This window comes from Nothobranchius furzeri, chromosome 5 (genome assembly GCF_043380555.1).
Source record: "Nothobranchius furzeri strain GRZ-AD chromosome 5, NfurGRZ-RIMD1, whole genome shotgun sequence".
Taxonomy (NCBI): Eukaryota; Metazoa; Chordata; class Actinopteri; order Cyprinodontiformes; family Nothobranchiidae; genus Nothobranchius; species Nothobranchius furzeri.
In genome coordinates, this window is record NC_091745.1 from 52,268,696 (window position 1) to 52,329,643 (window position 60,948).

General features: G+C 43.0%; 2 protein-coding genes across 3 annotated transcripts; one reads left to right on the top strand and one right to left on the bottom strand.

The window, feature by feature from the left end:
* Nucleotides 1-20,530: 20,530 nt before the first annotated feature.
* Nucleotides 20,531-23,392, top strand: pou3f2b (POU class 3 homeobox 2b). The gene has a single exon (XM_015949248.3). The coding sequence runs from the start codon at nt 20,531-20,533 to the stop codon at nt 21,815-21,817; it is 1,287 nt and encodes a 428-aa protein (XP_015804734.1). The 3' UTR covers nt 21,818-23,392.
* A 7,179-nt stretch (nt 23,393-30,571) lies between these two features.
* On the bottom strand, nt 30,572-46,254 carry fbxl4 (F-box and leucine-rich repeat protein 4). Of its 2 annotated transcripts, none has more exons than XM_015949247.3 (9): nt 46,205-46,254; nt 43,672-44,263; nt 39,818-40,154; nt 38,875-39,119; nt 38,416-38,629; nt 36,216-36,287; nt 35,186-35,310; nt 34,775-34,962; nt 30,572-33,331 (listed from the first exon to the last, which is right to left on the bottom strand). In XM_015949247.3, the coding sequence occupies exons 2-9, from the start codon at nt 44,166-44,168 to the stop codon at nt 33,168-33,170; spliced, it is 1,842 nt and encodes a 613-aa protein (XP_015804733.1). In that variant the 5' UTR covers nt 44,169-44,263; nt 46,205-46,254; the 3' UTR covers nt 30,572-33,167. The 2 variants fall into 2 exon arrangements, with proteins under 2 accessions (XP_015804733.1, XP_015804732.1); XM_015949246.3 differs by lacking the exon at nt 46,205-46,254 and adding an exon at nt 45,738-46,156.
* Between the last annotated feature and the right edge of the window lie 14,694 nt (nt 46,255-60,948).

Consider the following 60,948-nt stretch of genomic DNA (forward strand, 5'->3'; position numbering starts at 1 on the left):
TCCAAAGGTTCCAGCTGTGCTGAAAAAATTAAATCAGCTTATGAAAGTTAGTTGTGGCAGAAATAAGCTGTTTTGACTCAAACTGTTGGCCCTGTTGCACCTGTTCTTTCCCATCTACATATTAAAAACTGAGCAGCGATTCAAAGATTAAGTGGCAAAAGAGTTTTGCAGAAGCGTGTTGTTACAGATTTGATGCTTTTCAGAGAAACGAGGAGGATTTTACTCTTCCTTTGTTGTTAACCAGAGATAGAACAGCAAGTGATTGATGATTTTTAGGTCACTTATCTGTCTGCTAATTAAAGAGATCAGAAATCCTCAAATCCATTAAAATCCCCTTAATTTAATCTACGGCCTTAGAAAATGCATCTTCCCTGAGGAAACGTGACAGTTCAGGTTGTACTTGGTGAGCCATCACACGAGTCACCTACAAACTGGATCTCCAGGTCTGTGGTCTTTGTCATCCAGAAGTGTCCTTCTGTGTGTGTGTCTCCTGCGGGCTGAGTGTGCTGTCCCCCGTGTGTGTTTGTGTGGTGACTGGGAGGCGAGTGAAGGTAAATTGCAGTGATTATGTGGCAGTAATTGAACAGGGATGGTGTTTAATTGAGTTGTTGTTTCCTGATGTTTCTCTGTAGTAGCAGGAGGCGTCACGCTGTCAGGAGCCACGTCTCGCCGTACCAACATCACAAGTTGATCAGTGGTTTTCTTCACTGCACCAGAGGCTTTCTTCATCTTTTTAGACACATTTGAATCAGTTTTGACCTGAATACGGTTTGTTTGGCTCTGAGATGAAGGTGTGTGTGTTTGAAGAATCTCTGACCACTTAAACACACACTACTGTAAATAAGAACTTCCACTGTTTGTGTGTGTGGGTGTGGGTGTGTGTGTGTGTGTGTGTGCGTGCGTGCGTGCACGTGCATGTGCATGTGTGTGTGTGTGTGTGTGTGTGTGTGTGTGCGGGTGTGTGTGTGTGTGTGTGTGTGTGTGTGTGTGGGTGTGTGTGTGTGGGGGGGGGGGGGGGGTCTGTGTGTGTGTTTGTGCACGTGCATGTGCGTGTGTGTGTGTGTGTGTGTGCGTGTGTGCGTGTGTGTGTGTGTGTGTGTGTGTGTGTGTGTGTGTGTGTGTGTGTGTGTGTGTGTGTGTGTGCGGGTGTGTGTGTGTGTGTGTGTGTGTGTGTGTGTGTGTGTGTGTACTTGCACGGATGAGTTCATACCTACATCCATCTGTTAGTTTTATGTATATGTTTACATGTTGGTGTGCATCTGTTTTGACTTGAATGTGCTGCCTGTCACAGTTTGCTTGTGTGTGCATGCGTGCATCCGTCCATCTGTGTGTGTGTGTGTGTGTGTGTGTGTGTGTGTGTGTGTGTGTGTGCGGGTGTGTGTGTGTGTGCGGGTGTGTGTGTGTGTGTGTGTGTGTGTGTGTGTGTGTGTGTGTGTGTGTGTGTGTGTGTGTGTGTGTGTGTGTGTGTGTAGCTGTATCAGATCTGCCTGCGGGGCTCTTTGGCCCAAATCAAATGGTATGAAACATCAATTTTACCATTTGCTTTCCTCCTTCTCCTGCCTGTCTTTTGTACATTTTATCCCCTCCAGCTCCTTCCCACCTCCTCCCCTTCTCCTGTCCTCCTCCTAAAAGTCTTTCAGTTTTTGGAGGTGTGATTATGTTCCTCCTCTGAGCACCAGTGATCTGAGGACTGTGTGTGTGTGTGTGTGTGTGTGTGTGTGTGTGTGTGTGTGTGTGTGTGTGTGTGTGTGTGTGTGTGTGTGGCGTTGGGTTGGTGATCTGGGCAGACTGGTGCTGGGTATTGTGAGGTGCAATTCATGGACGATGTCTCCAGATGAATGCCTCCATTCACAATTACAGCCTCTCCATTAGCTGCAGCCCTTCCTGCCTTGTTGTCTTTTCTTCATCTTTGCAAGAAAAAAAAAGCAATTAAAGTTGGACAAAAACAAGATAGAGGAACACAAGCAGTGTACCTGGAGAGAGAATAAAAAACAGAAGATGAAGGAGACTGGGGAAGATTGTCTCGATGCACAATCTCTGATTAATTCAGGTGAAAATCCTCTTAGATTTACTGTCAGCAGCCATGTGTGTGTGTGTGTGTAAATATATATAAATATATATATATATATATATATATATACACACACACACACACACACACATATATATATATATATATATATATATGTTGATTGATAAAATAATCATAAAACAAATGATTAATACATTCACACACACATTCTCACACTGGCGGTGATGAGCTACAATGTGACCACAGCTGCCCTGGGGCGCACTGACAGTGGCGCAGATGCCAAACACGGCACGACCAGTGCCTTCGACCACCTCCAGCAGGCAGGGAGGGTGAAGTGTCTTGTCCAAGAACATGACTGACTGGGGAGCCTGGGTTCAAACCAGCAACCCACCAATTACGGGATACACTCCTTACCCCTGAGTCATCGTCACCCTTTGCATTTGACAGGATTGATAGGCTGAAGGTGTCTAAGCACAGAGCAGCAGTTTTAAAACAACCCTCGATGATCACAGGGGTTCATATGATTGTTTTTGTAAAAACGTATAAATGACCCGCGGCACTCGCGACCGCTACTCGGTAAACTGTGTGCTACACAGAGACTCAACATGGCACAACAACAGCAGTGATTGATTAAACATTTTGATGAGTTTCTGGCTTTTTGTCAGACTCTGAACCAGGAAATGGCTGCAGGCAGAAAACTCTGGAGCAACCAGTGACCCCACCCCCTAGCCAATCAGTGACTGACAGGCGCTGATGGGTTAGGGTTAGGGTTAGGACGCATTTCCAGACACGGTCAGCACAGTAAGAACCACATTGAAGGAGGTACAGAAAAGGTGGTGGAAACCGTTTTGTTGGAAAAGACTGTCAATCTGAAGCGCACCCACCTGAGTCATGCTAATTCATGCTGTTGGCAAAGGGCTAAAAGGACATGTGTGTAAAAGGACCAGATGGCTCCATTTAAAAAAACTGTTGAAAGACATGATGGCTTGTTTCCAACGTGAAAACAATCGAATGTTCAATGCAGAGGTTTTAATCAATGATGGAGGAACCTGAAACATTTTCAAAAGATGGGCTTGAACCTTTTTTGAATCAGTTCTTCCTTTTCCATTTCAGAGTGATCCCTGCAGAGCGTCATGTCCATGGGGTCTCGTCACCTCATCAGCAGGCTGCACAGGAGGAACCGCATCGCTCCTCTGGATCTGCCTCAGCTGGTCTACAAAATGGAAAGAGACAGAAGAGTTCAGGCTGCTGACATCACCTCCCCAGCCAACACAAAGTATTGTACACCGACACACTCCACATGTCCAACACACACTCTGATTTACTATTCCAATAAATCAATGAGACCGCCTAATTTCCTATGGATTTCAATTTCCCCCTGGGCATATCTGCATTGATCAACTTCAGGTGTGAGGATGTGCCAGGCGTCGCTCACCATGACACTGAAGAATGGCTTTCAGATCTCTGCTATACGGCTGTGTGTGTGTGTGTGTGTGTGTGTGTGTGTGTGTGTGTGTGTGTGTGTGTGTGTGTGTGTGTGTGTGTGTGTGTGTGTGTGTGTGTGTGTGTGTGTGTGTGTGTGTGTGTGTGTGTGTGTGTGTGTGTGTGTGTGTGTGTGTGTGTGTGTGTGTGTGTGTGAAGGGATATAACAGGGGGATTTGTGCACATGCAGCATTTCTGTTCAGCGCTGTCGTCACTGTGGAGGCATTAGGATACAAATCCTTGAGTCTGAGTAATAACATCTGAAAATGTCTGAATCATACAGGCAGAGATAGGGATCAGACAGACGGATCGAGACTCCAGATATTGTTATTCCCATCAGATCTGCTCGTGCGTCGAGAGTAGTCATCATTATCAAGAACAATCCAACAGCATTCAGCAACAATCTGTTATTGCAAAGAAAAGACCAGGATGTAACTCCAGAAATTACAGACATTTATTTCTGTTGTTAATCATCATTTGGGCTTTGGGTTGTCCCGCTACAGTGATATGCTCTGCCTGCTGTGCTGCGTCGGCCGCCTGATTCCAGCTCTGACAAAAGTTTGCGCCTATGAAAAGTAGCAGCCAATGGCTGACATGTCCTTGCAGGTTGTACCTGGTTCCCGGGCCTGTAGATGAGTGTTGAGTCGGTGTTGGGACTCGACCACAAGGTCTGACCAACATCTTTACCCCTGAGTTACTCCCCTAGAGGCAGATTTGAATAGATTGTGTAGGCAAGGAGGAGAAATAAATTGGAGAAAAGGATAAATCAATGCTCGGCACAGAGGAAAACAGACCTTCCAACCCCCAGTCTACTCACACACACACACGCACACACACACACACACACACACACACACACACACACACACACACACACACACACGTTCCTCAGCATGGCTTTTCTTTTCCTTGGGCTGTATTGGATTGGTATTCAGAGCCGAGGAGAGAGACACTGAGAAAAAACTTGGCCTACAAATGATGTCCTTTGTGTGATCCATTAGGTTGGGAATTGTTGGTGGGGACTGGTGTGTGTGTGTATGTGTGTGTGTATGTGTGTGTTTGTCTGGGGGGGGGTTGTCCCAAAGAGATGGTGGGAGGCTGGAAAACAAATAGCTTCACCAACGCCGTCTCATCTCAGAAGGAAAGAAGAGATCAGCTCCAGCTTGTCACCTCTTTCTGTTTATGATTTACAAGGTACCAAGGTCAGTGGTGTGTGTGTGTGTGTGTGTGTGTGTGTGTGTGTGTGTGTGTGTGTGTGTGTGTGTGTGTGTGTGTGTGTGTGTGTGTGTGTGTGTGTGTGTGTGTGTGTGTGTGTGTGTGTGTGTGTGTGTGTTCTTACTTTGCCTAGTGGGTTTTTAATCTAGGTCATATTATATTTTTTGTTTTGTGTCTTTTCTCTTTCGTGGCTGTGATTGTAACCATGTGCTCACCAAATTAATTGGTGAGGATCAGGAACTCTGTGACACTGCTGCAGACAGGATTTAGATTAGTTTGTTCCTTTGTGTCATCATTAATTAGATATTAGCAATCAGCTGTTGGAAGAAGTCACCCCAAAATGTTTTCTGAAGTGTAAAAACTAAGAAGATAGTCAGGATTTAGTTTGATTTTGGACAGCACGCTGTATAAAGACAACAGACTGTGTATAATGTAAGAATAACAAAACCAAAAGGTGTGCTCGGTTGTGTTTTATGTGTCACCAGCTTAGCTGAGAAGCTCTTTGAATGGAAATGTCAGTTGGTGGTGGACGTTTCACCACTGTAGCCCAGACTGAAAATGTCAACAGCTACTGCACAGAAATACAGACAACTAACGGTTGTGAACATTTGCATTACATTCAAATAGAAAACCTAATGATGCTGTTAAAGTTCAAAATAAATCCAGCGAATCAGAGGGTACCTTCCCTCCGTCTACGTGTGGGGGGACGGGTTCTGACTGTGGTCTGTGCTTATGCACCAAACTACAGTTCAGACTACCCACCCTTTTTGGAGACCTCGGAGGGGGTGCTAGAGAGCGCTCCTTCCGGTAACTCCCTCGTTCTGCTGGGGGACTTTAACGCTCACGTGGGCAAAGACAGTGAGACTTGGAGAGGTGTAGTTGGGAGGAACGGCCCCTCTGATCTGAATTTGTTTGGAGTGTGTTATTGGACATCTGTGCTAGTCATGGATTGTCCATAATGAACACCATATTCAGCCATATGTGCTCTTGGCACCAGGAAACCTTAGCGCGCAGCTCGATGATCGACTTTGTTTTTGTTTCATCTGACCTGCGGCTGCATTTCTTGGACACGCGGGTGAAGAGAGGGGCGGAGCTGTCAACTGGCACTACCTGGTGGTGAGTTGGCTCAGATGGTGGGGGAGGATGCCGGTCAGACCAGGCAGGCCCAGACGCATTGCGAGGGTCTGCTGGGAACGTCTGGCAGAGTCTCCTGTCAGACCAGGGGAGGCGGGGGACATTGAGTCTGAATGGACCCTGTTCCGTGCCTCCATTGTTGAGGCGGCCGACCGGAGCTGTGGTCGCAGGATCGTCGGTGCTTGTCGTGGCGGCAACCCCCGAACCCGCTGGTGGACACCGGCGGTAAGGGATGCTGTCAAGCTGAAGAAAGAGTCCTATCAGGACTTTTTGGCCTGTGGGACTCCAGAGGCAGCTGACGGGTACCGGCAGTCCAAGCGGAATGTGGTTCGGGTAGTCACGGAGGCAAAAACCATGAAGCAAGACTTCCGTATGACTTTGAGGAGATTCTGGTCCACCATCCGGCGCCTCAGGGGGGAAAGCAGTGCGCTACCAACACTATTAATAGTGGGGACGGTGTGCTGCTGACATCTACTCAGGACATTGTGGATCGGTGGGCAGAATACTTTGAAGACCTCCTCAATCCCACCGACATGTCTTCCAGTGAGGAAGCAGAGTCTGGGGACTTTGGGTTGGCCTCTCAAATCTCTGGTGCTGAGGTCACTGAGGTGGTTAAAAAGCTCCTCTGTGGTAAGGCTCCAGGGGTGGATGAGATCCGCCCGAAGTTCCTTAAGGCTCTGGATGTTGTGGGGCTGTGTTGGCTGATGCGGCTCTGCAATATCGCGTGGACATCGGGGGCAGTCACACTGGACTGGCAGACCGGGGTGGTGGTCCCCTTATTTAAAAAGGGGGGCCGCAGGGTGTGTTCCAGCTACAGGGGAATCACACTCCTGAGCCTTCCTGGTAAGGTCTATTCAGGGGTTCGGGAGAGGAGGGTCCATCGGATTGTTGAACCTCAGATTCAGGAGGAGCAATGTGGTTTTCGTCCTGGCTGTGGAACACTGGACCAGCTCTATACCCTTAGGGGGATCCTGGAGGGTGCGTGGGAATTTGCCCAACCAGTCTACACGTGTTTTGTGGATTTGGAGAAGGCATTTGACCTCGTTCCTTGGGAGCCCTGTGGGGGGTACTCCGGGAGTATGGGGTACCAGGCCCTCTGATACGGGCTGTTAGGTCCCTGTATGACCGGTGTCAGAGCTTGGTCCGCATTGCCGGCAGTAAGTCGGGCTCGTTCCCAGTGAGAGTTGGACAACGCCAAGGCTGCCCTTTGTCACCGATTCTGTTCATAAACTTTATGGACAGGATTTCTAGGCGCAGCCAAGGTGTTAAGGGCAGCGGTTTTGGTGGCCTGAGGATCAGGTCTCTGCTTTTTGCAGATGATGTGGTCCTGTTGGCTTCATCAGAACATGATCTTCAGCTTTCGCTGGAGCGGTTTGCAGCCGAGTGTGAAGCAGCTGGGATGAGAATCAGCTCCTCTAAATCTGAGACCATGGTCTTGATTCTGAAAAGGGTAGAATGCTTTCTCCAGGTCAGGGATGAGGTCTTGCCCCAAGTGGGGGAGTTTAAGTAGTTCAGGGTCTTGTTCATGAGTGAGGGAAAACTGGAGCGTGAGATCGATAGGCGGATTGGTGCTGCATCTGCAGTGATGCGGGCGTTGTACCGGTCTGTCGTGGTGAAGAGAGAGCTGAGTCAGAAGGCGAAGCTCTCGATTTACCGGTCGATCTACGTTCCTACCCTCACTTATGAGCTTTGGGTAATGACCGAAAGAGTGGCCAAAATGAGTTTTCTCCGCAGAGTGGGTGAGAAGCTTGGTTATCCGGGAGGGGCTCGCAGTAGATTTGCTGCTCCTCCACATCGAGAAGAGCCAGTTGAGATGGCTCAGGCATCTGGTCAGGATGCCTCCTGGACACCTCCCTGGTGAGGTTTTCCGTGCACATCCAACCAGGAGGAGCCTAAAGGTAGACCCAGGACACGTTGGAGGGACTATTTCTCTCACCTGGCCAGGGAACGCCTTGGGATGTCCCCGGAGGAGCTGGCCCAAGTGGCTGGGGAGAGGGAAGTCTGGGTCTCTCGACATAGGCCACTGCCTCCGCGATCCGACTCCGGATAAGCGGATGAAAATGGATGGATGGATGGATGGATGGATGGATGGATGGATGGATGGATGGATGGATGGATGGATGGATGGGACCAAAAACCATCCCTGACTTTACTAAGAAGCAGACTTGTGTAAAACCTGACTAGAGGCAACAGGCCTTGATTTAAAAGAAGTGTTCCTAATTCTATTTTTGTTGCCGGGAAAAAAAAACAAAAATTATATTTTAAAGACGAGAATTGACACGAGTAGGTTCCATTTGGAGTTGGCTCTGGAAAGTTGGACCACAGCGTGTCTGCCTATGTGCATCTGTGTCAGGAGTAGGTGTTGTACCATATTCTGCAATTATCAGATTCTGTGACTCTATGGGGAACCTGAAGAAAGGGGTGGCACCTTAGGATTGTATTTTGTATTTAACTTTATTTTTGCTTGAATGATTTCTTCCTTAAATCTATATTCAGTTGTTTGATAAAGAAAAGCACCAGGAGTGTGCAGGCAAGAGGTCCGGACTTCCAGCCCAACCAGAGTCCACCAGCATGACCGCCTCTGTAACAGGATATCACAGCTTCACTTTCACTAGAAAAAGGCAGACTTGGTTACAATCTGTTGCCTATTTTCTATGTATGTCAATGTTTGCAGCTGATTAGGAAACATGCTAGCATGCTAAATAGTGAACATTTTTAGATATCACCTAAAAATCCTCCTAAGCTGCCAAAACTTCCTGTAAATCTCGTCTCACTTGCTTCTTAAGTATGGATCTAATTGTACGAGGCGCCCTGTTGTGGTTATCAGACCACTTGGCTCTCAAAACACATTCTTAAGATGCAATCAAATCCAAACTTCAACTTCCCGCCAATTATTTATGCACCCATTTTTCTCCCTCACTGCTCACCCCGTCTCCACTCTGCCACACTATCTCTATTATTTCCCTGAGACATGCACCACTCTGAGCTCTTCACCAGCAGCAGCGGCGGCACACATCATTTATATTAGCTTGGGAGTTCTCTTCGATGCCTTTCTTTTTATAGTTTGGTCGTTCACACTGTACTCCCTGCTGTGCTTCTATTTTCATGAATGCTGTGAGAAATAATTGAAAGTGCCGTGTTCGGTGCCGTCTGTTGCAGCTCTCCCACTTCCTCATGCCTTGTAAATACTGTATCACTAAAACCCCCGCTGTAAGCTGCCAGTTTGGGAATCCTCACAACTCAGAGACATCAACGCTCACTGAAAACTCCGAACATGAGCCAAGATGGCATTTTTACCACAGTCTGAAGTTACGTTGCACCAGTGGACAGAGCTTGGTCGTTTAGTTTTTTTTATTGTGCAAACAGTTCAAACTGATTTCTTCAATAAATCCCAATCCCTCTGTGTGTTTTCCTCACTTTTTAAGCCATGACTTTTTTAGAAGGAAGTAAAAACATGTCAGAGGAGTCTCGACTCCTCCTGTAAGTGGTGGTGTAACAGATGAACTCTGTATATAAGAAGGAGCTTTTGAGAAAATAACCCCCCATCGGGTCTTCAGGTTTGTGGGTGGAGGCTCTGAGATGTGTAAAGCCTCTCACCTTAGATCAGTCAGAGAGGCTCAGTGGTTCCACCTGGTGTTTCTGCAGCTTGTCCCACACACGCCTCTAAAACTTTGAGTATGTTGACTTCTGCTGCTTCATTTATCAACATGGAAGTGAAGAGCAAACTTGTTCAGGGTGCCCGCTCATGTCCGCTCTTTTCTGTCACAGGTTTATTATTTGTTTCTCCTCCCGTCGCGTTAGAGAAAATAATTACACAAATATGAACCATTGAAACGTGAGGTCCATCAGCGAGAGTTCACTATGATCTTTGGGAGCAGTACACTGACTGGCTTTAAAAGGCTTTAAAAGCCATTTCCATGTATGAATCAATGGACTGTTGGTAAGAAAACCCAGCTCTTTTTGGAGCTCTGGAGCCCAACTCTTTTAACTTCAGTGTAGAAACATGTTTCAATTTGAATAATAAATATGAAATATTTTAGTTATAAATTAGTTGTAAAAGCTTCATAAACCATTGATTAATCAATACAAGGAAGAAAATGTCCCCTTCATTTAAGTGGTACTTAAAGCCTGTACTGAAACCAGCCACCCTTTACCCTAAGTCTAAATGCTGACAGTGTTTGTCCTGAGGATGTTTATATTTCAGATCACCATTGCATTTTCTTTAACTTGTCAGTTTCTGCGTCCCCACCTCCTGCTCGCCGTATGGTTAGTTCTCGTTTTCTTAATGAGAGCACAGCTAGCAATTTTTCTGCTGCTTTTGATTCACCCTGTTCTTCTGATAACGACCCAGATTCCTTAACTTCTCAGTTTAACGAGCACTGCCTCTCCATTCTGGACAATGTCTGTCCGGTCAGAACCAGATCAGTTCCTGCAGTGAACCCTACTCCCTGGTTTAATGACAGCCTTCGCAGCCTGAAGCGCCAATGCAGGAATATTGAGCGCTTGTGGAAGAAAACCCATCTCCACGTCCATCTGCTGCACTTAAAGGATCTTCTGACATCCTTTAACTCTGCAGTCAGAGATGCCAGGGTTTCCTATTTTTCCAACCTGGTGTCCCAGAGCAAAGGGAACCCCAAGGTGCTGTTTAACACCATCAGCAGCATCGTCTCTCTCTCCTGCCTCTCCTACAACCTCCATCCACTCTGTTGCAGACGGTGAGAACTTTCTGTCTTTCTTTGTGGACAAAGTCAATAAGGTTAGATCTAGCATCTCTCCTTCAGCCTTATTGCTGCCTCTCCCAACTCAACCAGGCCCATCATCCTAGATAGCTTTGCTCCTGTTTCTTTGCCTGAGTTAACCAAACTAGTTAAGTCTATGAAGACCTCTGCATGCCCCCTCGACATCTTACCCTCATCTTTGTTTAAAAGTGCTTTTCAGTCCATCGGTCCCAGCGTGCGCTCTATAATTAATGCTTCTCTGGTCTCTGGTCAGGTCCCTGCTTACTTTAAGAACGCTGTAATCCACCCGCTTCATAAAAAACCGAGTCTTGACCCCTCTCTCCATTGCAGCTTCAGACCCATCTCTAAACTTCTGTTCATCTCCAAGATCTTGGAAAAGGTTGTGGCTAAACATCTCACAGCTGCTCTTGATGAACAGAAAATCTATGATTGCTTACAGTCAGGTTTTCGTAGAGCTCATTCTACTGAAACAGCTCTTCTTAGGGTCTCTAATGACCTTCTGACTCACAGTGATGCAGGGGATTGTTCTGTTCTGGTCCTGCTGGACCTGACTGCAGCCTTGGACACTGTTGACCATCACCTGCTACTGGGGAGGCTGAGAGACTGGGTAGGCCTATCAGGATCTGCTCTAGAGTGGTTCTCCTCTTATTTCTCTGAGCGCTCCTTTTCTGTTTTTTGGCAAAAGGAATCTAAGAAACTCACCTCGTATTGGAGCTCTAGAACTCAACTTAAACTACTTCAGTGTAAAAACCTTTAGCAGAACTATTCAATTTTCAAATGCACTTGAAAGTTACATTTTATGCCTCTATATTGACATTTTTATATGTTTTATTTATATTTTAGTAGTTGATATTTTACAAAACATTCACCATAGTCTTTGCAAATTCTTATTTTTCATTCAAACCTTTTAAAATAAACAATATGCATCAAAATGTTATAGTTTTTCTCTTATTTCGATCGACGTGCCTTTCACCGCTGAGGGACTTGGTTCTCTCTCACATGCTGAGTGTCCACCCTCTCATGGGTTCTAATAAAAGAAGTAACGTGTTTTTAGCTTTTCATGTCACCAAAATAAAGCAACATAGACACATAAAAACTTATGTGTAACCATCAGAGATGTCAGACGCTAACAGATCGAGAATTGTTTTAAAACAATTTTGTTATTTTGCGTACCTGGAAAACAAATTAGCGTAAAAATGTTTCATGCCCCATAACAACCTTCTAACATAGAATAGTAATAATAATAATATTCATCAATATGAAAACTGCACACTAAGCAGGAAGAGGCTCGTCTAAACGATAGAATACAGGTTTTCTACATCAACAGCACCCAATGACATTGTATCACTAAATTAAATAGGCGAAAGAAATGCTAAATACATATATCGAGAAAAACACACAGGAGCAACAATGCAATATGATACTATCCACGGAAGCAGCCATTTTTAATTGAAGCGCAGGCTCTCCTCTTTATAATTACTCTACCTGCAAAACTCACAGAGCAACGCTGAAGTAGCCTAGTGAACTAGACCAAATTCTTGCTTTGCAAAGTTAGTCTGGCTTGCCAGGCTAACGCTGAAGCAAACCAAAGGTCATTTTATCAAGCCTAAAGTGTAAATTCTTACCTTACCTTTGCTGGTTTATGGTCACAACAATCTGTGGTATAGTAAAAAAAAAAAAAGAATAAATCCACTCGATTTGTGTAATCCAATGACCCAACGTGACACTGAGCAGATTCCTGACTGTGTTGGGCTTTTTTTATCTGCTAGAGAGTTTTTACAAATCTCACATTTGGTTCTCCGTAATAGCTGTGAAGTGGTCACGCACATGTTCAACCTGAGGCTTCGGTTGGAGCAGCTCCCCATCCTGTGGAAGACCTCTGGTTCCAGTTCCCAAAACATCCCATCCCAGGGAACCAGAATACTACAGACCTGTCACCTTGACCCCCCATCTGATGAAAACTATTGAGAGACTCATCCTCACCTATCTACGTTCAGTGGTGAGCCCAGAAATAGACCCACTGCAATTTGCATATAAACCAAACATGGGGGTGGAGGATGTCCTCATCTACCTGCAGCATCGGGCTCTGACACACCTCGAGATGCAAAAGAGCACTGTGAGAAGCATGTTCTTCAGCTTCTCAAGTGCCTTCAACACCATCTAGCCGTGGTTACTGCAGCAGAAGATGAGGGGTGCAGGAGTGAACGAATATCTGACTGCATAGACCATCTAGCTCACCAACAGGCCACAGTACGCGAGGCTGCGCAAATGTATGTCTGAGGTGGTTGGGCAGTACTGGAGCTCCACAGGGTGTGGTGCTCTCACCCTTCTTTTCACCTTCTGCACCTCGGACTTCACCTACAACACCAGCAGCTGTCACCTCTTTATAGAAATACCACAAGCTATTTTAATTGTTTTAATCAATTAAACCAAAAAATCAACAAAATAGCCGCAGGAGTCATGCTGCCTTTAGTTCACACACTCACTTTGTTTTATAAATGTCTGATACTGATTGACACTGTGTCCCATAGCTACACCAGACAGATGTTCAGAGGGGACCAGGACCTGCTGCTGAGAACAAACTTGCTAAAGCCAACAGCTTCAGGAAGGAGGTGGACAGGAAGTGCTGGTTCTTACCGACTCATTTTGTCAAGGATGTCGCCATGACGAAGGCGCGGCTGTCAGACGCTTCAGATCCTACTGATGAAGTGAGCAGAGAGGTGGGGGTGGAGCAGCGGGGAAGGGGCTGAGGAGATGAAACATGGTTAAATAAAGACTGTTGTTCTCCACAGTGCAGCAAGCCAATTGATCACAAATCAATGTATTTCAAATGGGCCGCCTCAGTGTCAGCAGAGAATATTTATTGTGGTTTTTAATTCTGCTTCAAAACTCAATCTCTCTTCCACCTACAGAAACACCCACAAACACCCCACCCCCAAACATCCCCAAACCGCCCCATACTGCTTCATACACGCCGTACAGCCCCATACACTCCCATAGAGCCCCATACAGCCCTATAAAGCCCCTTACACCCCCCCCATAGAGCCCCATACAGCCCTATAAAGCCCCTTACACCCCCATAGAGCCCCATACAGCCCTATAAAGCCCCTTACACCCCCATAGAGCCCCAAACAGCCCTATAAAGCCCCATACTGCTCCATACAGCCCTAACAGTTATGGGAGCAGGCCTCGGTGCTCGTCTCCTCCACCTTGTTTTCCTTCAGACGTCACAAAGTTTAGTGAACGATATGTTTGTCTTTTTCCAATTCAATGAAGGGTGAACTCCGCTCAGTGCAATAAGAAATGGATTACCCATTCATTAAGGAGGCTGCGTCACTCGTCATTGAGTTGGACAAATAACAAATTAATTCCTAGCCGCTTAATTTCTCTCTGTTCTCCACTGAATTCTTCGATAACGTCGAATTTCTGATCACAGCCGCCTGAGCTCCCACGACTTTTCATCAATTCATTAAAAATGTGCCACAGTGGAGATGCTGGAGACAACGTTCTCTTCGTAGTTTCTAAAGCTTTCAAACAGGAAGCAAACGGAAATATTACTGTTAGGATGTTTTCACCTGTTGAAGGGACAAAAGGGTTGTTTCTTGCTTTCCTGGCATTTGTCCTAAACATCTGATCAGTACATTTTAACCAGTCAAGTGCAGGTCAGTTGGTGGTGGTGTTTTGTAAAGTAGCAGTAGTGTATTGACAGGGTAGTATTGATGTTTCAATTAGAGCAGCGTTACATAGTGCTGCAGCATGGTAACACGGTGTGTCTCCTGCCATCTGCTCTGCCTCCACGTCTGACGAACGAGACACGTGGGGCTAATCGAGCTGCACATGAGCGATGGCACTGCGATATCCGTCTCACCAACACACATACACACACACAATGCACACGTCCTTATGCAGAGAAATGGAGGGGGAGAGGGAAGGAGCGCTCCTCAGCCCTGCTGTTTGAACAGCACACAGAAAAGCCCGTGTTCCTCCCCTTCTCCCTTCACAAGTGCCACAGGAGCAGCCAGCAGGTTATTTCTCCAACAAGGAATCAGGCTAAAGTGCCAGATGCACGAGATGAAATTCTTCAAAAGCTCATCTGATGAAAAGACAAAAAAGGAAACAGCTTCTGCCAGGTTTTCTCGTGCTGGGACGGCCTGAAATAACAGTGTGCATTATGCCTGGCGTTCCAGCCTGCCAAAGCACACGAATCAAAGGCCTCATTGTGTGGATTACCTTGTTGATCTGCTGATGCCATTGAGCAGTATTGCAGGTGTTAATGTGCCAGATTTTTTTCCTCTCCTCTCTCTCTTCTTTTATTAGGGAGGTGTAGCGTCAGGTTTGTAATCTGCTTTAAATGCTTTCTGGGGAATGACACACTGAAACTCTGCCAAGATGGGTTTCCTGTGGTGAAGAGCTCTCTGTTAGAGCAGCTCACAGAGGAGGCTGACGCCTGTGGGGAGGGGCTACGCGCCTCACGCCACTTGTTGAAATATAGGTCTGCATGAATAATGAAAGAGGACGAGGGAAGTGATGTTACTAAGCAGTCTTACAATGATGCCCTCGTTGCTCCTCTTCTTTTGTTTCATCCGTTAAAAACTCCGACTTGTCTCTTTGGAGAAGCAAGCCAGAGTTTGTGCTCTGCATCTGCCTGAGCTGATGGAAGAGAGGAACCAGAAAGAAATGAATAAAAACGCAGAAAGAGAGAAAAGTGGAGGGCGAGACACAGAAAGAGAGGTAATCTTTGCTTTTTTTTTCCTGCTCCCCGGGGTGGTCTCTTCATCCAGGGCCTCAAAGAGCGACAGAATACACCTCCCTGCTACAATGGAGGGGACCCGTGGGCTGTCGCTATTTCTGAGTGTGTGTGTGTGTATGTGTGTGTGTGTGTGTGTGTGTGTGTGTGTGTGTGTGTGTGTGTGTGTGTGTGTGTGTGTGTGTGTGTGTGTGTGCGCGCGTGTGTGTGTGCGTGCGTGCGTGCGTGCATGCGTGTGTGTGTGTGTGTGTGTGTGTGTGTGTGTGTGTGTGTGTAGTGGGGGTGCAGCTTTAAGCAGGCCTTTGAGTGGCCTAATTGCATTGGAATACAGCAGCCTGAGAGCTGGTTCAGATCGCGGCGGGCTGCTGGAGGGGTTAGCGCCCGCACCTCGACAGCCACACTCAGCAAAAGAGCCCCGGCACAAAGCACACAATTAATGCTCTCCCTCTCGTTAACTCTCTCCCTACTTTTTGTCCTCTCCTACTTTTCTCTCATTCTCCTCCTCCTGCCCCCCCATCTCAGTCTCCTCTCCATCTCATGTTCTTCCTCCAACCCCTCTCTGTCTCTCTCTCCCCCCTCTCTGCCTCCTGACCAAACAGGCTCAGTATGTCGTCACTCGCCCGCTGTATTAATCCTCCCATGCAGCCTGTCAATCTCTCCATCTTTGATGCACACAACAATTACAGTAGGGATGAAAGACGTGGGCCGGCCGCCTCTCATTATGTAAGACAGGAACCGGGCCAGAGAGAAAATCACTGATATCTGAACAGTTCAGCTGAAATAAAACTTTCATGAAGAGAAATGGCGTGTCCTGTTTTTGACTAGCTCACACTGAAACAGTTCAGAAAACACGTGAATGCACAGTTTCTTCTGAAATGTTTGTTTTAATTGTTCTTTCTAGTAAATGACGTCAAAATAAAGTTGTGTTTCTTATTTGGCAGAAACTTTGTGAATGTCTGTGTTGTTCTATTATTTCTCTTCAGAGACAGTTCAGGTGTTTATTATAAATCTGTGACTGTTAAAACAGTCATGCTTGTTTTGGATCATCTGAACCCCTTCAGCTGCTGGTAAAATGATCTTATTGAAGGATGTTGAATGTAACTAAAAAAGCTAATTAACTAAAATGATCCTAAAACACAGGGACATTAAAATAACAAGTTATGTGATCCTAAAAGACAGGGACATTAATATAACAAGTTATGTTGTTACCTTCTTATTAATGTCATATTACATTAATATTACCTTACATCACATTATAGCTTATTATCCAAATGACAAGAAATTTGCTAAGAAATGTTCTTTTCCTTGGTGTGGACTGAAATGGAAGAAACAGTAAAAATACGGAATGGTTTCATCTTCCCTGCGATGGACTGGCTCTCTGTCCAGGGTGTACCCCGCCTGATTGCCCATTGACCGCTGGAGATAGGCACCAGCCCCCACGCGACCCTACGTGGACGAAGCGGGTTCAGACGATGGATGGATGGATGGATGGATGGATGGATGGATGGATGGGTTTCATCTTCCCAATTGTTTTTTATTTATTTCCTTAGAGATGTGTTTGAGCTGTCTGTGGCTCTGGGCTGTACACACACTCTCCAGATGTTACAACATGTTTTAAATCCTGTGGTTTAAAACAACCCTTCCTCAGACGTCAAGACTTCTCACTCCTTAAACATTTCTAAATGCTTCATTCTTAAAGGTAACCTACAAGATGTCCTCTCATTCTCAGATAATTCCTTTTCCAGATGAAGTCTTCTCACCACCTTTCAAAAAGCTGCAGATTTGTGTCCCAATTAGCCTCATACATCTCTACATAGAGCAGGTTCATTCATTTCTAAATGTCCTTCATTTAAAGATTACAGATTACGGCTCGAGTCCGAGATGACAACTTTCTACACCTTCCCCTAAACTAGACAGATGACTACATGGTTTTACATCCTTCCTGCAGATCTGGGGCCCAGACTGTCTTCATTGTGGAATCACTGGGCGGACTGTGAACCACTCAGTGATTTTGAAAACATATCATATTTAACCAGCCCCCTCCTTTGATTTCCTTGTATTACTCGAGCCGTGTCTTAATAAAATCTAATTATTTCCGGTCGCAGGACGTTTCTGGTGAGAAATTGTCAGACGGATGTGAGCTGATGTATGGGGAGACAGTCGCCTAATTGGAGCGTTAGAAATTGAATCTTTACAGCACACGGGTCATATAATTATCCTACTGTTAATTTAACGCTCACATTCTTCACTGTTCATTTTCCTCCCTTAAACGTAGTTTGGCAGCAGCCCTGCCCCAGCGCTGGGCTGTGAGAGCAGGCTGCATGGCCCCTCTCATTGGCCCTCACGAGTGACTGAATAACTGTGGACCCTGCAGTCCAAATAACAAGGCTCGCATCATTTATGCATTGTTAAGCCATGTAATTGAAATGAGCCATAGTTTGCATATTACGCCATTAAAATAATGTGCTTTGCGTTTCTCCCAACACGACTATTTAAGCCTGTGTGGCGATGTGGTAATTCCTTGAATTACAGCCTAATTACCACAATGTTCTCTTGATTTGGCCGATTTCAATGTTACACCACAATAATGTTGAATATTACCAGAATGAATGACGGAGCCGTGCCTGGAAACTTTTGATGGCATAACTTAAATCCTGGTGGCTCCACGAGCTGTCGGTGCAGCTGGAGCCACATCCATAAAGGATTATTAGCCTATGAAACCAGATCCATTAAAGACCCAATCACAAATCTCTCATTAAAGAGATCGGCCTGTACTTAGAATGTGAACATTTTGCCTGTTCCTCTCTTGATCCTCATTATCCACTTTATACTATCGTGTGCAGCCATTATTGATAAACAGAGCGTTAGAAAGCAGTATTTCTCACAGTTAATGCGTGCAATAAAAGATTTACTTCAGTGATCACGATTAACAATAACAGCTTTGGTATTCAGTCTTAATTTAAATCTACAATATTACAGTAAGAACTAATGCACATCCTTAGATTGTTTTGATTCAGATCACAGCAGCAGCGTGATCACACGTGAAAGGAGAAGTTGTGTTTCACCTTAGATGAGTATTAAGATCCCGTCCAGGTCACAGAGAAGAGACGGTTTGTAATTAGCGCCTACCTTTTGTCACGTGCCTCTGATTTGTTCTCAGGCCTCCATCCACACTCTCGACGTGTCCCCGTGTGAACTTTTAGAATAAATGAACGTAGCGCAGGATGATTTGTGAGCTCAGGCTTCCCATGTTTTCACTGAACAGTTTGGATTTTTTTTTTGTGGATGATTGCTTTTTTATTACCTTTTAATCTTCCTGTATAGGTCCAAGTTATTAAATAAAAGTTTAATTACAGTTTTAGTCATTTGCATAGTAGGAAAGTTGGAAATTGTGAATATTGGAGATCTGTAGGTGCTGATTTATAGGATTAATTTGTTGCTGCTGGGTCATATTTTAGATTTGGAGTGAGACCAACGTTTTACTTTTTAATCACATGTAGAAACTATTAACAGGTTCAGATTTTCCTAAAAATTACCAAAAGTTAGAATTTTCTGCCAGTAAAACATATTTTTGACGTTTTATTGGTTTGATTTATCTCACTGAAGCTTTGAGGATGGACACAATCTCATCTTTTCCACTTCTTCCAGTCTTTTCTTCCTTTTAGGGCCCTGGGTTCTTCACTCCTCCCTCCTTTATCCGTGCAAAGCTTTTGTCCCTGCAGCAAAGAGCCTCTCTAAATAGAGGCCTTTAGACAGTCCTGGATGGGGGGGCAGCAGCAGTGACGCGGCTGCTGTTGTTTCATTTACCTCTCCCTATGGCAACCAGCAGCAGTGAGCCAGGAATGTCCCCTCTCTGGACAAAGTCCTGGTCCCTGAAGCTGACACTGAGGAACGACAGCTGGGACGGGATGGAGACTTGCCCTTCGTGCCCTGGACTGGAGGCCTATACGTTTGGACTTAATCCTTCTGTTCTGTCTGTTTTCGCTTTAGCAGACGATGAGCTGAGCCTCCGACAGACCATTAACTCTAATATGGTTTCCTTGAAAATTATTTCTAAATCTTTTCTGGGGTGAAAAGTATCGCAGTTCCAATGGTTCCACTTGGAAACCTGATCCTGCAGAAATACCTTTAAGTCACTCTCTAACTTTTCCTTATAATTTAATTAAAACATCCTGTTAAACTGCTGTTATAAACCAGACTTTCCTCATGTTTCCTTTTACTTTATTCAAGCTCAAAAGCAAAAGTTTTAAAGTTAGCCCAGTTGAATACCAATTCTCCACTGGAGAACAAACACAGATGTATGGAGAAATGGCATTATAATAGGCAGTGAATTTTAAGAATCCTCATTTAAAATTCTATAAAATACTCTACAACTAATACCAGATAACCACAGTTGCAGGTTATTTACAAAGAAATTGTGTTAATTAAATTCAACGCTATTATTTGTATTTTGTTTCCATTGATGCTAAAAATGTTATGATTATTTATAAAAACAGTTGTCATGTCCACTCATTTTAACCACGTAAAACAGCCATAACAATGTTTTAGATAATTACTGATTTCATTCATTAGAATTAATCTATGTGTTATAATTTTATATCAGTTAAAAATGATAATCTCGTTGCAATAATTCCATGCTGACATGCATCATATTAGCTTGCATGTTAAACATATATATATATATATATATATATATATATATATATATATATATATATATATATAGATAGATAGATAGATAGATAGATAGATAGATAGATAGATAGATAGATAGATAGATATACATACATACATATGAATGGGATTTTCTGTCACCTGTCACATTGTACCATAATGAAAACAACATCATCTTTAAGAGTTATTTCTACTCTGAGAAAAAGAGTTTTACAGCATCAAAATTAATTATTGTTTAGCGGCTCAAAACAACCTTTTCAAGTAAGTGTAAATAAACTTGAGTCTGGATCTGGACCTACAGTCTGAGTCTGGATGAGGTGAATCACCTGGATCCTCCCCGCTGATCCCGGTCCTCCTTCTCCCCATGCTGCGCTCCGGCTCTCCGCTTCCACAGAAGCCTCAGCTCGCACCTCTCCAGCAAAGAGAGTAGTGTTTGTTGAGACTCCCAACAAGCCAATCATCGCGCTGTTGCCCTTGGTAGCCACGTCCATCATTTCCTGGCGCCCAATGAGCGACTGGGGCGGTGCTGAGTCCAGGTGCGCCTCGGCGTCCACTTGGCAGAGCGCCTGGGAGCCGCCTATGGGCAGGAGAGGATCTGTCAAATGCGAGGTTCTTTTAATAAGAGCGACCAGTCCGGCTCCGAGAGTCATGGCGACCGCAGCGTCTAACCACTACAGCATCCTCACCTCCAGCGCATCCATCGCGCACTCGGAGCCCGGCGGCATGCAGCAATCCACGGCATACCGGGACGCGCAGAGCCTGTTGCAGAGCGACTACCCGCTGCAGAGCAACAGCCACACGCTCAGCCACGCACACCAGTGGATCACGGCGCTGTCCCACGGAGAGGGAACCCCGTGGTCCACCAGCCCGCTCGGAACGGAGCAGGATATCAAACCAGCGGTGCAAGGCGCCCGGGAGGAGATGCACAATTCCAGCAACAACCTGCAGCACCAGTCGCGGCCGCCCCACCTGGTGCACCAGACGCACGGGAACCACCACGACGGCCGGGCGTGGAGAACCACCACCGCGGCGCACATACCGAGCATGGCAACCACAAACGGACAAAGCCTTATTTACTCCCAGCCGGGTTTCGGTGTGAACGGGCTGATCCCGGGCAGCGGGCAAGGCATGCACCACCACAGCCTTCGAGACAGCCATGAAGACCACCACAGCCCGCACCTCAGCGAGCACGGACACCCCCCGTCCCAGCATCAGCACCAGCACCGGCCGCAGAGTCACCACGACCACTCGGACGAGGACACGCCGACTTCGGACGACCTGGAGCAGTTTGCCAAGCAGTTCAAGCAGCGAAGGATCAAGTTGGGATTCACGCAGGCGGACGTGGGACTCGCCCTGGGGACCCTGTACGGAAATGTGTTTTCCCAAACCACCATATGCAGGTTTGAGGCCCTGCAACTCAGCTTCAAAAACATGTGCAAGCTGAAGCCTCTGTTGAACAAGTGGCTGGAGGAGGCGGACTCCACCTCAGGCAGCCCCACCAGTCTGGACAAAATCGCGGCGCAGGGCAGGAAAAGAAAAAAACGGACTTCGATCGAGGTGAGCGTCAAGGGGGCTCTGGAGAGCCATTTTTTGAAGTGCCCAAAACCGGCCGCGTCGGAAATAATCACCCTGGCGGACAGTCTACACCTGGAGAAAGAAGTGGTGAGGGTTTGGTTTTGTAACAGGAGACAGAAGGAGAAACGTATGACGCCTCCCGGAGGAGCGCTGCCTGGGAGCGAGGATGTGTACGGGGACACGCCGCCGCACCACGGGGTCCAAACCCCGGTCCAATGAACTCCACAGGACCGCTCCTCTTGGACTTGTTTATCCTTTTTATTTATCCCCGAGGTTATATATAAATCACTGGACTATGAAACCATCTAGAGGGTGTTTTATGTATAATATTGCAGTGAGTATTTACACAATATCTGCAGCGAATATCTGACAAATGGGAAATGGGTGAGGGGGAGGGGGAGGAGAGGAGAGGACGCTTTTTCTCAGCTCTCCCACAACTGAAGCCTGTCTGTGCTTTTCGAGGATACATGCCCGCAGCACTGTGACTCCAGTCGGCGCGGTTTCCAGGTGTAGCCCCTGCTCAGACGCGACCTGGTTAAAGGAACGAGCAGGAAAACGGATCAAACAGAAAGAAGGGATTTTAGAGAAACGGTAATAGCAAGATAGTTTCCACTCTTCTATTAAATCCGACGCTTTTGCTGCTGCGTAAAATGTGGGGAGGCGACGGCCTGTTTGGTTCTGTGCGTGACGAGGGTAGGCGGGTGGTGCTGCTGCGGGTCAAAGGAGCTGCCTTAACGGACTGATGGAGGCCGGTAAAGGCTCCAGCATCGCCCGAGTCAGCCTGGCACAACCGAGCCGCGTCATTTATTATTATTATTATTATTATTATTATTATTATTATTATTATTATTATTATTATTATTATTATTATTATTATTATTATTAGTGCAGCTCATTGGCAAAATCCGGACAGCAGCGATGTGGTAAATTGTTTGACCTCCACAGTCAGCGGGCAACAGCGTGTAAACAACAACAACAACAACAACAACAACAACAACAACAACAAATAAAGTTCTTTATTTTCCGCCCAACAAGTGGTGACTAATATCTTCCCTCCCTGCTCCAGGAAGGGCTCCACGGTGACTGATTGGCACTTTCCCACAACAAGACGGGCTAGATGTCTCAGCTAAAATAAGATGGCAGCAAATCTCACCTGACCTTTATTCGCTTCTGTAAATATTGTAAAAGTTATTTTTAAGTCATGACTTCATCTCTAATTTTTATTATATTTTTCTCTTTTCCACTGGGCACTTTTTAATGTTTAGTTTATCTTAAAGAAACAAGCAGATGGCGAAGAACCCAGCCTCCACCCATAGCCCACTGCCTGATGTCTGATCATGTTCATTTGGTCACCGACATGAGCTTCAGTCGCGCTTCAGAAACAGTGCGTGTATTTTTGTATTGGTTTTCTTTTTAATTTGTCTAAATTTTTATGGAGTTTTGTTCATTCATCTAATGTGTGATCTAAAATCCCACTTCCCCAATAAAAACAAAGCGCTTAATTCCTTGTAAGGAGATGAAAAACGAAGCAAATAAGAGTGTAGAAATTATTGGAATTTCAAGATACAGATAGAGACGTTAATTACGCCTTTGTTACAGAAATAAAAGTAATGAGTCTCGGCTTTTTTTTCTTAAAAATATTATGTTCCAAATATGACAGCATAGGATCAAAAATTATTATTATTATTATTATTATTATTATTATTATTATTATTATTATTATTGAGCTCATTTTTGCCTTTTTTAATATGTGATTTTTTATAAAGAAATAAAATCCTCACACGTTTGAGTTTATTATGGTATTTTGGAGATGATTGAACTGTAATTTATTCTGCGATGTTTAGTTTTATTTTATTTTCTAGATGACAGAAAAAGAAAGCTATATAAATGAAAGACAAACGGCTTTCGTTTTGCAGGGAAGGAGAGGCGCCTTTCACATTGCAGCGGGCATTGCCACAGTCTTATTTTATCTTGTTAGTTTTAATGCAAACGCATATTTATCCAGGAACGTGCTCATCTTTCTCACGCACTCCCTCTGGTTTGTGTCTCCTGCTAAAAACAAAAAGCAAAGGCGGCCTTGTGAGTTTTCCTCGGTAGCTTTAATGAAACGCTCATATTTACTGGAGCTGTGGGGTGTGGACCTGTAGCAATCCAACGCTGTTCATTTTCATTTCTGTGTTTCTCTGACTTGTTTAATCTGCTGGGTGTGAGGACATGTAGGCTCTATGTCACATTCACTGGATGGATGGGGGGGGGGGGGGGGGGGGGGGGCACAGGTGATAAACGCCTGCTGGTGTTCGGTGTTTCATCTCCTGACACGTGGACTTGCACATTTTTAAATAATGGGGTTGATATTAAAAAGCTTTTTTCCAACGCCAAGCCTAAATGCATTTATTTTCATTTTAATATATTTGAGCCGATCTGGTTTTTTGTGCAGCGGCCCTTGATCAGCCCGACAGCTGCGGGCTTCAGAAAAACGCTTCTTGCTCTGAGCTCATTGGTCTGAGTGGAGTTAATGGCTGCGAGAAAATTAGAGTGAATGAAGGGGAGATTGTGAGCTGATGATGTGTTGTTTCGGCCCCAGGCTGCTTTTAAATGGACTCGCTCTGGCCGCATCTGGTGAAATTGGGTCTCCAAAATCTGGTCCGGGGACCAAAAATGCCCCTCGGATGTTAAAAGAAGTCCCCAATATTGTTATTTAAATGTGCTTGGATCCTGTTTAGAATCCGCATTTTATTTGCTTCCACCATCTGATTCCTGCTGCTCTGATGTGCTTTTACTTTTTATTTTTATTATTATTTTTTTTTGGCGTGAGTGTATCAGAGCTAACTTGGTGTGAAGGGAAAACGCATTCTTTTAATAATACATTTTAAATCCCAATTAAGTTATTACATCGAGAAAGTTTGGATTAACTGATGTAAAATGGGAGAACATACTGGGGATGGTGGTGTTATGGTGACCTTGATGGTTTCTTCCCTTTTCCTTTGGTGCATCTTCCCTCTGAACTATTCCGACAGGAAGCTGCAGTGTGATGCCCCTGTAAACAAATCTGTGAAAATGGGAATTTATTTTATTTAACCGGAGTCGGCAGCCTTGTTTCTGCTAAGTGGCTGTATGAGAAAAGCAGCATTCTGCAGTGTTTTATTCTGACTGTAATTTAAATTCCCCTCGTTGCTCTTCTGAAATGTGATGTATAGTGAGCCTGTGAAAATGTGACCTTAAGCCCTGAGCGTTATGAGTCTGAATGATGGGAACTCATCTCTGATCAGCCATTAATGACTCTGACCAGTGAAGCTAAAGGGAAACAGAACAGGACTTCAGAACGTCTGTATTCTTGTTCTGACACAATTACACTCAAACAATGTAGTTAGTAGAAATACATTGTTAATAATAGTATTAATAATAATAACAACATGTAGTCAACACTGCACATTAATAGTAACAATAGTTTTATTGACCTTGTTTTGAACCAAAGGATTGTCTGCCCCTCAGCATCATCATCATCATCATCATCATCATCACTTTTTGGACGGCTGACATGAAACCACACGCGGACATAAAGCTCCCCATCTCCCTCTCTGTGATCTCTGAAGTAGACCTTTGAGAGGTCTGGTAATAAATAAAAACAGTTCCCTTTATCCACGCTGCAGCAGATGCAATTAATAGCGCGTTGCGTTAATTACACCTTCCTTTTTATTTAGGTGACTTCACATTTCCCATTAGGCTCCCAGTGAAGAGAGGAAGAAAAAAATCAGAAGCCAGGGCTGAGCTGTGGGGCTGGCGGAGGATTCTTGGTGCTGAAGCGCCATCTAGCGACACCAGCTCCACGGAGGGCGAGTCTTTACCAGCCAGGGAGGGGTCAGAAAACATCTGCTCAGGAATTTCAAACAGCAGGATGTGTGACGTAAGGCGTCAGAGCTGTAGTTCCAGGAAAACTGGCTGTGGAAACATTCAGTAGAAACATAAACTAAATCTGTCGGATTATAATCAAAGGAAAGTTTAGCGGGGAAAAAAGTTGATTCACACTTTAAAACCAATTTAGTGATTTTCCACAAAAACTGAAAGGTCTCTTCATCCTTTTATTCAGTTTTAATTAAAATAAAGTGTGTATTTTATTTAAAAGGAAATCCAACAATCAGAAAAATATATCTGAAAGCCACGTTCATTATAAAATAATAAGAATGTGTTTGTCAGGCTGAACTTCACCTTACATCTAATCTAATGTTTTATCTAAATTAAACCTTTTAAAACGATAACAGAAACAAAGTGTTTTACAAAAGACAATAAATGAAATACACAACTACTGAAACAACAAAACAGGAATAAAATCAAGTAAAGACACAGCGCAAGTAAAGCAGACTCAACTAAAATCAGGAGCTTTGTAGGTGAACTTTGGAGCAGGTATAGACCTCTTTGTTTGTTCCATCTTGACTCTTTGCTGACAGACAGTGTGACAGTCAATTAAACTCCTCTCTGTAATAAAACCATCCATGATTATTAGTAAAATAACATCTTGAATTTACATTCTGAAATTAGAAACCATCAGGCTTGGGTCCTACCGTTGGTTTCATCAGAACAATTACAAATCGCCTGCTTTCAGGATGTTTTCACCATCAAAGTGTCCACAACAAGAAAATCAAGATGACCCAAAGTTTAGTTTAGTTTAGCTTGAACTAAAAACTTTTCCTTGACAAAGATACCCGTTCAAATTCACATGAACCCTTTAGAAATAGTTGGTGTGTTGTTGAATTGTAATTGGAGGGCGTTATGTACAACGGGAATCCTTTAACGTGACTTCCTGCCGTGTAATTAATGGTGAAAACAGACTTTTTAGTGAAGAACGTTAATTACTCTGATGATAAACAGCAGGTACATCTCTAGAGCAGGCACTGATAGAATCATGCTTCTGTAGCAACCACTCCTTCAATTTGTATGTCTGCCTCACACACACACACACACACACACACACACACACACACACACACACACACACACACACACACACACACACACACACACACACTCACACACACACACACTCACACACACACACACACACACACACACACACACACACACACACACACACACACACCATCATTCCACCGTTTGACATTGCTGCTGTTCGTTCTCACTCAGATGCATCCCTGCTAATTACACTTTGCACACTTAAGTACACAAACGCTCGTGTGCGTTCACTTGTAAACGAGTTATTGTTTAATTATAACTTCACATGAACTTTGCTGAGCAGCGGGGCGAATCGTGTCTCCCCTTCAGCACGCAATTATTCGGACTATAATTGCTCGACCTGTTTGTGAAACGGGCTCGTCTCTCGACGATGCTGTCCCTCACAAACACTGTCTGTGGGGGGGCTCTGAGTGTGTGTGTGTGTGAGAGAGAGAGAGGTTTACAACACCACAGTTGAAAAAATAAAACAGAAAGATTCACCCTGATAAAGGTTTATTCTCATCTGTAACACTGCCCTCCCCCCGAGCCCCCCAGCATTCGCCTCTGTATCCGTGACTCATATCAAATCTTTATGAACGCTGCTTAAGTGAACCCTAAATTAACATGAAACTTTTAGCATTAAGACAGAAATGACGAGGAATTTAATTTTAACCTGAGTTATTTCATGAAATAAATGAGATGATGTAAAAAAACAAAACTTTTGAAAGCTAACCCGACAGCTAATTTGACATAGTTCCCATCTTCTTTCAGTAATAGGTCAGACAAAATGTCTTGTACACGTGGAAAAACATAATTTTTCATTTTCAAATATTTGGTCAGACCCTTTCTGTTATCGGGTCACAGGTAGAGGAAACCCTTGCTGGATTATTTCTTGGTACAAAGCAAATAAAATAGTGTTCTACGGCTGATATGTCACAAGATTCGTTCCTCCATGTTATTATAAAACACATTAAACTCAAATTCTGCACAGCTTGAAAGCAAAACAACAAAAATATTTGTCACTACAAGAACAGAGGTTTTTAAGATCCAGATTAGGAATTACTTTATTAATAAAACCACTTTAGGAATAGCAGGAAAAGACACATGTATAATAATCACAATCAAATTTAAAGCTAAAAGATTCAAAACAATGAAATAAAACCAAGAAACTGTGGCTCAACTGCAGAGTTTTACCAGAATTTCTTGGACACAAAGCTTAAAGGGAAAAAAAGTGCAACAATCTAATATTTTCTAATGCACCAGTAATTCTGCATCACAACATGGTCCACATTTTTACTCAGAAGGCAGGATTTTTTAATTGTCTGATGATTTTCCAAACATAGGAGACCACACACATGGTGATACGAAATCATGGATCTAGTTTTTGTCCTACAGTGTTTGGTCTCCAGTAACATAGAAAAAAACTAAACTACATGAAATTATTTCACAAGTGAACATTTCCTGTTCAGACTGGTAATTTCATGAGATCAAGTGTGACTTCAGAGTAAACAAACATGGCGGAAGAGGAGCAAGCTTTGGAATTCTGTCACCTCGCTTTCTGATTGGCTCATTTAACAGTAAGAATGTGTGTCAATGGAATTGAAACAAGTTTGAAAGCCTTGATTTATGATCCAAGTGGTTCCAATATCCTTCCAAGCAGGCCAGAGTACTCTTAACACATCACACACATTAGGATTATCTGATAAGATTATCTTCAGAGCCACTAATCAGACATGTCAATAAGATTGGCGTGAATGGAAGGATCGGGTCGAAAAAAGTTTAGACTCCATACGGCTTTGGCAAAAATCACTGAGTCCAATCAGGGCATTTGTGCCGGCTGCGGTGAAGTGCTGATTCGGAAAATTCCGTATGGAGTATATTTTTTCCAGACAGCGCATGTAGATTGTCATGAAAATAAAGAAATTATATGAGCCAGAGAAGAAGTGAGACTTGTTTCAGCAACGTGCATCTGGTGTATTTCAAATTAATACTTCTCACACTTTTTTCCCATCTTTTGTTTATTATTAATGCCAGAGATTAATTTAACAGTGTATGATAATTTGAGAAGGTGTGTATGGCTTTTGTTCACCAGCTCCCCTCTATCTATCAAGTTGTTATCACCTGAACTAGCGTGGGAATTTCTGGTGGTTTCGCACACAATCCACAGCCGGTGTTAACAGCCGTCCATCCAGAAACTGGACCGCATACGTTCAGGACTCGGTGTGAACAAGACAGAAGTACTCAATGCAAAAGTAAAGTAATCCAAATTAACTGTGGGATCAAATTATGAGTCTCTCCTGGAATCGAATTGGTTGTCATCCGCAACAAAGAAATTCATGTTGCAATTTCTAATTAATTTATTAAAAGGAAGCACGTACAGAGAAAACAAAGATGGGCCAAGCTCAGAACCCTGTGGGACACCACCAGTAACCTGGGACAAAGGGGACTGTAGATTGGCCTGCAGCAAATGAAGAAAAAGGGGAAAGCCACTAAAACAGAACAATCTTTGACAAATAAAAACTCATTCCTCTTAGTGAAATTAGGAGACATGCTGTAGAGGGTTTTATGAGCCAAATAGTCTTCCTCTTGAGAATACTGTTTATCGTTATACCGCGCAGCAGATCAGATATCTGAGCATCCTCGCCAGTGTTGCCCGTGTACAGTAATTACACAGGAGTATCACAGGATCGGGACAGCAGCTTGAGCGGACGGAAAGTTATCTTCGTGATTTAAACCAAAGGAAAGAAACACTCCCTTTGGATTTTCATATTTAAATGGGTTTAAAAAGTGAGCAATGACATGTTCCAAATCCTAAAAACACGTCAAAATAATACGCTTTAGACCAATAGTCTGCCGTGTCTTTATCTTTGGAACACCAAGCCACATATCAGAGAGAGGACTCCCGTCAAGGAATCTGGCAGACAGGTTTCACTGTAAAGACCACTTCTCCTGCAGATGCTGCCAGGATATGCTGTTGTGTCAGTCAAGTGGGGTGCAGAAAACAGTAGTCCATGCGGCACCGGGCAGCCTTGTAGCACCTCTTAACCTTTCTGTGATTTATATGTTAATGCTGGACTAATCACAAATCAGGAACAACATTTACATCCTTATTATTCCCCCTGCAGATTCATCAAGCCTCTTGAAAGAAAAACAAAAAAAGCTGAACTAATTGCAGTGGATCCCCTGGATACTATATCAGCCTCATAGAGGAGCACGACAGCAAGAAATCAAAGTGTGGAGTCGAGCAGAAAGCCTTCATGAATCACGTCGGTGCACGCCAATAGAAGCAGTGGTGGTGCTAGTGTGTGAGGAATAATCATTGGGGAGGCAGGCCAAATTAATACTTCAGCCCAGGCCGCCTCGTTCTCCGTCATTAGGGCACATTACAGGGCCACAATATACATCATTAAACCAGGCATAAACAATTCATTAAAAGGCCGTTAAGAAGACAAGCTAATGTCATTCTCCCTGTGGTATTAATAGAGTGTAAAATGGCAGAGGGTTACGGCAAAAAGGAGCATTCTGCAACGACTATCCGGCCACTCATCCTGACTAACGGCTGCTTGCTGTAAATTTATTAGCTGCCGTCTTCTTTCTTCTACTTCTGGAACTCCGGCATGAGACACAATTTACATTTGTTGTGTCTGTGATGGTGAGCTTCTCCTCACATAAACTGAAGGGAAATTTAATCTGTGGAAGTTAATGCCTTTGCAGCCACTTTGTTCTCCAGTCAGATTAGCTCTAATATCTGTGATCAAGGTGTGATTTTGAGGATTAAAGAAGCCACGTTGCATCAACAGCCTTGAGTTTATTTAAAATCTGGAAATGAAGCAGCCAGACCTGCAGGAGGGGTCTGAAATGTGTGGTTCTGGGGCCTCAAGTCATGCGTTAGTGCCTCTGCAGTGGCCCGTCATAGGCCGAACCAGAAGAAGCAGAGGTGATGATTTATGTGTGTTTTTAGGTTTCTGGTGCAATTTTAAACAGATGTTTCAGCGAAATACTCATGACACAAGAATCCAAACTGAGTTTATGGGATGCTTTTTTAATCCAACATAAAAGGAAATGTTTGCAAAATGCTGATGGAAAACAAAGTTGTTTCATGACAAATGAATTTAGACCCTGAAATAAGACATTCTCCAAAGTTATTCAGCCAAAAATTTAGACCCAAGGTTTGTTTGGTTGCTTTAATCAATTTCCCTCTGGGATTAATAAAGCATTTTTGAACTGAATTGAATTTTGTTTTTCTTAGAATAGATTCAATAACTGAACTTTGTTCCCAGTATAAGCTTTATCCACTTCATTTGGGATCATTTTGAATGTCTGACATGGAGAAGACTCACATGGATTACATTTGATCAAAGGGAGTATAAATATGTTTATTTTACTCCCGTTTGTATAATTTTGTCTTTTCCTGTGTCCAACAGTAAAAACACAAAAATCCTTAACAACTTGTCCCAGTTTCCTAACTTAATGTGAACAAGAATATATTTATTGTTTTCATAACACAGATTGAGCTATTGTTTTAGGTGAGTTATGAGGCTCTAGAAGGCTGCAGAGCTCCGGTCTGAACAAATAAAAGCTGTTATTCATGAGCCGTGTCCAGTCAACAGCCTCACCGCGTTACAGAAATAATCACATCAGTCTAGTTTTGTGTGGGCAAAATAAAAATGACGTGTTCTTCTGCTTCCAAGGACTGAAACTAGGAATAAAACAAAACTTCGGTCAGAAACAATTAAAAACAACAAAAACAAACATTCTAAAGGGAATAAATATTATTGAAGCGTCCATCAGACACAATAAATCTGGATGTTTGGGTTCAGGGTGGTGAGGACTGGTTGGAGACCTGTTCAGCCAGCCCCAGAACAAGGTACTTAAAAGTACTTTGGAGTACTTCACAAAGTACACGTTTTGTTGAGTAAAATGTTTAAATCAAGCAGACTGAAGCAAATAGAATGATGCAAAGATTTTTAAAAAGCTTGTATCTAACAGGTTTCTGCCTCCAGTCATTCCACACAGGGGAGAATAAATAATATCATTTCACATAATACTTCCCAAGGCTGATATACAAACAGGTTAAATCCAGCCTGAACCTGGTGACCAGGCGACTGTGGAAACCTTTGGTAGAGAACCCTAAAAGCAAAAGCACGTCTGTACCACCCGGGACGTCACAGCACGCTCTAATAGCAGGAATAATAAGGCACAAATATCTACTCGTAGTGTGTGATCTAAAGAAAAGTTCAAGTTTTCTCACAGAAACAAAGAGCTTCCCGATCACGGGGAAACCGGAGCTCAAATCACAGAGATAAATGATCAGAGACAGCTTTATCTTCACAAGCACACGGCAGCGTGTGACGTCTAAGCTCCGTTTACTTACATTAGAGCCGAAGGTGTGTGGTTTTCAGAACAAACAGCCAACTGTTGCTTTCAGTCATGGATCAAAACAAAAGATACGCACTAAATAACCCTGAGAATGATTTCTGATGTATTTACAGACTCTCATTGTAATTAATCCTCGTGTCCGACAATGCCACAGCAGGACTCGGGCGGTTTTACCCAACCCTAGCCTTAAATAATAACCCCGACGTCAAAATAAACACAGGTTTTTAACTAAAGTTTAGTGGAGTATCATTTTAGGACTACTAAATATTGGTAATCCTTGTTGGATTGACGATCATGATCTTTCTTTTAACCACATTTAAAGCTGCATTTCTATTCTGCCATCCATGTTTGGGTCTGCAGCCTGTAGCTCCACAGGCGAACCCTCAACATTCCTTCTGATGTCTTAGGCCCAGAAGACCTCTGAATATTACAAAGAAAAATGTGAACATATCGGACTAAACAGGGTCAGGGCTGACTGAGCGGAGAGAATAAAACACACATAAGGAAATGTGTGTGAGGAATTCTGTAGCGTCTTTCATCAAGAGGCTCACTGTTCTCAAGAAACCGTGTCAACGTGTGGGTAAAGTGCAAATCGTCTCATTTTAATAAATAAAAATGTTATCTCAAGTTCATTTTATCAATGCTTAATAATGCAGAACATAAAGTGTTCTATGCTTGAACGTTCAGGGAGAACTTGTGGCAAAAGGTGCTGCTTTGTGACCGTGAAAGGTTTTTAGTTGACGTGACTTTAGTAAAGCATTCCAAATAAAATTGTGGTAAACTATGGGGTGGTGTAGCTCAGAGAAGGCACTGGCAGGACACCTAACCTTTATGAAAGACTCGTCCAACACTCTGCTGTCACTTTGATCTCCAACACCACAGATGTTGGTTTGTTTGTGAGCCGTATTTCATACAAAGGCAGAAGTCCTCATCGCGTGTTGTTTGGCATCTGAAAATGGTGTTTGAACGTCAAAAAAGTGTGCAGCAGCTTTCCTGCAGCCTCCCTGATGGTGTGTGGCCACAGACTAGGCAGATGAGTGTCTTGTGCTGTCCACTGATAAGTCTTGAGCTGATTCTGCTCAGCCACTAAGACCACCTCAAACCCCCCTCAAAGGTACCGGGGCTTTCTTCACTCAGCTGTCTGTGATACGAGACAATCTGCAGCAGCGGACCAGCTCCTGCTGGTGAGCCTGTCCCTGCAGCTCGATGCTCCTCGGCAGCGAGAGCTGAGACAGTGGCGGGGTCACTGAGTGAAGCTTTTCTTGATGGCCACTTTGGGGAAGAGGCTGGAGAGTTCTTGGACGACCCGAGTGTCTATCTGTGAGCAGAAGGAGACGTCCAGGAGGACGAGGCGAGGACACGACTGGAGGAGCTTCTTGAGCGAGGCAGCACTCACCAAGCGTGTACCTGTTTGTTAGTAAAACCACACCAAAGCTAAGAAGACAACAGGAAAGACACTTTGCCTGAATTGTATGTTTACAAAACAGTAAAGAGAAATGAAAGTTTGCATCACTGAAGCAAGATGTCAAAACCTTTAGTCTGATGATAAAATCATTTATTCAGCAGCTGCTTAATTCTTCTGGGGCCTCATTTATCAAACATTGCGTAGAATCCTTACTAAAACCGTACTTAAGCCCAGCAAAAAAAATGTATTTACGCCAAGTAGGTTTGTGATCTATCAAACATGGAGTACGCACGGCTGCACGCAATCTCTGCTTTATAAATCAGAAACTATCTCGAAAGGTTCTCAGCTGTATTTTAGTCACATCTGCCCTCACCACACCCACTTACTGCCATAAACAGTCAATGCAAAGTGCCTTGTGGATCTCATGCATATACATAAGCCGGCTGTTGTAGTGCTCCGCCAATGATGATGGCGACCGCAGATCAAGGAAGCGCAATTTCATAGAAGCAGAAATTCAGGTACTTGTGGGTGAGGTGGAGAAATGAAAGGAAGTGCTTTTGCAAAACAAATAAGAGAAAATCCACGGAGTGTCACAGCGTTGCTGAAGCCGTCAATGCTGAGTTCTTCAGAGAGATCTGTGGCGGATGTAAAAAAAATGGTCCCATCTGGATCCGATCCCCAGACTCCCGGGTGGAAGTCACACGTGCTAACCAGTCTGCCAAACGGAGATCTCCCCTGTTCAACTAGCCAGGGCGCCTGATCAATCGGGTCACAGTGACAGGACACACACACTGCCACAGACGCATGATGTTCTGTCTCAATCTGTCCCCTGCTGATATTCTGCATTCCGTATTCTGCGCTTCAGGCTGTGTGTGTGTGTGCACGCGCGCGCGTGTGTGTGAGTGTGCGTGCATGTGTGTGTGCACGCACAAGTGTGTGCGTGTGGGGGGTCTTGTTCTGTGTGAAAACGAAGCGGTACAAGTGATAATGCTGCAGGATTTCATACTTTTATCCTTCTCAGCAGCAGCACTGCAGGTGCTCTTCATGTCCAACATGTGCCTAAGCCAGGTCCTTAGTCAACTTAAAGTTGCGCACATTTTTCCGCTAAGTTTTCTTTCATAAATCCCAAAGTTTGCGTGTAAAGTTGCTTATGCAGTTTTTCAACCTCGTTTCGTGCGTTAGCAAGCTTGATAAATGAGGCCGCAGGACTTTTTCTATTTATGTTTGGGCATTTAGAGCAAAACAGTCTATTAAACAATGGGGGCCTAATGCTGTGCATGTTGAATCATTCCTCTTTGATGGAGCCTTATCTCTTTAGGTAATTAAATTATCTGTACTGGAGGTTTAAAACCAAGAATCTGCATATTTTACAGACAGAAAATAAAGATAAGTAACGTGACCGTGGCCCTCATCCAGAAACAGAAACACGCGTGACAAGAGCATACCGAGTATGTCGAGATGCTGCAGCGAAGGGCAGCAGGAAGCCAGCTCCTCAATGTCCGAGTCAGAGACGGTGCGGTTGGCGGTGAGGATGAGCTTACGCAGTCGAGGCAGGCAGCGGGCGAGCTGCTGGAAACAGCCGGTGCTGCTCTGCAGGGTGGGACACCAGCCCAGATCCAGCTCTTCCAACATCCTGAGCAGAAGGAACCACGAGAACTTAAATGACCAAATCAGACGACCAGCAGCGCTGAGTTACTGTAAACACATTATTAAACTCTTTCATACGAATGAGGATCACAGCTACGTTCTACTTCCCTGCTCCTTAAACACAGATTCACCTGTGAGACCAAACAAAAGAGGACCACAGGAATCACTGACATCATTCACCAGAGCTGCTGACGCAGTAGGAGGCCTACCTGCAGCCAGAAACGAGCTCGGTCAGGCCTCTATCTGTTAGGTTTCTGCACCGCCACAGGTCCAGGGAGCGCATTGAGCGACAGCGAGCGGCTATCATGCTGGACACAACATCGTAGTCGTCGATCTACAGTGGAAGAAGGAAGCATTTCCTCTGTCAATAGGAGGATTCATGGCAGATGCCTACAGAAACTTCCTCCAGTGTTGCAGTGATTTATAAGCTCTGATTTGAGAATATTTCTGCTACATGTGGGCATCTCAAACATTAGGACTGAGAAAACAACACTGTGAGTAGAATGGAGTGGATGTGGAGTTCAGACAGAGATCTTCTTAAACGTTCTAGCCCATGTGCAGGTGGTTATGGTTAGTCAGATGTTGGCACTGGTCTTAAATCAGACTTAAAGAGCCCTTCTCCATTCCAACCTGTTGTGCATTTAAGATCCCTTCTGGTTCTAGGCGCACTAGCCTCAGTGGTCACAAACGATAAACAAAACAAGTTTGAGTTCTTGATATGTTTGTGTGAGTCTTCAGGCCTCACTCTGATGCTCAAAAGGTCAGTTTTCTCTTAAACGAGTCATCACAGGTGTCAGAAGGTGAAAAACGTCAAACCAACTTTGGGAGGAGCTGGCTGCAAAGGTAACAATAAATCAGACTTAATCATGACACTTTCTGACTAAACTGCATTTAAAAAATCACTAAAATAATCAGCCCTGGCAGCAAAAAGTGACTCCAGTTCTGCAACGCTGTCTCCCACAGCAATAAACTGGCTCAAAGATCTGGTCAAGAGGGAAAACTATGACAATGTGGTACAATTGGTTATTTAATTAATTTTAGCAGAGAATGTCTTCAATAGCATGTTAGAATAAAAACCCTGGTGAAAAACAACCTGAGCTCTGTTTGGACTTCACACATTTTCTCTGTGTTGTGGTTTCGTACAAAAACAACAGAACCCTGGGTTTCAGTCCTATAAGCTCCATGATTTACTTACAGAGTGCGTACGATACACTCATCCCACCCGTCGTTCATGCTCACCCTCAAACAGCTGCCCAGGTTGAGGTGTCTCATCTCCGTACAAAACGTCAGGATGCTCAGGACGGCTGTTTGCTGTAAACAGACCAAGGAGGAGATGTTACTGCCTTCTGCGAGGAGAGGAATCTGTCCTTATTTAAATAAGTAAAACCACGGTTACAACATAGATTATTACTAAAGAAGCAGCATTTACTAAAATACAACAAATCCTTTCTACAGTTCCTGAGAGAGCGAAGCAAAGTGAGGACGATAACCTCTCCTGCAGCTCAGCAGCCAGCATGAAAACATGGGAGTCCAACGCTACAGTTGCCAACACGTGTACATCTGCAGCAGGAGAAAGTGTCAGAGATGAAAGTGAAAACCTCTATGTGTGTGTGTGTGTGTGTGTGTGTGTGTGTGTGTGTGTGTGTGTGTGTGTGTTGAACTCAGTCTGGCATCTTCATAAACGCCTCTCTCTGGCGAGCTAGTCATTTAATTAGAGCGCTGACAGGGTAATGACAGCTGAGATGTCAGGAAGCCTCAGGAGACACACAGCTCACACGGTCTGTCCAGGCGTAAACAACCTGCAGAATGCTTGCCTGGCTCCACCACAGAAACTCTACACTGCTCAATGCTGCTCTGAAACAAGACAAACGCCTCCAAAACGCTGAGGTGCAGCATGAGAACATCACACAGCGGTTTTACGTTTCAGACCCAAACGCCTGCATCATGTCTTTAATGCTTCTGGACTCGGATGAAGACAGTAGAGGTGTACATCATGCTCACATCCTACAACAATCAGTCAGGAGGGTTTATCTTAATGACACTGAAAGTTGAATCTGTGTATGTACGTGCTTGGTAATGATAAAGTCACACATAAGTCATTGACTAAAGAGCAGCATGTAGCTAAATGAGATGTTGAGACACCTAAAGAGGGGTCGAGGTACATCTAATGTCTGGAGAGACGATAATGAGAAGGCAAAGAAATGGAGAAAAACACTTTCTCTGCTTAAAGCTTCAGAAATGAACATCTGAGCTGAGAATAACCCTTTGCACCTGAACTGCTCATAGATTTAGAAAACCTTGAAGAAGTGGATGATAAAATGCTAGCTTGGCTGCGAGGAGTCAAAGTGTTTATGTTAAAATTATTAAGAGAGCAAAAATGGACATATTAGAGTGTTTATATATATTTATATACACATATCAGACAGAGTAGCTCCAAGCCATGCATGGAGGGTTCCATCCCAAGTCCAGCACAGAGACTGTACACTAGCTGTAAGGAAGGAGGCTGAGGACTAGTGAGAGTGAGAGCCACTATCCAGGATGAAACATCCAGATCCATAATTACATCAAGGACAAGGCTCCAACAGATGACATGTTCAGTGAATGTCTCAGACAATGGCAAACAGAGGAGGAGGTGCTGGAAATACCACCGTGCAGGACAAACCCCGACATGCGATGTACCAACAGATTACTGAAGTGGCTGATACGAAGAAATCCTATCAATAACTAGAAAGAGCTGGTCTGAAGGAGAGCACAGAGGTACTCATCATGGCTGCACAGAAACAGGCCCTGAACATCAGAGCAGCAGAGGCCAAGATCTACCACAGCAGACAAGACCCAAGGTGTAGGCCCCTGAGACAATCCACCAGATAACTGCAGGGTGTAAGATGCAGCAGGGAAAGCATACCTGGAACGCCACAGCCAAGTGGCTGGCATCGTGTACAGAAGCACCTGTGCAGAGTATGGACTGGAAGCCCCAAGGTCAAAGTGCCCTAAGGCTGTTTGAGAACGAGGGAGCCAAGCTCCTCTGGGACTTCCAGATCCAGACGAATAAAAGGGTGATGGTGAACCAACGAGACATTATGGTTGTGGTTGATGTGGTAATACCAAGTGATGGCATCATCAGGAAAAAGGAACACTAGAAACTAGAGAAGTACCAGAGCCTCAAAGAAGAACTTGAGATAGCCTGGAGAGTGAAGACGTTGGTGCCCGTGGTCATCGGGGCACTCGGGGCAATAGCCCCCAAACTGCAGGAGTGACTATAAATCAAACTATCTAAATTTCTGAACTTTCATGGCAGAGTTTTACTCCCAGTCAATAACTCTACACAAATGTACCATCAGAGCAACCGAGTTTATCATTAATCGAGGAGCAGTAACCCAGCTTCATATTTAGATGGAGCAGATTCTAGTCCACAGCACTGACAGCTGACCACACCCACCTCTATCTTGGTCCGGTAGAGCACGAGTCTGCGGAGGAGAGTGAGTTTGGAGATGTGTGTGAAGGCCTGTGAGGGGAGGCGGTCGCAGGAGGACAGATTGAGCTCCTTTAATGTAGGACAAGTCTGGGAGATGACCTCTAGACAGCCTTCATTCAGGAAGTGACAGCATGACATCTCCAGGCAGACCAGGCTAGAACCACAAGCCCTCATAAAACTGAGGTGGGAGATGAAGAAAAAAGAAGTAAGAGACAAAACACCAAGGGAACTGACTCAACATTTATAACATTCTAGCTTTTCATTCTTAGGCCAAAGTTCTCATTTCACTTCTGTTATTAATTCAATTTTAATGTTTTTATCTTCAAGAGGGATCCAACTTGAAAACAGTTTGAACTCAGGTTTTCTCCTTTTCTAAGGTCATTCTGCTGTTTTCCAGAACTTGCAGTCTGCTGATAGTCTGACCTGCTGAAGCCTGTCAGGGTGAGGGCTCCACGGTTACCGGTCCAGGACAGGTTGAGCCTCTGGAGGAGAGTGCAGCGGCTCTGCAGGTGTCCCAGAGAGGCGTCACTCAGCCGAGCCCAGTAGGGCTGCAGACTCAGCTGGGTGTACTGCAGTGGATCACAGCAGTGCTGGTGCAGCAGCTTGCAGGTCTGGGCCAGACAGCAGAGGTCTGGCAGGGTCAGGTGGCTCAGGATCAGCTGGATGAGCTGCGGACGGAAGATGGGGAGAGGGGTCAGGAGAGGAGAAGGAGAAAAGAGGAGGGGGGCAGTAAGGGTAAAGACAAAACATGTTTAGTGTGACAGCAAAAGTAAAGCATTTTATAGAGAAATACAGAGAAAGGGAACCAAAGGCAGGCTGAGTGAGGTCAAACAGGAAAGAAGAATATTTTGTCCTCAGCACCAGTGATGATCTTCAGCTCAGAGCATCCTCACAGAGCAGGACAAGGCCACGGGGGGAGAACTTGGTTTAAGCTGCATTCCTGCACCTCTCAAAGAGAAAGAACGACTCTCATGTGAGAGAGTGAATCAACAATGTGCTCTGTTCAAACGAGTATCAGCTGACAGATAATAGCTAGATTGTGGTTCTGAAACAAACACGTGGCGGTTGTGAGGACCGCTAATAATGGCAGCGGTTTGGAGGGGAGAAGAGAGAACAAATACATGGAGCACCGCTGGTGTTAGTGAGGCTCGCCTCAGAAGACACGATACCTAAAACAACTCTGTGTCCATTAGGAGATCAGGATGAAGCCAAGCAGCGTTACAGGTAAAAACAGGGGCCACAATCACACCTACCAGGCACACATTATGCTGAAAATGTCAAAGATTCAGAAAAAATCCGAAGACTTTATGTGTGTTAAAATGAGATGGTTCATTATGAGGATGTGGTGCATCACTTTTATATTCACCTCATAAGGCAGTTTGTCAAAGTAGCCATTGCCTGCTCTGTGGTGCTTGCTGTCTCCTTCCTGCCTGAAAGAGCCTCCGATCTCAGACAGCTCCTCCTCACTGTCACTCGGATCGCTGATGTCGATGAGGGGCATTTTATAAAGCGCCAGCATGGGCCGCTCTTTTACTCCCCGCAGGATGACGGCATCCAGCTCGGTGAAGTAATCCTGCAGGGAGCTGTTGACCTCTAGTCGCAGCAGATTGGTGGGGAAGTTGATATGTTTGATTTTGGGGGAAAACTGGCGAGCCTGGGGAGTCAGTGCCTTGGTGGGCTCCCCTGACCACAACACCTCCCATCTGAAAAACAGACGATTCATTCAAGTCTGCACAGCAGAGCAGTTTGCAGCTATACAGACGAAAACACACACATACACAAACACATATATGTATATATATATATATATATATATATATATATATATATATATATATATATATATATATGTATATATATATATATATATATATATATATATATATATATATAGAGAGGGAGAGAGAGAGAGAGAGAGAGAGGACAGACAGACAGACAGACAGATGATAGATAGATAGACAGATGATAGATAGATAGATAGATAGATAGATAGATAGATAGATAGATAGATAGATAGATAGATAGATAGATAGATAGATAGATAGATAGATAGATAGATAGATAGATAGATAGATAGATAGATAGATAGATAGATAGATAAACAAACATTAGACTTTCATATATTTTAGATTCATTACACACAACTGAAGTAGTTCAAGCCTTTTATTGTTTCTAATATTGATGATTTTGGCACACAGCTCAAGAAAACCCAAAATTCCTATCTCAAAACATTTGTGTATTTCATCTGACCAATAAAAGAAAAGTGTTTTTAATACAAAAAAAAAAGTCTACCTTCAAATAATTATGCTCAGTTATGCACTCAATACTTGGTCTGGAATCCTTTTGCAGAAATGACTGCTTCAATGTGGCGTGGCATGGAGGCAATCAGCCTGCGGCACTGCTGAGGTGTTATGGAGGCCCAGGATGCTTCGATAGCGGCCTTAAGCTCATCAATATCCCACAGATTCTCTATGGGGTTCTGGTCAGGAGAGTTGGCAGGCCAATTGAGCACAGTAATACCATGGTCAGTAAACCATTTACCAGTGGTTTTGGCACTGTGAGCAGGTGCCAGGTCGTGCTGAAAAATGAAATCTTCATCTCCATAAAGCTTTTCAGCAGATGGAAGCATGCAGTGCTCCAAAATCTCCTGATAGCTAGCTGCATTGACCCTGCCCTTGATAAAACACAGTGGACCAACACCAGCAGCTGACATGGCACCCCAGACCATCACTGACTGTGGGTACTTGACACTGGACTTCAGGCATTTTGGCATTTCCCTCTGCCCAGTCTTCCTCCAGACTCTGGCACCTTGATTTCTGGATGACATGCAAAATTTGCTTTCATCCAAAAAAAGGTACTTTGGACCACTGAGCAACAGTCCACTGCTGCTTCTCTCTAGCCCAGGTCAGGCGCTTCTGCCGCTGTTTCTGGTTCAAAAGTGGCTTGACCTGGGGAATTCGGCACCTGTGGCCCATTTTCTGCACATGCCTGTTCACGGTGGCTCTGGATGTTTCTACTCCAGACTCAGTCCACTGCTTCCGCAGGTCCCCCAAGGTCTGGAACCGGTCCTTCTCCACAATCTTCTTCAGGGTCCGGTCACCTCTTCTCGTTGTGCAGCGTTTTCTGCAACACTTTTTCCATCCCACAGACTTCCCACTGAGGTGCCTTGATACAGCACTCTGGGAACAGCCTATTCGTTCAGAAATTTCTTTCTGTGTCTTACCCTCTTGCTTGAGGGTGTCAATGATGGCCTTCTAGACAGCAGTCAGGTCGGCAGTCTTACCCATGATTGCAGTATTGAGTAATGAACCAGGCTGGGAGTTTTTAAAAGCCTCAGGAATCTTTTGCAGGTGTTTAGAGTTAATTAGTTGATTCAGATGATTAGGTTAATAGCTCGTTTAGAGAACCTTTTCATGATATGCTAATTTTTTGAAAAAGGAATTTTGGGTTTTCATGAGCTGCATGCCAAAATCATCAATATTAGAAACAATAAAATGCTTGAACTACTTCAGTTGTGTGTAATGAATCTAATGTATATGAAAGTCTAATGTTTATCAGTACATTACAGACAATAAAGAGCTTTATCACAATATGCTAATTTTTTGAGAAGGACCGTATATATACATACATACACACACTGATCATCATAAATGAGTACACCCTCCTTAAAATGTACAAATTGAATCAGCAGCTCAATGAACAAAAGGGCAATTTCCAGAAGTTTCCCAAGGCTGGGTTTTATTGAACACTTGTTTAACTCCATAACATGAAGCTAAGGTTAATAATATAACTTAGATCACTAAATCTTCAGTTTTACTAAAATTGGTTGAAGTATAAATGAATACACCCCACAATAAAAACTACTACATCTAGTATTTTGTATGACCACCATGATTTTTAAAAACATCACCGAGTCTTTTAAGCATGGAATGGACAAGTTGGCGACATATTGCAACATCTATCTTTTTCCAATCTTCAAGAATAACCTGTTTTAGAGCCTGGAAGCTGGACGGAGTGTGATGCTCAACTTGCTGCTTCAGAATTCCCCACAGGTGTTGGATTGGGTTCAGATCAGGAGACAGACTTGGACATTCAGTAACCTTCCCCCTGTTCTCCTTCAGAAATGCAAAAGTAGCTTTAGATGTTTTGGATCAGTGTCGTGTTGGAAAAGTGCAAAACGACCAAGTGCACGTAGTGATGACAGCATCTTCTCATGCCAGTCCTCTGCAGTGTGCGCCAGATGGTGTCACGGGAAATGGTCACTCCAGTTTGGCTTTCTACTGCTTTAGCTAACTGCAGCAAACTTGCATGACGATTCTCTTCAACCCTTCTCATCAGAAGACACCCTTGTCGAGATGTTAACTTCTGTGGACGGTCTGGACGTCTCTGTAAGATAGTCGCACTTTCATCGTTCTTACTTGCTTGTCCCGATGTTCTGGCCCGAAGGTTAAATGTTTGGATGACCTTTGCTAAAGTATTGTGACTGATATGTAAAGCTTTGCTGATCTTCTTGTAGCCTTGACCATTTTGGTGTAAAGAAATTATTTTCTTTCTCTGATTTTCTGACATTTCTCTTCCATGTGCAGCCATTGCTGACAGCATGAAATGGGAAGGGCTTTTCTTTAAGTAATGCCCGTTTATAGTCACCTGTCTGCTGGACACCTCTTAGATGAATCACTAGACTCGCCTGTGGTTTGATACCTGTTTATTAGAAGTTGTAGTCTTAAGTGTGGCTTTTCTCCTAAGACTATAATTGGGGTGTACTCATTTTTGCAACATGGGCTTGAATAGACTTCTTAGGAAAATCACTTTTTTTGTGTGTGAAAATAAACAAACCTTGTTTGTAATCAATGGGCCATATTTGTGGAGTGTTTTGTAGTATGGTGCCTTATAGAAAATGTTTATTCTGAAAGGAAACTAAAGGTTTTCTGACAAATGTAGCGGGGTGTACTATTATATATATATATATATATATATATATATATATATATATATATATATATATATATGTATATATGTATATATGTATATATATATACATATATATATATATATATATATACATATATATACATATATATATATATGTATATATGTATATATGTATATATATATACATATATATATATATATATATATATATATATATATATATATATGTATGTATGTATGTATGTATATATAGTGCGCTGACAAAAGAAGCATCAATGTGTTTGTTACCTAACATCGGTGGGTGGGTTCTGTGATAATGGGTTGTGCGAGCAGGCCATGATCTGGACAATGGCTCCAGGGTAGTAAGTCTCAAACACCTCCACGGCTGTTGGGTAGACCGGTTCCTCAAAGCCCAGCTCAACATAATCCTGGCTGTAAAAATCTTTTGGGGTACGTCGGAAAGGTAGTGGGGCACTGGCACACTGCTCCCACCAGGTTCCATAAGCTCTGAATACAGCTGTCTGGGTGAAGTCCCCTGAGCTGGGGTACACGTTGGGCACCCCAGCCAGGTTCCACATGGTGTAGGACATGCTATTCTCACTACCATAGTGGGAGCTGAAGTCCAGGACCTCCTTGGCGTACTGCTTCACCTCCACACTTACTGGTAGCACCGCCCGCTGACCGGATTCCACGGCGCGCCGACTGGTCAGAGCCTCGCCTCGAGTCCCGCTCCTGGAGCGCCGCCGCAGACAGATATAGTAAAACATGCTCAAGAGGGTTAACATGGGGGCAGACGGGAGAAGCTGAGCTTAGACGGAGGAAGAGCCTCCAACTAGCACATCGTCTCTGGGTTGGTTAGTAGCCTGGCTGCATGCATGACCTGTGGGTTAGGCAGAGACAAACAAAAGTGAGAAGAGCAAAACATCAAGTCTGAGAGAACACAAAACCTGCTTGGCCCTGAGATAAACCAGGTCATAAAACTCTGAAAATAAGTTAAAAAAAAAAAAGAAATACAATGTCAGGCAATATTGTTTTTAGCAGAAATGGAGGCTTTGCACATTTTAAGTTTAAATTTACATCTGTAGCAAAATTTGTTCAGAATGTTCTGTCAGTCAAACTTTTATTAAATCCAGATGCAAAAATGAGTAGAGTTTATAAAACTTTAGTGTCAAAAGCATGATGTTTTGCCAGAGCTGTATTACTTATTTAGCTAAGCATTTATGTGATTTCATGCAAAAAAAAAACTCCCATTAAAAGGAACTCTCAAACTGCTTCTATTAAGAAACTCTTCTGAACAACATGGGACTAGTACATTCTATTTAGTACAAAAAGACCATTACCACCGGTAGTACAGAAAAAGTCATTTCCTAGTTCCACATTAAACCCGTAATTTTACATTTGAAAAATCTGTATTCTCATTAAACGCTTTTAAAATGATTACGAGTGTCACCGATGTTTTTACTTTTGTGGAATCTAAACTGCAGATCAGAAAAGAAAACGGATGTCTAAGATTTGATAATGTAACTCAGAAAAATTCAGTAGAATAGAAATCAAGTAGTTAGGTTGGCAATTTTAGTAGAAGTGGTCTGTTCTGCAAAATGAATAAAACTATTTTATTTATTTCTGTAAAATAAACTAGACTCAAAAGCCCAAATGAGCAAAAGCTTGCAGCGGTTTGTGTGATGAATCCAACCCAAAAAGGGGTGAGAACTAAATGCATTTACCTTTGACACCCCCTCAACACGAGATTTTAAGTGTGTTCCCATCTATAATATATACATATATTTTGTAAATGCCACAATTGACCTTAAAGCTAACTTGTATTCCGCAGGGTTTTGAATAAACTCGAGACAAACCTGACTGATTCTACTCGTCATAACCTGTAGTTTAACAATAAGGGGGGAAGCTTTTTCAATAAAATAATAAACCAAACACTAGACAATTACTACTTACTAAAGCTGGTGATGTTTTATAACTGTTTAACAACATTAGTTAAATTTTAACTGGTGACCTTACACACACACACACATAGATAAGAATCACACAGGAGTGTGATTGGAGTAAAAAAAAAGGTTAGTACGAAAATTGTGATTCAATATAGTTAAGGTGATGTTATTTTCTGAGGGCAGTTAGGTTTTGTTACTTTATCCAAGTGAAGAACAAACACTAAAACAGCTAATAGTTAAATAAACTAGTCAGATGGCAGAGGGTCTCCCACAGATATCAGCTGTTTAAGTGTGTGAGCTAATGTTATGCTAGCTAGCCTAGCTAGGCTGTCAAAGCATGAACTGTTAGTTACCACTAGTTAGCTATAAAACACCAAATTTAAGCGACGGCATATAAATAAAAATTACGTTAAAGGCAGGTCGATATATCCATTCATGAGAAGCGATCTTCCTCTATCATGAGGCTTGATCAGGGTATTTCTGACCGCAAATAATGCCTTCCAGTCAGTCGTTTATTTCGTGTTGCCTTCAGAAGCAATCGGACATTGTCAAACGTTTGATAAACATAATCAACCAAACACAAATCATGTCATTCGATTTTAAATCCGATTTCAGCATGAATAATGAAGCAAAAGATAGCACCATATGACTAACCTTGACTCTAAAGGGGATAACGAAAGCGGTCATTTCAGTGTTACTGCTTGTTCTCCTTTGTAATACTGTTGAAACTAATCACCATCAATTACAATTACACGGATAAGTTTAAATATTATTTAGAGGAACTCTTAGAAACATAAGCTATGTATCTCATTTGAAACTGAGTAAAAAGTCAAATAATATACAATAAAAACGTCTACTGTTTCCAAGTTACGTACCGTAGCTCCCTTAAAGGCCACACGTTTATCGCGTGTGCTCGTTGTTCTCTAAACGCAAAGCATTATGGGAATAGTATTTCATTGAAATCAGAAACAGGAAGTACATTTTTTAACTACTTGAAATGCAACCTACGTGTGTGTATATTATACAATCAATGACTGTAACTTAACAAAAAATATATATTTACTATTTTTAACCCAGTTTATTTATTTTTATTTTCAACAAGTGAATCTAAACACAATAATGGTCATGTTAACCAAAATACACAGTTCAGTGTTTAGATTATTTTATTTCCTTGTTATTGTTAACTAGCTGAAATAAACTTTAGTTGAACAATATATCAACAAAAGTACAGGACTGTTCATAGACCCTACACACATTCAATGATGATGACATAGAACAAATACAATACCAGGTTATAATTTATAAAAGGCGTACGACTAATTTAAGTTTGAATTGCAGTTAAAAGATGGTGTAAGACCAACATTTTGCATAATTATGTTTGGCAAATTTTGGGATTAATTGCGTGTCTGTTAAAATGTGCTAGACCTAATTACCGGTATTTGAACTGAATGCTGAACTTATTCTAAGAATGCATTTATTCCCCACTCAAACATGCAGATTTCAACTCCTTGATAACTAAGACTCACACGGATCATTCAGCTTCACATCCAGCATTGTATTTACATTGTCAAGCCATTCTGTTTCTGCTATGCACTAAAACCAAAATGACCCAGCCTTTCCACACAACAGCATAAAACCAATGAGTCCAGCTCTTATTAGCAGGCATCGATTGTGAGTGACAGAAGATTATTACCTTTCAGTAAAAACTCTCGCATGGCATCAACTTTGGAGCTGCTTGGATATTCTTAGAGATGAAAACACATTCACTGTGTAGGGTTTGAGAAATTGAGTGCTTTAAGAGCTCAATATATATATTACCTCTACTAATGACCAATAAGTAGTGATACTCTATATAAATATAGAATATCAACCTACTTGGTCTTTACCGTGTTTAATCAGAAGATTCTAGTATTCTTTGTTTTATTCAGGGATTGTACACACTTCGTTTTGATTCAGAAAAAAGTCAGGTTTATAAAAGTAAGAATTTATTTTACAAACAATTAAAACATAACAGGTTAACTAGCATTTACTCTGAGTGGATGGATCTAGATGAAGCAGGTGTAGTGTATGGTGCCTATGTGTGAATGTGATGTTATCAGAACTTCCATACCTAGGAGAGCTGGGTTCTGGGTGTAAAGAATTTGTTTTGTGTTAAGCTAAGATGTTGATTATTATCAAAACACATCAGACGCAATCTGTGTGTCTACTTCACCCCTTCTCGGAGACCCTCTTCATGGATCCAAAGGTCAGAGAGGTCAGATGACCTCTGGCACCAAGGGCTGTAGAATACTCTAGCACCGACATTTCAGTCCAGAGATGTCTCGGGTCATGACAGATGGATGGAACTGCACGTCTGGCAGACTCTGAAGGAGTCTGAACAATATCATCTTGTTCTGCAGGAACCGTTTGCTGTATCAGCTTCGCAGGTGCAAAAAGATTTTGACGACGTGTCAAAAGCTTTAATGGGTTAGAGAGGTGTTGCTTCAGATGGCCGGTCTGAAGCTTTTCTCAAGAACTGATGAATCACCAGAGAGATCCAGTTTTAATGTTCTCATGTTATGATTTGTGTAGCCAACCAGAGGTTGACAAGTTGAGGAATGTTAGCAAGACAACTCAGAAACACGCCTTCTTGGATCTGGATGCTCTGATCTGGGGTAAAGGACTATCTATGTGTCATGAGTTTAACTTAACCTTACTTTGTCCTTGTGTGAGTGCAAATGGTGATGACTTTGTCATATTAACATGCTGAAACATATATCAATCACTGTAATCATAACATAACATTCATTTCAAACTTCAATCACTCAAGCACAGATTAATGAAAACATTTCATTATGTTATAAAAATATTATAAGTAGCAATAAACAAATGTTTATTTAATGATTATTTAACTTACAAGTTTAAAAGTTCATATTTAATTTAAGAAATCATTCTTTGATTTAGCGACTAATCCGAGCTGCGAGTGTTCACTTATTCAGAGGCACGAAGAATCCTGCAGGGCGATAAGCGAGGCCTTGAGCCTTGAGGAGAGAACATCATTGTTGGCAATACGTTATCGTGTGTTCAGAGCTGCAGAGAGGCTCTGAGCTTCAGCTGATGGGATGAAGACAGACAGAATAAAGGGAACACGTGCAGTCTCGTGTCTCCATTTTGACCAGATGTTGAAGGGTCAAACTGTACCTAAAAACTGACCATTGCTGGACGTTACAACTGTAAACTACATCAGCCAAATTTTGTCTGTGAATTACAAGCAACCAAGTTATTTCACTTTTCATTGAGTTGTTCCCATTGAATAACTTCCCTTTGACATGGATTCATTATTTCTACTGCTGCTTGGCCTGTTTTGGCAAGAACAGATCCCTCGTTCAGCACCACGTGTTTCTTAAGCCCCATTCCCACCTGTACCGGGTCGGCCCGGGCCGGGTAGCCCCAGTCGGCCCCAGCCTGGCCCGGTTGATTCCACACATCCTTGCCTTAAGCCCATGTGGGCTGATTCTACCCACCAATCAGAGGCTTGCTCTAATGGAAGGTGTGAATGGGCTGATTCTACCCACCAATCAGAGGCTTGCTCTAATGGAAGGTGTGAATTTGCTGTCAGCAGTGGGTGTGTTGGCCCTGGTCGGCCTGAAGCAGTACCCCTCGGGAAGAGGGCCGAGAATGAGCCTTGGTTGGCCCGGGAAAATTCCAGGCCACCCAGATATGTAAACAACCTATGCTACCCGGCCCGGGCCGACCCGGTACAGGTGGGAATGGGGCTTTAGCATTTCCATACCAGCTTTTCACATCTGTCTTGTTTGGTCTCCACTGAAACTGTCCCCCACAGCAAACACTGCATCACATGAGAGAAAAAAGGCTGAAATCACACTCAGATGAAAAGGGTATAAACAGATTTAGAGTTAACAAGATAGTTTAATGTGAACAGGGAGCTAGCGGCGTGCTCAGTGATTGACAGACTAGGCTGCTGTCAGCTCCTCCTGGCAGGCATCAATGAGCAGCAGCCCTGCTACTGTCAGAGCTCTGTTCTGGTCCAGTGTGCCACCCATAATATATGCACATGGCTGTGCACACACAGATGCAAATGTGGCTGGACGCGCAGATCAGTGCCAGCACACATACACGTAAAAGACACACACACATTAACATGCCTGTCCATGCACTGGTACACCCACTGTCCCAGTGCAATGCCCCAGCTGGTAAAAGCCAGAAAAATAATAAGTCTGCTCACCCAGCCCCGCCTCTTTTTTAAATTTATTAACTTATTTTTTTTGCCTAGAAAGAGGATATTCTAGTTATTGCTTGTATTGAACAGTGTCTTTGCTTTTCTCCCTTAAACACACAATGGTCAGTCGACAAGGGAAAACCTCTCATGAGGTCGTGAAAATATCATGTTTGTTTTTTCTTCATTTTTAAAACCTTTTTGCTGAGTTTTTCATTGGAGCTATCCACTAATCAGCTCAACCCACAAAGGCATTTTCTTACAGACGTGGCTTCATTCAGGAGGAAATAACAATTAATTTCAATAGCAAAATATTTATTATCAAGGAGTCTTGTTATAACAAAGAAATTATCGAATCCAATCCCATTTTATAGTTTATAAACTAGAACCTGAAAAATTATTCTGGAAGCTTTACTTTTTTCAATAGATTGATCACAAACTTTCCTTGATCTGAATCATCATGAAAGGTGCAAACTGCTTAAGTTTAATTGTGTTATTCTAATTAGTCTGGAACATTCTGCAAAAAGAAGATTTACACCTATCAGACCTCAAGTTTTCCAACTTCTTCTGCACAACCGGCATTTGTGGGTGAAGCAGCAACAGATTCAGAATGTCTGTTGGTTTGAGCAACGATTTACACAACAGGTAGAAGATGCATCTTGGATTAAATGTAAAACAAATCACCAAATGTAAACAAAAAAACATCAACATTTTTTATATCAACATTTATCCATGAACTACAAAGATAATATATTTCATGTTAAACTGTGAAAGGAGCTGTAAGCACGGGACTCTCATGTGCATAATCAACTCTAGCACACCGCTGCCTGCCTGAACCAATGCAAATGACTACATTTGGAAAAGATGTTTTCAAACAGATCTCATCACCATTCAGAGTGGAGTTCTTGTATAACTTCAGCTCTTTAAAGTCTAATTGATTCAGACACCAGAAAACTGAGTATTTAAATCTGATTGCAGTTTAACTTTCTAGGGCTCATGACAGAATCTGCAAAATAATTACTGCTGCAAGAAAAACCCAGCTAAGATAGCGAAGAGAAGCTGTCATCTGCTATTGTTTCTGCTGTGTGTGTGTGTGTGTGTGTGTGTGTGTGTGTGTGTGTGTGTGTGTGTGTGTCCTCCAGCTGAACTTCACCGACCGACACTTTAATTGGTTTTAGGGAACCGAGTGTGAAGAGGAGTCATGACCTTGATCTTTCTCTCTGATAAATGATTTTTTAAACCAACTATACATGCAAATATGCAGACTATGTGTGTCAGAGTGCTGAAAGGGAGGTAAACAGATACAGATTGTCTAGTTTTATTGTGTGTTTAGTGGCTGATTAGAGGCCTAATTAAACACAGCGTTAGTGAGCTCAGAGGCAAACAGAGGAGACACTGACCCTGCGACTTCTAATGCACCCCAGGGATCATCTGAACAAAGACAGGAGATGTGTGCCGCTGATAGAGAACATGCATTCAGAGACTTTAAACAATAAAACATCATCAGACCTTTATCGCTGTAGCCTGTCCTTAATTTACTCCACAGCTCGAGTGATTAATATTAATAAGAGGCCAACAGGAAATTGAACAAACCTAAACATTAGTTTGTGACAGTGAGGGATGCAAGAGGGAAAGCATCTCAGCAAACACTCATCATGCTCTGCAGAATCAGCTCGATTCATAAAGGATGAAGATTAAGTTTGCACTTATGGTTATTGTCCAAACTTTTGTTAAATTTGTCTCTCTGTAATAAACATCTACACTCAAAAAGCATTTTTTAAAGCATTCAAGATTTTTAAGAACGCCAAAATTCTGGGGAAACACCGTGATGGTTAAAAAGAATGAGATCACAGATACAAGCATCTGAATGGAGTTTTCTCTGCAAGGTGGCAGGGCTCTCCCTTAGAGATAGGGTGAAAAGCTCGGTCATCCGGGAGGGGCTCAGAGTAGACCTGCTGCACCCCCATGTCGAGAGGAGCCAGCTGAGGTGGCTCGGGTATCTGATAAGGATGCGTCCTGGAAGCCTACCTGGGTTTTCCGGGCACATCCAACTGGGAGGAGACCCAAGGGAGGACCCAGGACACGTTGAAGGGACTATGTCTCTCGAATGGCCAGGGAACGCCATGGGACCCCCCTGGAAGAGCTGGCCCAAGTAGCTGGAGAGAGGGAAGTCTGGGCCTCTTGGCTTAGGCTGCTGCCTTCGTGACCCGACTCTGGATAAGTGGTTGAAAATGGATGGATGGTCAAAGAGTTGTGGTGCAGCCAGAGTTTGCTCCAATGTCACAATAATCATAGATCTGTGCTCTAAGAACACGTGATTGGTGACAAATGTTCTGCACAAAAATATCCTACTAAAGTAAAGCTAAGTATTGCATTAAATGGAGTTTTAAATAAAACTGTTCAATAATTCTCAACAATTTTGGTCCAGATGTGAAAAAAAGCTCTTCTAACAGTAAAGCTAAATTTCATAAGTTGGATTTCATGTTCAGAAAATAAAGCTAAAATCATGAGCTAATAAATTAGATCTGAACTTTTTTTAGAAGATGAAGGAATCATTTGATTTACTTCAGATGCTGAATGCATGGCCCCCAGCCCCCTCTCCACCCCATTGGCACCAACAATTCCTCTCTCACCGCAGCGCCCCAATCTCAACAGGCTTCTGTGCAATTTATTCAAATATTTTGACATTTCGCCTCCCCTCACTTCCCGAGCAGAAACGACTTGTGACAGCTGGAGATGGGCTCGGTCGGAGGAGCTTCCTCTAACACCCTGCCTTCTTTTTTCTCCCTCCCCCCACATCTTCCTTTGTAGAGGGGGAGACTTTTCTCTTTCAAATCCAATCGCTTTTTTCATCTTTCTTTACTCACCACTGCTCACCCTGACAGCTAGTGTAGGCGGTAAAAGGCTTCTCTCTTTTTGTGTGATTCCACGGTGTGATGGACAAACTGGCTGATATTTTTTGTATTTGTTGACATTTTTGTTGTCTTTCTTGTGCTTTTTACTCACTGCCCACCTCTAGTGTTTGACTCTGGTTGACACCGTGGCAGCACAGAGGCTAATCCTTTCATCTGATTCCTCTGAGAATACAAAATCCTTCTGTTTTGATATCAATCATCAGATCACTTTTATCCAGCGTAATCATCTGTAGGAAGTTAAACTCATCCAGAGTTTCAAGGTGAATCGTTTTCCCACATTTATTCCAACACGGAAACTAATTGATGGAGCATTGAAACGAGGACGAGGTGCTGCCCGTTACAGCGGAGCGAGGACTGCAGCACCACAACAGAGACTCCATTTTTAATAATGCTGCTCTCTAGTCGGGCATTCTGTCCATGGTCACTTTTAATCATCCCCCCCCCCCCCCCCACACACACACACACACACGCACACACACACACGCACAACACCCAGGTTGTCATCCATCTCTGCACACAAAGGTGTGAGGCAGCCATGACAGGTGCGTCTATCTTTGACTTTTTTTTCCTTGCTTATGATTATTCTTGTAGCTAGGGTCACCTCTGAATCCACACAGAACTGACCAGTTACACCAGTTACACCAGTTACACCAGTTACACCATCAGAAAATTAGAACTTTCTGAAATAAAACGTCAGACTCGTTTTAGGTGGATGAAGAAAACACAAACATACATGTTATAGGTGGATGATGCTTACATTCTGTATTATTTTATAATAATAGAACAAATGAACATGTTTGCACATTCAAACAAATGATCCGATATTTATGAAACTCAAGAACAGCTGGATCAACCAGATGTTATTTCTGAGCTCTTGTGAAAACTACCAGGATATTTTAATGTTTATTTTTTTAAATGTTATTTTAGTGTTTTTCATTTATCAAGCCAATGATGTAACTGTGATGTGAAAGTGGATGACTCTACTCTCAGCTTAATTCATTGCTGCTGTTATTAGACACAGAGATGTAGGATGAGTGATGAAGCTCCTGGACGGGACATTTTATCAGGAACCAGCTCAGCCTGTTGGAGAAGTTTCTCTTTCCTTCAAATGTGATTTTAACATAATTTTAAGGTAGGATTAAAAAGGGCTTTAAAAACTGTTCTTTTGTTGAATTTACTTTAATTCATCTCCACCATGTTATTTTTAATTAGCAAAACTCAGATGGATTAATTCTATCCTTGCAGCTTCCACTGGAAAAGACAGCAGCCAGTATCTGCTCTCTGCTGGAGGTTATTCTCATCACGCCTAAAGTCCAACGACAGTCACTTTGGTGTCTCAGGTTATAAATGTCAAAAGTCGAGTTTAAACTGTGCAATTAAAAAAATTAGTAAATAAATACATAAATAAAAACATTGAGGCAAAAAAAAGTCAATGTTTTTTTAAAATACAGAAATGTGTTTGAAGAAATCAAAGTAGGAAACAGTGAGGTTTATATTTGAATTAGATCAACCATGCAAACAAAATAGTGCCACACTTGTGTAAAACGAGTTAAATACAGAATGATGAAACAATAACATGATCACAATCTGTTCCTGATCAAATGTGTGTGAATCAAACCATGAAATAAGCTCAATATCTGCTGAATAAACAGTATTTCTAAAGAACATGTCCCCTATAGTTCACAAAGCTCAGTTGGGATCTTTAAGTTAATGCCAGAAGAGAACCCAAGGTGGCATCATGGCTTGAATAGACCAAAGGACGTCTGTCACCAACAGACATGGCAACACCAAAGTGAAGATAATTGGCTCTGCTGCAGGCAGCATCCCATGTGTAGGAAACCAAACACAGACTATCAGAACAGCCATCAACTCTGAGGTGGAGCTTGTTCTGGAGCCGAGTGTGGGCTGAGGCAAAGTATTCATCTGATTGTTGAAGTTTGGCTAAAATGAAGTCATGCAACTGGGCAAAGACATACATATCAGTAATAACAAATAAAAGAAAACAAGAAGAGGGAATGAGGTAGCTTGAATCCAGATCAACCAGGTGCTGGTCTGGGTTAAATGCCCAGAAAGCACCAAGGCTGGGAAAGAACCAGTTCATTTTCTAGATCAGTCTGTAAACAGTACCAAAGAACTCCTCCGGAGTGCTTAGTGAATCAGAGGTTAATCCTTCATACAAATAAAAATGGTAAATAAATCTCTTCCTTCGTCTGGAACCCAGGAAGACGGTGATTGTTTGAACAGATGAGGAAAATCCAACTGTAGTTCCACAAAAGGAGAGAATCAGTCATCTGCCAAGGACAGCTGGAGCTAATAAGTGTGTAACATGATAGAAGAGAAAATTAGTTCATAGCTGTCATCTTCTTGATGAAGAGGCAATCAGAATCAAAGTGAATCATTCTGTGAGGAGGACTGTGTTTTGGAATTTAAACGGGCAATGCTTCAATATGACAAATCAGCTGGCGCGGTGCATGTTGATTGATTCTGTCCATGAAAACCTAATAGATTTAGCCCTCTGTGAATTTGGCTCTCATTAACCTCTCAGCGTTTTCATACCAGAGTGTATTGGAGCCATTTTATCCACCACTCAAAGGCAATTCAGTGGGTGATAAATCCTTCGGCTTATCTGGCTGCAGGTGACAGTGCAGCACAGAAACGCAGCTGACGGGGACACAAGCGTGCACATGTATCCACATAAACACACACACACACGCTTCCTCTGAGGGGTCGTCATGGTGACCTATGTGCGGAAAAACCTTGTGATCCAACCGGAACCGAAGACACGCTCCTTGACCCGGGCGGGCGGCCACAGCAGCAGAAAAATCTTCCTCTCAGCTTCCAGAATAGAAGAAGGAGTCAGAGGAAAAAAAGAACAGAATTCAATTACACAGTTGAAACCCACTCTTTGCCCTCGGGGAGTGATATCAGCACCATTTAAAAGTCTGATTACTCACAAAACCAATAACATTTTGACTCCCTGGTAATGGACCAGTAGATTAGAAAATTTAGATTACATTTAACTGCCTGTAGATTCTCATTAAAACGCCACCAACTAGTTAGAAACAATAGGTAATTAAGAGTGTAATGAAGCGCAGTAGTGTTAGCGCGAGTCGGCTTTATGCTACTCTTGTGGGACCCAGCCTTACTTTGCACTTATCCTGCAGCAAAGCCGTAGCTGCGCCTCATTTGGGCAATACGACATATTTAATTAGATTAATGAATTTCAGTGGTGTCTCCGTGGGGTCGGTTGTGACAGTATAACAACAGATTATATATTGGGGAGGCCCGTGAGCTGCAGGCGGGCCGCTGCAGCTGATTCCCCTGACAGACACAGTGTGATGTGTGACTGTCTGGGTGGATCCTGGCTCAGGTTCACTCCTGCTAAATAGGCAGACCCACATAACCGTAGGTAGGCATGCTGCACGGGGAAACACAAACTCTAGTCTTAAACTCCAAGTTTGTTTAAGCGAAGCGAAGCCCATTGAATTAACATGATTGATTGTGTCACAGAGAGAACCCAAACAGAGGCAGGCAAGCCCGTGGTGATAAACGGGCTGGTGCCTGTGTTTAGCTGTAAGCTGGTGTCTGGGTCTCTGCAGCCACACGCGAAAGCTTCGACTCAAAGTAAAGACTGAAGGAAATGAATCCAGGCGGGGATTCAATGAAGCTAACAAAGTTTGTTTGCAGCTCTTGGCGACTCTTGTAGCCTCCTGGAGCTGCAGACAAACTCGACTTGAACGCAGCCAAACTATAAGAAAACTCTGGAGATAGAGGAAATTCTGCTAGTATTTCATAAAAGTTTGTGAATTTGTGACATTTTGGATTTAACTGGTCTGTTCATGTTCCGACCAGCAACTATAGTCATGAGATTCAGGTCGAGATGAAAGATATGAGACAAGCAGCTGAAATGATCATCTTCAGTAGAGCCTGAGGTGAGGAGTAGAGTCACTGCTCCTCCTCAGCAAAAGGACTCAGTTAAGGTGGTGTAGGCACCTGCCTGTTTAATAGGAACATCACACTGGAAGGAGACCTGGGGCAGAGCCAGAGCTCACTACACCGTTTTTAGGAGGACGGATGTCTGGTTTCCGTCCTGGACCTGAATTTGACCATAAGTGGTAGAAAAGGGATAAATGTGAACTCAAGATGAAGTTATGCACCTTTCTAATTATTATTATTATTATTATTATTAGTAGTAGTAGTAGTAGTAGTAGTAGTAGTAGTAGTAGTATTGTTGTTGTTGTTGTTGTTGTTGTTATTATTATTATTGTTATTATTATTATTATTATTATTATTATTATTATTATTATTATTATTATTATTGCTGCTGTTGTTGAGATTATGATGACAGGTGTGGTGATGGTAATAACAAAGTTTTTATATTTTGCCTTGTTATTTCTGATATTATCATTTCTTCAACCATATGAATGTAACACTCTTTTTTTCTAATTCAAAACTGAAAGTTAATTTAACAGTTTTTTGATAAATTATAATACTTATTTAGTTTATTTAAAATGTTACTTTCATACCACAGCGTACAAACAGTCCATATGATTTATTTATAATCCTTTAATTCTTGCATGTGTGTGTGTGCATGTGTGTGTGTGTTGTTGTTGTTATTTGCTGTTTACAAGCATCCATTTCCTGCATTTTTCTCGACTAAAATCAAATAAAGAAAAATTAGATTCTGAGTTACAGGGAAATAATATTTTGTGAGATTATTCATCATTTGTGCTTTTTGTTGAATTTGCTTTTAGCATCCAGCTATGTCTAAAAGTGATTAGTTCTGAGCTGGATGTGTCTTCCTTTGGTGTTGGTGTATCAAACGCCTTCCAGGTGGTTTCATTTTTAAGCAATAAGCTGACCAATCAGAACATAGATCACACTTTTAGAAGGAAAACAAACCTGAAATGAAGATCATAAAATTATCCAAAGCATTTAAACCAATCAACAAGAAAGCCTATAAGTAGGACTTATGTATGATCTCCTAAAGACGTGTGATGAGGTCACAGAGGTTTAAACACGGAGCTGTTTCATATAGATTTGCTCTTTTCTGACAGTGGAGCCAGCAGCTTCAGGCTCAGACTGTAACACACTGCCCTCTACCGGACAGACATCTCTGCAGAGTCCTGATCTTCATCGTGGAGCTGTTTCACTTTTACATCATCCCAGATGTTCTCATGGCTTTTTTCTGATATATGAAAACAGAAAAGGGATTTTCCAGCAAAAACTTCTGATCTGAGCTATTCTTATCCAACTGAAAATCTACTTCATGCTGAGATGACACACTGATGTTTACGTATGTGTGTACAGACACAGGGGAGATACATCTGGGGGAAAACTAGAAATTGTCAGGTTGTTTGTGTTTGTAAACACTTTAGTTAAACTCAAACAATCTGAAGGATGCAGAAGGAGAAGGAGCAGAGCAGATGGGTTAGTGCAGATAGACTCTGAGAGGAAGGTGTGTTCTCTGAAGGACAAGGGTGTGTATTGTTGTGTTTGTGGCGGCCGCGCTGCAGCGTGGCGTACCAGGAGTCCCTGAAGAGCCGGGGTCTTATGGTGTCAGTGTTCCTTCGTCCTCATCCCCCAGCCCCGGCCTATTGTGATTCCTGTTTTTTAATTTCTCAAACGCAATCAAGTGTGAAACTAACTGTTTACCTAGGGTGTCTGCCACAGCCAGAGAGAGAAAGGGATGAAAAAAACAGCCTCACAAGCCAGGATTCAGCACTAAATAATCCTCCGTAATACCACAGAGTTTAAAGAGGCTTTGCCAACACCTCCCCTGAATATCCCCTCCACCTCCATTTGCTCTCATGAAAAAGAGAGAGCAAGATAAAGAGGGAAAGGGGAAAAAAATCAGAAGAAGCTGTTCAGTCCGCTGCTTATCTCATTCGGGATTGCTAATTATTGTTTTCATAGCACAACAATTGGGGTGTTAGGGCATAAGCGATGGAGATAACATCCAGAGGAGGGCAAAGGAGGAAAAGGGAGGACGGAGAAGAGGTGCAGAGGGAAGATGGATAATGGGATGACAGAAGGGGAATTGTGAGTCTCTGACTCTGAGCTTCAACACAAGAAAAAACAGAAACACACCAGTCAGTTCATCTTCGGGAGTCTGGAAAAGTTACAGAACGTTTCACACAGTGAGAGTCAAAAAAGATTTTAAAGATGTGTAAATCCACCCAACATTAAACTTTCAGTGGTCATTTATTCGTTTTGACCACAGAATAACAGCTGAGATCAGCAAAAGCAGCAACTCAAAACATAATAACTAATAAAGAAAAACAGTGGCCATAAATCTTATAGTTATAATTCTGGACTTTTGTCTCATAACTTCAAGTTATTTTGACTTTAATAACGTGTGAGCATGTTACCACACCCAACGAATTTAAATGTTATCAAGTAGAGCTCATAGTTTGTGACTTTCTAAATTGAAGGATTACGGGATAAGAGGGGTAGCTTGTGATTGGTTAAGTAGCTATTTGAGTAAAATAAATCAATTTATGCAGTTAGAAGATCAAATAGCAAACTTTCAATTGATTACGTATGGTGTCCCACAGGGTTCAGTGTTGGGTCTTTAGCTTTTTACTTTGTATATTAATGATATTGTACAGTTCATATTGTTTGCTGATGATACAAATATATTTTCACATATATTTCACACACATGCACGAACGTAATCACACACACACACACACACACACACACACACAACACACACACACACACACACACACACACACACACACACACACACACACACACACACACACACACACACACACACACACACACACACACACACACACTCTCTCTCTCTCTGTCTCACACAAACTCTCTTTCTCTCTCTCTCTCTCGCTCTCTCTCTCTCTCGCTCTCTCTCTCTAGTGTAGCATTCGCTGTGAGGACCATCATTGACTTACATACATTATAGTGACTGAATTTAGCCTAACCCTAACACTAACTCTAAACCCGTCGGCTTCTTACCCTAACCTTAACTAAATCTTCATTTACACTAACCAGTCAAGCTCTGTAACATTATCCCAAAGTGAGGATCAGCAAAATGTCCTCCCTTTGCTACTGATGTCCTGTCCTAGACCTGTACACACAAACACACACACACACACACACACACACACACACACACACACACACACACACACACACACGCGCACGCACGCACGCACGCACGCACACATACACACACACACAGAGGCTTTTGTTGTGTGAAAGAGGAGGCCAGCCAAAGTCATCTGGAAGCTTCCACTTGCCAATGAATGAATAAAGCTATAATTAGTACAGAAAACAGCACCACCTGTTGGTGTCCCACCCCTGTGAACTCAGGCTATTATAGGGAGCTGAGGGACACACCTGAGCCTGAGAAGGGATTGTTTGTATACATGAGCTGGCACACACCAGTGTGTGTCTGTTTTCATCTGGGCCACCCATGTGTGTGTTGCAATGCCTTCATTTGTAAATAGGCCTATTGAGCATATGTGCTGCTATTGTGAGATTTGTGCACGAGAACAAGTCCTGCTGCATGTCATGGGGCCCAACTGGCAGTGATGGGCAGATTTGGGGTCTGAACAGCTGGCCTGGGGCTTTGATGGTATTCAGTTTGGAGGAGGTCTTCCACGGCCCTTTGTCCCACCTGACCCAGGCAGTAGGAGGCAGATGGACAGGCCACTGCTACTGCCAGAGGGCCACGGGGTCTACGGCACCATGGGGGAGCGCTAACTGAGTTCAAACTAAAACAAATACACACAAAAACACACTACTGTGTGCTCACACAAAAAAATATTTTTATGGTTTTTTCAACAATGAGCAACTATAGTTATCAAACTTTTACAAGAGAAGTGTCTTGCTGGCAGATGTTTTCATTTTTGTCCTTATGATATTGGTTAAAGACGGTTGAGCGATATTTTACCAAATGAGCTGATCTGGGTTTTCAGAGCCTACTTGGGATTTTCATTTTCAAACATCTCCAAGGTTTCCAGAGAATCTCCAGTGAGCAGCAGATGTGTGGTTAAAATGTCTTGTTGAGGTCAGAGCAGACTGGTCCGACTGGTTCTAGATGATAGAAAGACAACAGCAACTCTAATAACCACTGGTTTTTACCAAGGTCTGTAGAACAGCACCTCTGAACCACATCACGATGGACCACGAAACTGATGGACTCCAGCAGCAGAAGACCACACCAGGTGTCTCTCCTGTCGGCTAAGAGCTAGTCTGATGAGTCTTGAACATCCAGATGGTCAGGTCAGAATTAGGTGTCACTAACGTGAACACCCGCTTTGAATGCAATTATCCCATTGAATGGATGCCATCATCGGTTATCATCCATGAGAATCATGGATCCATCCCGCCTTGTATCAACGCTTCAGGTTTCTGCTGGTGAGGGATGATGGCGTGAGATTTTCTTGTCCCACTTTGGACCCCCTAGCACCACCTGAGCCTGAGCATTGTTGCTGACCATGTCCATCCCCTTTTG

Bases quoted from the DNA above. Each gene is read 5' to 3' on its own strand.
- fbxl4 (XM_015949247.3), bottom strand. From the start codon at position 44,168: ATGTTAACCCTCTTGAGCATGTTTTACTATATCTGTCTGCGGCGGCGC. The intron at 38,630-38,874 runs GTCAGACTATCA...CTCCCACCTCAG, and splicing joins ACCCTGACAGGCTTCAGCAG to TTTTATGAGGGCTTGTGGTT. The intron at 34,963-35,185 runs GTAGGCCTCCTA...CCTTCTGCTCAG, and splicing joins GAGCTCGTTTCTGGCTGCAG to GATGTTGGAAGAGCTGGATC.
- pou3f2b (XM_015949248.3), top strand. From the start codon at position 20,531: ATGAGCGACTGGGGCGGTGCTGAGTCCAGGTGCGCCTCGGCGTCCACT.